Here is a 72089-nt window from a genome sequence, read left to right on the forward strand (position 1 = left end):
GAGTGATATTTGATGAATTACATCCTTAGGCAAGATATCCTGTAGATTCGAAGTATTTGACGAAACAAATTATATCCTCCCCAATCGAATCCCAATTTACTTTTAGGATCTTGAAGGTGTACCCATCAGGTCCAAGTGTCTTATCCCCACCACAATGTCAGACAGAATATTTGATCTCTTGAATAGAGAACTCCAATTCAAGAAAGGAAGATTGGGCTAAGGAAATTTGCTTGAAATTATTGTTTAAGAAATTTGGTCTGTTAGGCCAGCACTCACGAAATTTGATAGCAAAGAAGTTGAAAATTCCAGATTTAATTGCCAAGGGATATGTGTTCCATTCACCATTTATGTTGATACCATGAATTCTGTTTTTTCATTTCTTATGTTTGAGACAGCCATGAAAGAACTGGGAATTTTCATCACCATCAATGGCCCATTTGATTTTGGCTGAGGTGGGAATTTAAAAACTTTGTCTTATTCGATGAGAGTTTGATTGATAGGAGTTGGTTTTTTTAAACGACAAATCTAACCTACTCCTAAACTACTCCTTAAATCCACTTATGTCTACGACGAGACTTGAACCCTCAACCTCAAGGAGGGAGTGCAACACCGGATACCGTTGGATTAATCTTTGGTACAATTAATCTCCAACAGTTGGTAATTCAATGTAGTTTTCGTAGATTTGTTTTTATTTTTCCCCTTCTCCTAAATAATATATATTTCAAGCAAGGTTATAATTTTTAAAAAAAAAAGTAGATAGTCAATCAACTTGGGTGAAAGGATTAATCGTGACCCTCATATATATATATATATATATATATATATATATATATATATATATATATATATATATATATATATATATATATATACACACACACACACACACACGACATTAAAGATTATACAGTTATGTAAAAGTTGAAAATAAATAATAATGTATGATTTATTTTATGCTTGAATACATAGAAACTGTGTCAAAGTGAAAGTCAGTGTTTAACAGAATGTGAGACAGAGAATCTTAGGTATGGGCGTGATGAGAAACATGTGAAACCGAAACTATGACATTTGTATACCATTCACGTCTTTTTATTCTTTAATTTTGTGTAATACCCGGAATCTGAAGTTCTGATGAAGGGAAGATACTTTGCACTTTGAAGGTCTACTCGTTGAGACCAAGGGGATAAGTCGACGAGTAGGAGCCTGTTTGGGACCCGGGTGGAGGGACCTACTCGACGAGTTGGGGAGGACCAAATCGACGAGTTGGTCTAGGTTTGGCAAACCCTAAATCCGGGTTTGTGTACCCTTTTTAAGCATCCTAATCCCCACCTTTCAGCCTCATTTCCAGCCTCTATTACTCAAACCCTAGTTTCAAAAACCCTAATGCATTTGTGAGCTTATGAGCCATTTTTGAGTGATCTTTGTGTGTTCTTGAAGCTTGTGGAAGGAGAAGAAGCTAGAGGGTTCAAGGGGAAGATAGTAGATCCATAGACTTCCTTCCATCCTCATCATTTTCTGGTAATCAAGCCTCTAACTTGCCTAGTAGTTTCTTAGATCTCCTTATTTTCACTTGAGTGAGTTTTTGGCCCAAGAAGCTTGATCCTTGGGATATGGATTTCCCAAGCAAGGATACCTTCAGATCTAGAATCATTAAGGGCTGTTATGGAATAAAGGTGCAAACTTTATGCCATTGGAGCCCCCATGCAAACTCTAAGATGTCATCTTGGCCATTTTAAGCCCAAAGGGCCATGCTTGGAGGAAAAGGCAGAAGCTTTATGTGTTCAAATGATGTCTAAGGCCTAGATCTCTGTATGCTTTAGTATGGAGTGTGGATGACTTGTGGACCAAGATCTAAGTTCAAAAGAGTTAGGGTTTCAGCCAAACCCGTCAAATGAGGGTATTAATGGGTAAAGTTGGAAAATTTACCCTTAGTTGGATGTTTCCAGTGGGTTTGGAAAGCAAGAAGTTTAGATCTGATTTGTAGGGGCTCAATCCATTAAGATGGACCAAACAGACAGGGAAACTCATCGAGTCCATAGAGGAACTCGACGAGTTGAGAAGAGTTGTCCCAAATCTGGGTATGGTAGAACTCGACGAGTCTAAGTATGACTCGATGATTTGACTCGCTTAATCGCGACTATAGGTAGCCAGGGAACTCGGAGAGTCAGGGGGATGACTCGGCGAGTTGGATCGCGATTTCAGGGTTTTGAGTTATAAAACTCGGCGAGTTGAGTTAACCTATAATGATTGACTTTGACTAGGGGTAAAATGGTCATTTTACCCTAGGAAGGATTATCAGATTTTAGACTAAAGCCCCGTTTGATACGCATCTTTCCAGGTCCAAACAGATCTTTCTGGCTGAATTGACCGGAAAGACTGTTTGATTTGCACAAAAGAAGGGGTCTTTCCCGGTAAGATATTTCTTTCCCAGAAAGCCCCAAAATCATATCTTTCTGGCTGAATGGGCTGGAAAGACAATTATACACCAAACCCCGCCTCTTTCTTTCTTTATTGGATTATTAATTTTTTTAAATAACTTTTTTTAAATTTATTTTTTATTGAATTATTACTTTTTTTCATCATTCAGCACCGTCAATCAGATGTACAATCAAACAGTATGGTTTCTTTCCCAGTCAGAAAACTTTTCCAGACAACACTTTACCAGACAGAAACTATCAAACGGGACCTAAGTGTCATTAGCAGCTAGGGGAATTGCCAGTTAGCAGCCAGAGGATTATCTGCGGGACTTCAGCGGTGCAAGGTGAGTCTCCTCACTATTTGTATGGGTCTACGGCCACAATGCCGACCCATTTAGTTTATGCATGGTAGGAAGACCCGGGGGTTAGCCCTAGGCATTGTATGATGGTATTTTATTCCGGACCAAGGTCCGATGTCGGGCGGTTCCCGAGGAATGTTTGCATGTTAGATTATACTTGTTGTCTGTGTGATACTTGTATGTGCCTGGTAGGGAGGTGAGTGTGGGCGAGGTCTCGTATCTCATCACTAGCTGAGTATGGACGGGGTTCCATATCTCATCCATAGCAGAGTAGAGGCGGGGCCCGTGATAGGAGAGAAATGAGTGTGGGCGGGGGCCTATATCTCACTATTAGTAGGAGTGTGGACGGGGTTCCATGACTCATCAGTAGCAGGACAGGGGCGGGGCCCAAGATAGGCGAGGCCTTAGGACAGGAAATAAATCTAGAGTATGTTTCTTTATGTGCTAGTATGATTATGTGATATTGTTGTATACGTATATCCGGCGAGGCTGTGACAACCCGAAACCTCTGTCTGTAAGTCAACTCGATCAATAGAAAGCCAGACTTGTTTATGCTTCGTTTTCATGTGATTAAGGTCTGTTTGAGAGTTTATGAGCCTAGTGTAATGATTGAATGGATGCTAGGATGAGTTAGCTTGAGATCGGGAGGTTAGATTCGAACCAGAAAATCACTCACAAGGTGTTCATGGCCGCAAACCTGTTCACGGTTGTGAACCACCTCCTATATATATGAGTGCCCGCATTTCCCTCTTATTTCTCCTCCTCCCAACCGTGAACACCCCCATTCTCTCTCAAGAAGCTTCGACCGTGAACCCTCCAAAGCTCCAAAAACGTTAGTGTTTCAACCTTAAATTTGTTATACTTGAACGATTACTAGATCCTAGCCTTTATTTTCCATGATTCACCATGTTTCATCTCCACCTTCATGAACTTGAAGGGATCACGGCCGTGAACCCTTCATCAGGGCCGTGAACCCTTCATAGATTCATAGGGCCTTGAACACCTCATGAGGCTGTGAACTCTATACGGCCGCAAACCCATCCTTGGGTGGTCGTAAACCCCTTCCAAGCCTCCATTTGTGAGCCTAACACATCATTTAGGTTGTTTCCTAAAATCTTAGGTGGTTTCCTATACTTGTTAGTAGATATAACCACTAATTCTAGGCCTATACATGTTCATATGTGTTTAATAGGATTGTATTATGCTCGGGACTTCACTTAACATACCAAGCATTCTATCTGTGTCATTCATCCAAGTCCTTCAAAATCAGGTGAGTTCATACCCCCATATTTTCCAATGCTTTTTAATGTTTTTAAGGGGGGGGGGGGAATACAAGTAAAAGCACAAGTAATCTTGTGTTTAAAAATATAATTTGGTTTATTATATTCTCCTATCATTAGCACAAATTGAACGTAGAACTTATTAAACATGGTAAACATTGTTACTACCAGACTTGAAATCAGTTTTATAAAAACATGTTAAGATACCAATGTTACAAAACACAGTTTTCAAAACAAAGGAAACAAACTTAGGAATTATGAGAGAAAATATATTATTTTAAGAATTCATGTCAATAACAAAAAGGGTTTTCATAGTATTATTCATGGATTCGTTGAGAGAACCAACAGTGTGAGACATGTCTTCTGAGAAGTCTATGTTGGGTTTTGAGCATTCTAACACTCTTATGGTGTACATGCAACCCTATAAACCTTGGATCTCTGTTTTCTCTATTATACATGCAAATATTAACTATTCCAAGGTTTCATCCTAACTAGCATATTATGAAGCACCTATACTACAAAGTTCTAGTTAGATGACATACCTTTTGATGTAGCTTGATGTCTTCAAGCTTTAAGAGCTTAGCCCCAATAGTGTGGAAGCCTCAAATGGAATCACGAATCACCAAAACACCTTGGAAGAACTTGAGAGAATATGTATGCACACTAAAATCGGTCCACTCTTATTTTCACACACTTGTGTCAATTTTGTGAGCCAATGACCCCTTTATATATTATGGAGGATTAGGGTTACATCCATGTAAACCCTAATACCCATGACCTTTCATTTACATAGGATCCATGGGTTAAAAGCTCCATGGACCATCCATGAAAGCTTAGCCCAACCTAAATGAACTTGGCCCATTCCATATATATAAGAGTCCATATTTAATTAGTTCTTTTTGATCACTTAATTAATTCTAAATTAATTCTTGATCAATACTAATTAAATAATATGATTCCATATTAATATATTAGAACTTATAATATATTAATATAAATCATAAATATACGATTCTCAAAAGACTATCCATATAAATTGTGCCGGTGAAGTGCAACCCAAATGGACCATGCCGGGTCGGGTCAAGTACATACCAAATATAGTTATGGACTTAGACATTAATCCAACAGTCTCCCACTTGGATAAGTCTAAAACTATTATTGCGTATGACTTCAAAACCTAACTGGCAATCGTAGCTCTTAAAGCCGCTGTCGAACTCTGACCTTGTCAATGACTTGTCCATTAGATAAGGGATCATATATTCCTCCATTCTAGATATCATATGGACTGAGACATGGATTATAATCATTCTCTCTGTCCATTTGTTGTTTCCCGATTTCTGATTTATGATGACTGACTGATTGAACAAAATAAAATCAGTCCTGGCTTGGCCAAGCACTCACATGTGTCATCGCTAAATCATCGAGGGGCCCACAGATATCGCTTTTATCCCGAAGGTAAAAGGAATGGATAAACTTCGACTCATATGGCTTGTTCTACTACTTGTTGAATCATACACAAATGCACGTTTTATAACATCGAGTTACCAATGCGTTTTCTTGCAATCAATGTATAACCAACTCATAGTAACAACTCATATCTCTAGGTTTTAAGAATATAATATATTATCGTCTCATGATCACTCGTGATAAAATCCATGAAGTGATTCAAATGAGCGCGGGTTGAATCCAATACTCAGAACTTATGAGCACTCATGAGTGTTGTAGCACCACTTTGTCCACCAACTTGGACCTCTACAAACCAACCCATGACAGTCTTGATTCATATCTACTTCCAACATATGACCGACTGTGGATGGTTTGAATAACTTAATCATTCAGGAAGAGCGACTTAGTTATTCTGGAAGTCAAAACATGCAAAGTGAAACACAAGAATAAATGAATCAAATATGGTATCAAACCCTATGAATATAAATAAACACTTTTATTTATCACCATACTGATTACTCATTATTCATTGTTTCGGTTTTATCAACTTTATACTTGAATTAAAAACACTAGTTGTCCCATGCTCCAAGCATGTACACTATGTTTTTCTTAAACAATAGCTTTGCCATACACCAAGTATGCACTCTATGTTTGTCTATGATCCTTACTTTGTGAAATAAACCAATTGAACATAATTTCAATGATTCTAATTTCACACTCCCAAATCCTTATCGAAAAATGTGAGAATTTCAAATTCCTATCATTTATCGAAATCTGTTTAGATTTTAAACTTATATGCACTGACCCTCCTGTAATGAATATGTACAAAGTCACAAAGACTTGTCAACAGTCATTATAAGGTATTCCAATGGAGATCAACTCCATGGAAACTAAGTCTCATATTCAAAGTACATTGCTTTGGACATGCTTCTTGCATTAAGTTTTCTAATCTTACACAGATAACTTCCACCTATGGAGACAACTCCATATTCTCATTTTGACTATCACTTCTGAATAAGAGATTCCTCTTTTCAGAATATGTCAATATGGTCCTTCCAAAATTAGCACTATACTTCCAACTGTCCATGAGCAACCAATCTTTGGTAAACCTCAGATTGTCCTCGACAATTGCTTAATCATTTTAGTCATATCCAATTCTAGACCTTTTCCCTTCTTAATGCCTCTGGGCATTTGGAAAAATTTAGAAATGACAAATATTATAGCACATGCAATCGATCATGTACCCAAAGCATATGGTACACGATTCATGATGTCTCACATAAAGACATGATTCTAGACCAGTCTTTTGCTACAATATTTTTATTTGCCATGTTTTCAAAATTTGACTATGAAGAGGGATGCCGTAATCATAATCGAATTTTGAGAACGCAATATATAGAATTTCCTTAAGTTGAACCAATCATGAAATTCATATATATATTCTTGACTAAAGATGATTAAGGTCTCAATCTAAGCCTTTAGAACTTAAATGAAGTATAGCCTCTCCCTTAATTATAGCAAAACAACTTTTTCAATCCCTGCAGCCTCACGAATTGAAACTTTTGTTTTCTATAATTAACATTGCTAACTTGCAACACTAACAATAATTATCATGCTCCCACTAACATGATGATTATTAGCATAACACTTATGCTCCCACTAGCTTTGACATGTACTCAGAAATCAGCTGGACTTCTAGAAATCAATACTTTATTGACTTTCTTACCAAAGTTCAGATTTCTGATACGAGATGCTTTGATAAAACTTTATCAAAATCATACACCTTTCCTTAGATAGCATGCATGTGTGTCTAAACAATTTCAGAACTATGAAAAGGGATGTCGTAATCATAGTCTCAATTGTTTAGACCTTTTGTCATCTGCTTCAAATCTACTTGGTGGAAGTGTTTCCTCACCATCATTTTCATGAATCGGAGAGAAACCTTATGACCCTTAGATTTTATGGTGTATGTGTTCTTATCCATGTGAATCGTCAAAACCATAGTCATAAGACAAGGATAATGACAAATCCAAACTCATATGGATTGAACTTATGCAATCTTAACTTCTTGCCACCTGGCAGTACAGGGCCTGCCATTGCTTCCAAGTTGTTATGCAACCAATTGAGAACTTTCAGAACTCCTATGCAAAGCCAACTTTAACTGGAATGGGCACAGAATATGTCAACACGATAGGTTATAAACCTCAAGTCGTGTGCTAGTGAAGAACCTCAGGTTTTATTCTTGATTAGTTCTTGAAATTCTTTTTAGGATCTTTAAGACTCCCACTATCCTCTTGACATATAAGACTATCTTGCCAAATATTCAAGAGATAGTGCGGATTCTTTATCAAGACAAACACTTCACACAATTGGCCTTAGTTGGTCTTTGTTTTATCCAAAACATCACAACTTACCAATTTCAAATGTACAAGAGTAGGACACTTTTACTCTTACATTTGACAAGTGTTTTAAACCTTTCTTTAAGATATGTCACTCAAATTACAATCTTGGAGCATGACTCTAAGAATTGTTTTGGAACGAAGTATGACTCATCTTCCTGATCTAACCATTTCAACAATTCATGACTCCTCTTCTTAGTCATAACAATGCACTAAGATGACCTTTAGAGGACTAATTGTGATATGATTTCTAAATCATTAAGATGATCACAAACATGATACTAAAGTACTCTCCCATCTTTTCAGATTTGAGAAACTTTTATCTTTCTGCCTAATTTGATTCTTCCCATTCGTTCTGCCATACATTGAGACTTTTCCAATGTTTCAGAATTATACTTAAACTTGTAAGTATAACCATATTTACTAAACTTTAGTAAATCAAATAGTCTTAACGAGCTTTGTGGTGGACATGACCAGTGCACAAGAATGTGTACTCGATCCCTTTAGTCCTTCACTTGACTCACACATCCATATGAACAAGTAATTAGTCTTGATTTTCCAATGCTTGAAAGTTCTCATTCATCATACTATTCAACTTGCATGATTCCAAGTTTCGGTCCAATTGAAACTTGGGCGATGAGGAACTTTCCTGATTTGGTAAATTTAGACACTACCACAAATGAAAGAATCAAATCCATTTTCCAATATTGCTGTCAGTGGAATCATATAAGCAACAATTTTCCACAAATGCCATTGTAAGGATACTTCAAATAAATAAAATTAAACAATTTTCTTTTATTTTAAAACTTTGCGGAAAAACTTATCCTTACAATCCACATGGAAAATTGTTGTTATCTATTCCTTAGCAATATATCATAACTTCTTAAGCAACTTCTCAAAATTCTGATGCGATCGAAATCCACCTTCGCGATCAGAATCAGCATATACTTCCTTTAAGATTTCTCTCTATTCTTTGATTCTTAAAACATCAACATGTGACCCAGTCACATCATGTAATGAGGATCTCAGAATAGAACTTAACAGAGTTAGATAATGGGCTCTACCTGATGTAGAGTCAAACTTATTGACTTTAACATCCTTAGGTAAATTTGGCAGCTTTGCAATCAACGCCCCTTCCTTTGGCAAAATAAACATATGGACCCTTTGGTAATGAGACTATCTCAGACTTAGCCTTTCTCTTTACCATTTGGTCAACCGGGTTGACTATGGCCAATCCCTTTCCATTGGGAAGAGAATGCTTTTTTTGGATTTCCAGTGTCACCATTGTCACTGTCCATAAAGTTTTTGGGAAGTTGATCTTCTAATCAAATTTGCTTTACTATCGTTCCAAATCATTGTTGATTCAGCAGCACCAAGCAAATAGATATGATCATTAAGGTTCATGCCATAGTCTGTTTCATAGTAGTCCCAAAGGAACTCACTATGTGACTTGGAAAGTGATTGAACATCCAACTTTCTCAAGACTTTGACACCCAACTCTCCCGGCTTGTCAATATGTGACTTCATCTCTAAGATGTGATCACACATAGACCTTGCTTGCCATTAGGGCTTGAGTGACCTTGAACTTGTGGGTTAGGGAGAATAATTGGAGGAGGTGGAGGAAGAGAAGTATGACTTCCATGAGCCAAACTCGGGAAGTCATATTCATTAGGAAAGTTTGGTTTGGGAAGATCATTGTTGTCTAAACCAGACATCAACAATGGGAGAAATTCACGTAAAATTGATTTAAGTCCTTAATATAACACCCAATATGATATATTAAGGCTAGGACCCAACAAACTATTTTATAACTTGGAAGAGGGATGCCGTAATCCAAGCTATAAAATATTTGAAGGTAGGTGAATGACGATTCACCAATTTCCACCAAGATAAACGAAATGTATTATTAGGTTTTAATTGGTTTTGAAACTCCTAGATTCTTTTGAGATTCATTGAACTTTTCAATGGCATGTTTCAATCTCGACTGTGCCCTTCAGGTTTTGTGACTGGGATGCCGAGGATCACAAAACAAGGTGTGAAGTAACCATGCAAATATACTTGGTACCCTTAATATTTACCCCTCAATCGATGTGCCGGTTAACCACACACGCTCCAACGATACTATGATAAACATTAAGTTACCCTTTGCCTACCTTGTTAAGTCTAGGTTAGTGTGTCGGTTAACCACACACGCTCCACTAACAGCTTAAACAAAGTGCAAAGTGTAATTTCATGGATTAGCACCTTATTCACATTTTCCTAAGTAACTAAGATTGGGAATTTATAAGTGTTTAGTTACTTAGTATTTATCATTATACTTATAATGAAGGGAGAAGTATAGTCCTTGTCCTACCTGTTCGGCTAACGACCCTCCACCGGTCAAGGAAGCGGTGAGTGAGAGTGGACACCCATTAAACTGCCATTTTATAGACAGTAACCTTATACCCCCCTTATAGACCGGCTTCGTGAATGAGGCCTACTAATGGTAAGACGACTTGCTCTTATACATATAATATATTAAACTTTTAATATTATAATAGTATAAGGGTGTATTTTAGACATTTAAAATACTTGGTGGTTTAATCTATTAATTAAACTAGACTTTTAATTTAATTAAACTCAAACCATATATTTATGGATTAATAATACTCTTTTAATTAAATGCTTTAATTAACTATTAATAAAGTCCATAAGAGTTAATTTGAACTATTCAACAAAACATCATAATTCCAATTATTAAACTCAAAATTAAAACCATTTAATTAATTGTTTAAGTTATGAACCTAAGAGTTTTAGAATTCAATTCTTTTTTTCATAAAAAACCTTTCTCAAATTCCAAAACTTGAGGGCAAGTTTTGTAATTCTTGAAAACCTTTGGATTCCATAACTTATGAAATTAATGGTGTTTTATGATGAAACTTTCCATGTTCCATAACTTAAGAACAAGTTATAGAATTCTTTAAAACATTAACACCAAATTTTGTAACTCCATAAAAACTTTGAATCAATTTTTTTTTTTTAAAAAACTTTCATATCCATAACTTATGGAAGTTTCAAAAACCCTTAAGATCACAACTTTAAAAAAAAACTTTTGAGCTCCAAAATTTTATGAAAAAATATGTAACTCCTTAAAACATTTAGATCAAACTTTTAAAACTAATAAAATAATCATATCATTTTATCTTTTACTAAATTTGACCTAATTCAACTCATATAACAAATGATTCAAATTTTATAAATAATTCGTTTTTCACAAAACAAGTAATTATCTTAAAATTTGACAAACGTCATGTTTTTTTTCCTTTTTTTTCCAACTTGAAAATAAAACATTTACATCAATATAACAGAAAACAACCTGACTCTGATACCACTGTTGGGTTTTGAGCATTCTAACACTCTTATGATGTACATGCAACCCTATAAACCTTGGATCTCTGTTTTCTCTATTATACATGCAAATATTAACTATTCCAAGGTTTCATCCTAACTAGCATATTATGAAGCACCTATACTACAAAGTTCTAGTTAGATGACATACCTTTTGATGTAGCTTGATGTCTTCAAGCTTTAAGAGCTTAGCCCCAATAGTGTGGAAGCCTCAAATGGAATCACAAATCACCAAAACACCTTGGAAGAACTTGAGAGAATATGTATGCACACTAAAATCGGCCCACTCTTATTTTCACACACTTGTGTCAATTTTGTGAGCCAAGGACCCCTTTATATATTATGGAGGATTAGGGTTACATCCATGTAAACCCTAATACCCATGACCTTTCATTTACATAGGATCCATGGGTTAAAAGCTCCATGGACCATCCATGAAAGCTTAGCCCAACCTAAATGAACTTGGCCCATTCCATATATATAAGAGTCCATATTTAATTAGTTCTTTTTGATCACTTAATTAATTCTAAATTAATTCTTGATCAATACTAATTAAATAATATGATTCCATATTAATATATTAGAACTTATAATATATTAATATAAATCATAAATATACGATTCTCAAAAGACTATCCATATAAATTGTGCCGGTGAAGTGCAACCCAAATGGACCATGCCGGGTCGGGTCAAGTACATACCAAATATAGTTATGGACTTAGACATTAATCCAACAGTCTACCCCTTATAGCCAAAGTCTCCTAGAGGGAGAGCATGAGTTTGTGTATAAATCTATACGAGAGTGACAATCCCACACCCTGACTATTAGTAACAGTCAACCGGGTCCCAGAACTTCATTAAGAGGGTAGTCACTATCAAAATTCATAAGTCTATGTTGCATAGACCTCTGTTATGAATTGCTTCAAGAGTCAGAACATGATGCATTCAGAACTAAGATAACCTCGATTCAGATAACACTCGATTTGTAACCACTACGGACTTACCCTCGTTTCGTCTTTTAAACCTTATGGCAGAAAGATGCCACCGAAGAAGTCGAACAAAAACAAGAACAACGCACCGCCGCCGCCACCTCCTCAGTATGACCCGGTTGTCTTTCAAGCGGCAGTAATAGCTGCCATGACTCAAATCAATGCAAGTGGTACTGGTGGATCGAGTAGTGGAACCAACAACTCTAACCAAGGACGCACAAGGGAGTGCTCATACAAATACTTCATGATTTGTGGACCCAAACGCTTCGATGGAAGTGGGGGAGTCATTGCCCTAATGCGATGGTTCGAAAAGACAGAATCGATATTTGAGTTATGCGCGTGTCCAGAAGGGAGCAAAGTGAAGTTTGCTGCCTGCACCTTCTCTGACAGAACCCTTACATGGTGGAATAGCCATGTCAAGTCGTTAACTCTTCCAATAGCAAACGCAATGGGTTGGGAAAGACTAAAGGAAATGATGCTGGAAGAGTACTGCCCGAGGGGCGAAGTACAGAAACTAGAGCATGAGCTATGGAATCTTACCATGGCAGGCTCAGACATAGAAGCCTACACCGATAGATTCGGCGATTTAGCTGCACTATGCCCCGGGATGGTTACCCCGGAGAGCAAGAAGGTAGAGAGATACATTTGGGGGCTACCTTCTCCAATCCAAGGAAACATATTAGCAACGAAGCCTCTTACGTTTGACAGTGCCAAACGCCTGGATCGAACATTGGTGGACTATGGGATCCACCAAGGAATAATGGACCCCATTCATGAGTCAAACAAAGGAGATGATGGTAAACAAAGCGGGAAGAAGAGGAAATCAGCACAAGGACCCTCCGAGGGACAACGGACAGGTGCAGCCTACGCTGCCACGACATCAACCACTTCAGCACCAGGCAGTCGTTATGCTGGAACCATCCCTAAATGTAATAAGCGCAACTTCCATCATGTCGGAAGGTGTCGGAAGCTGTATTGCAAGAACTGCCTCAGAAGGGGACACACCATCCGCTTCTATAGGGCACCGGCACGACCAATCTCTTAGGTCCCATTTGAGGAAGCCAGTCAGACCTGCTACGAATGTGGTGAAACAGGACACTACAGGAGAGATTGTCCATTGGCCAGAAATCCTGGTGAAGAAGGAAGAGTGCTAATGATCACTGCAGGAGAGTCTACCCCGAAACCATCTGAGGACAGTAGTACGTTTCCCATCTATATCCTAGCTATAATGGTTTCTTTCTCGTCTAAACTAAGCACATACTTTAATGTAGAAACTAAATACTCTTTCTGGTAAGCTATAATGACTTGGTGTAAACATTAGGGTCATATATAATTAAGAACCAACAGACTTAGAGTGCGTGATTCCGCCTTATTTCATGTTCCTTGTCTGGTTGTGGATTTAGGGCAGAGTCACTCAGTCGACTCTCTTATCAATCTTAATTATATATGACTTGTAGACACCAAGCGATTATAGAGAGACTGGATAGGGATCAAAATATCAAGTATCATTCACTAGAACAATCTTTCAGTTAGTACACACCTAATACAATACAAAACATTCGATGTAGTAATAACAAGGTCAAAAGAGAAAGCACTAGGGACATACACACACAGATGCACTAACGTTCTAATAAACACTCTTTCCGAACTAAATTACCATGCGATCCTACGACGTCAATCCGCCTAGTCTAACCGAGTCTACGTTATACCAAACCCACTTGTCACCAAGGAGACCCTTCGCGTTAAATCAACCGAGTAACGAAACTCCCGTCTCTCGTAACGACAAACTAGATGCGAACCTCAGAATTGTCTCTCGCTTCAAACCTCAGAAGTACTCATGCGAGGAGTACGGTATCCTCCTGTAACCTTCTTTAAGTATCCCCATCAGATCACTTGGGAGAATACCAACTGCGCAACAAGTCAAGTTCAAGCTCAAAGGCTAGGGACGAATACGGTTAGCCTATCAATGTCATGTGTATGCGCGAGGGTGGTATATAATTAAGATTCTATGGGCTTAGGATGTGTGTTTCCGCCCTATCTCATGTTCCTTGTCAGGTTGTGGACCTGGGGCAGAGCCACCCATCCGATCGTCTTATCAATCTTAATTATATACGACTCGTGTAAGCAAGCCGAGGATAGATGAACCAGGTATAAGTCCTACCATGAACTTCAGGACAAAGGCTGCACAGGGCTGTGAATGGACATCCTACCAGTTGGATGAACATGGACGAGCAAGTCAAACCTACGCACTCTCCGCAGATCAGAACAGCAGACACAACAGTGATGAGCCGCTGAAGCACCCAGCAAGGATCTGAACTCACTAAAGAACGCAAGGAGTGAATAAGACCGAAGTACCCGTTTCTTTTCCTTATCATTAACCACCAACTCGGAATCCGAATTTCGGGACGAAATTCCCTCTATCGGGGGGATGATGTGACAACCCGAAACCTCTGTCTGTAAGTCAACTCGATCAACAGAAAGCCAGACTTGTTTCTACTTTGTTTTCCTGTGATTAGGGTCTGTTTGAGAGTTTCTGAGCCTAGTGTAATGTATGAATGGATGCTAGGATGAGTTAGCTTGAGATCGGGAGGTTAGATTCGAACCAGAAAATCACTCACAAGGTGTTCACAGCTGCAAACATGTTCACGGCCGTGAACCACCTCCTCTATATATATATATATATATATATATATATATATATATATATATATATATATATATATATATGAGTGCCCTCATTTCCCTCTCATTTCTCCTCCTCCCAACCGTGAACACCCCTATTCTCTCTCAAGAACGTTCGACCGTGAACCCTCCAAAGCTCCAAAAATGTAAGTGTTTCAACCTTAAACTTGTTATACTTGAACGATTACTAGATCCTAGCCTTGATTTTCTATGATTCACCATGTTTCATCACCATCTTCATGAACTTGAAGGGATCACGATCGTGAACCCTTCATCAGGGCCGTGAAACCTTCATAGATTCATAGGGCCGTGAAAACCTCATGAGGCCGTGAACTCTATACGGCCGCAAACCCATCATTGGGTGGCCGTAAACCCCTTCCAAGCCTCCATTTGTGAACCTAACACTTGATGTAGGGTGTTTCCTACAATCTTAGGTGGTTTCCTATACTTGTTAGTAGATATAACCACTAATTCTAGGCCTATACATGTTCATATGTGTTTAATAGGATCGTATTGTGCTCGGGACTTCACTTAGCATACCAAGCATTCTATCTGTGTCATTCATCCAAGTCCTTCAAAATCAGGTGAGTTCATACCCCCATATTTTCCAATGCTTTTTAATGTTTTTAGGGGGGGGGGGGATACAAGTAAAAGCATAAGTAATCTTGTGTTTAAAAATATAATTTGGTTTATTATATTTTCCTATCATTAGCACAAATTGAACGTAGAACTTATTAAACATGGTAAACATTGTTACTACCAGACTTGAAATCAGTTTTACAAAAACATGTTAAGATACCAATGTTACAAACACAGTTTTCAAAACAAAGGAAACAAACTTAGGAATTATGAAATAAAAGATATTATTTTGAGAATTCATGTCAATAACAAAAAGGGTTTTCATAGTATTATTCGTGGATTCGTTGAGAGAACCAACAGTGTGAGACACGTCTTCTGAGAAGTCTACCCCTTATAGCTAGAGTCTCCTAGAGGGAGAGCGTGAGTTTGTATATAGATCTATACGGGAGTGACAATCCCGCACCCTGACTATTAGCTACAGTCAACCGGGGGTGACAAAGGTCATTTTCAGTTTTCGACGCCCGAAGCACGTCGTATTGGTATTCGTCCATAGTATGGTTATAAGAACTCACAGGGGAAACAACGACCCGTTCACGTAATAATGTACTTAACAATCGATCATCAGGGTTAATAACTAAGGGTTACTTAGTATATACAACAGGGTTATGTGAAATTACCATCCGACATGCAGTGGGATGTGTGGTTTCCGCCTCATTTCCTGTTCATTGTTTGGTTGTGGGCTTAGGGCAGATCCACACAATCGACTGTCTGTTCGATGTAGATTTCTATAACTCGTATGTACTAAGTGATCACAGGAGGGTATTAACAATGCTTTTAGTAAATAGAACAATGCTTAAACAATATAAGTATGGTAGATGCTTATACTATTCGGTTTAGAACAGATAATTCAATAACTTACATTTAGGGAAAATATAGGATTTTCCAGGGTAAACATCAGTATACTATAAACAATCGGTTTATCATTTCATTCATGAACATTCATAGTTAATTCTGTAATTCCTTAGTTTATGCATCCAGACTATGTATGAGGAATATTCGATAGACCATGGAATATGTGGTTTCCGCCTCATTTCCTGTTCCTTGTTTGGTTGTGGGCTTAGGGCAGATCCACACAATCAATCGTCTGTTCGATATTGGTTTATACATAGCTAGTATGAACTAAGTAGTTATAAAAAGGAATTGGTTAATCATGCATTCAATAAGAAAATAATGGATTTTCTTGAGGAACACTTTCAATAGATATCAAAGGATCAATATAGTTAACTTTGTAAGTATCTAGTGAATACCTCAGGATTGTGTACATAAGGATCCGATAACCTGTGGAATGTGTGGCCTCTGCCTCATTTCCTGTTCCTTGTTTGGTTGTGGGCTTGGGGCGGAACCACACAATCGATTTTTTATTCGATCTGGATGGTATATGATTTGTATACACTAAGTACTAGCAGGAGGAACTTGTAAGAATCATTTTTACTTAGCATTCATCACATGAGAAAATATGAGGTTTTCTTGAGAAACATAACGCACTTTTCGAAAGAACAAAGAACCTGTTTTCCAAAATAAAACGCTTATGAACTCACCAGCTTTATGTTGATACTCTTTCAAAACTTACTTGTATTCTCGGGACATTAGTAGACAGGTACACACACCGAATTCAAGAAGACGGAGCATAGTATCTTCGAGTCTTTACTTGTTATTTACTTTTAGAGTCAATCGTGCATGATTCATATGTAATGTGAACATTATACTATTAATACAATGGTTGTTGTTGCTTTGATTACTATTATTCAATTGTTGTGATACTGTACATGACGTCCTCCGCCCCCGAACGTTTCCGCCGTTCCGGTTTGGGGGTGTGACAGAGGCCCAGAGACAGGCGGGGCCTAAGAGAAACATATTTGTATACCGAGCGGGGCTCGATGCCAGGCGGGACCTGATGTCGGGTGGGGCCCTATGCCGGATAGAGTCTGATGTCGGGCGGGGACCCAATATATGTGGTTATGTGTATGGTGTGTGGTAGTATGAGAAACTCACTAAGCTTCGTGCTTACGGTTTACAGTTTTGGTTTCAGATACTGCCAGTTGCAAAGAGAAGAGCTCGGGACGACTACATCGCACACACCATTATGTTTAGCCTGGGATGTTTCCTCTGATGTTTTGATATGATACTCTGATTTATGTTGGAATGTTATGACTTATGTCTTGAGGAAATGATTTTAATAACTATGGATTATTTAATGGTTTAAAATGAAATTTTTGGTCATGATTTTTGGGATGTTACATTTTGGCATTTTTTTTTCTCAATTTGTCGATTTTTTTATAATATGACAATTTGACGTTTTGACTAATTTTGAGTGCCTATCTCGATTAATGATTGATTTTTATCGAGCTCGCCTAATACGGCCAATTAGCATTATTCGTATGCAGATGGAGGCTACCAACTAGATTGATTTTTGCATCATTGATTTTAAGTAATCTAGTTTCATTGAATCAACGCAACAAATTCAAATTACCAAAGAAATAATTCACAAATGAGTTATATTAGGTTTATCTTAAATCATGTATCGACTCTTGACCATGCGTCTTTTGGAAACAAAATTTGAATATGCCCACGAATGTTTCTATTCCATTTAGAACTCAAGAAGTAACTCTTACTGATTGCTTTGTTGTTGCCCGTATATGTTTGTTTTCCATTTCATCTTTTACTTATATATTGAAACCAAACATTAAAATGTGTTTCGAGATACTTATGATTGAAGTGATGTCATGTTCTTGATCCATCTGCAACCTATCAGATCTCAGCTCAGGTTGTTCTAGTTTACACCGATCAAAACAATGTCGTTTGAACATTTAAGGATACGGATTGGTGTATAGTTGTTATTCAATTTGTTGGTTTTATTCGGTTGTTGGTGTTTCTGTAAGTTTAGAAAGTTTTCGCTTTATTATTGTTGTTGTAGATTATAGAAAAAAAATTATAAATGAGGACTTAAATACAAATTTTAAGAACTTTTTAGAACTTCAAAAGGCTATAAAGAACACAACATAATTGCTTGTATGTTTTGATTGGATATTTCTAAAATTACAAGGATTTTACAAGATATAACAATTTTAGAAGCTTTTAGCTTTCGATTTATATGTAATTTTACCATTTTAAAAATTAACTACAACTTTTGTGGAATTTCTTTACAAATAAAAGTTACACATCCCGCTAGTTTTGTCAAGGAGACATCTCTACTGATTTCTATGTAATAATGTAAAGCAGGATTAGATTGGAGCATTGCAACCAGTTCTTCTCTATCTTATATCACTTCAATTCTCCAAAATAAAAGACATCGAGGAATTGAAACCAATCTTATACAATAATTCAAGTTTGAATATGAATGAACTCCAAATCACCTAAACACGACACAGAAGAAGCTGATGAACTACTCGACTGATCTAAATAACTACAGCTGTGAAAGTAAAGTAACATATCCTCCTTTCACCTCTACTCATTCTTTTACATGCAAACAAACAAAGACAAAACACAAAGACCATAATGGCCTCTGCAATTACCAAACTACCCACCCTCATAACACCCTAACTATCCATGGAGACTCACGTTGATGTCAGTTGTTGTATTTCTCCTCACCTCAGTCTCAGGGGCATTATAGGCAGACCAACCATCCCCTCGTAATGTAGTCAGTGATGACAAGTTGTTCTGCTTCACGGTCTCCTCTGTCTGGGCGGCTGGTGCCGGAATCGCGGCGGCAGGTGGTGGTGCAGGTGTCGCGGTCTCTGGTTTTGACTTCTTGGTTGTCTTCTGTTCCATCGGCTGATTTCCCGCCAAAAAACTTGCTACCACAATCTGAGAGAGGAGAGGGAAAGGATTTATTGGAATGAAAGAATGTGATTTAATTTATAGGAAATTTATAAAACTAAAACATAAAAATGAAGTGAAGTGAAGTGACCTGAACAGGAGTGGCGGCTACTAGTAGGCCTGCAACACCACCACCAACAACCCGGCCATCTGGGCTTGCTAAAGAAACGCTCATTCCACCGGATCGGTTTCTTATTCCTCCGCTTTCAGATGGCATAAAAGAACCAGCTAACGAAAGTATCTCAAAACGACCCTACGATTTTTCACATAAAATATCAAAACTTGTAATGTAAGATATTAATTCATTACATATGGTACCTACCTCGTAAGTCAAAGTACCACCAGAAGAGTCAGGTTGCCGAAGGGTAACACTCGAAATAACACCATTTGCTGACAGAATGCATATTGCCCGAGGCCCTTGTTGAGAGAATGATATAACCTTCATCGTCACATCCTAATCAACCAATTCCAATTCCAAAATTTATCAAACCAACCAATACTAAGTCCAAAATATAATGGGTCCCATTTAGAACTAATAAGCAAGTACACCATATTTAATTTTAAAAATGGGACCAAACTTAGTGAACAAACAAGACGTATGTTCACTTTGACTTTGACTTTTACCTCTCCAGCATTGACATTGATGATATGAGGTGTAAAATTAGCTCCAACCGAAGAAGGAAACCAGTCGCCTGTTGGAAATTAACAAACTGGATCATTATTTTGGATCTGGCGTATAAAAGAATTAGTAAGAAGAATAGTGAGTTTTTTCGTTTTCTTTTTTTTTTTTTTTAAAAAAAAATCAAACAGTAGAAACATGAAAGATGACCACTTCCAGTTTCAGCCAACAACCAAACCCCACAAGATAATAAAAGCAAAGTCTTGATCTTTACACGTCTAGCTAAATATAGATTCATCAATTCTTGGTTTGACCCTCTTCACTGTTGTTTCTACTAATCTACTTTCTACTTATATATATAGGTTTCAAACATATAAGCAACAAAACTAGAAACGTGAGATCAAGATTCTTAAAAGACACAACTTGCAGACAAGAAAAATAAAAGAGCTATCCATATCCTATGTCCATGGTGGATGGGTATCTTGGTCCCACATCTCTGATCAAACTACTTAAAAAGTTGAAATTTATCCTATTAGATATGCAAGTATGACAGCAAAAATTAAATCTTGAAAACAAAAAAAAAGTTTCGATTTTTATCAAGACATAGATGAATGTTTCTTGGTCTGTTGCGTTACCTAAGCTTTCCATCCTAAACTTGGATGAATGTTTCTCGGCGGAGGGTAGCCGGATTTTGCCTTTTTTCCCCGATGAGAAGTCGATCACCGGTGAAGAACCAGCAGATGAGATGGGTTTTGGAGATAAAGTTTGATTCACAGACCCATCTGGTGCGTACTTTCTTGGTCTGCCTCGTTTCTTCTTCATAGACAAGGGCATCACACCTAACGGCGGAGGCACCGCCGTCGACTGGGGAGAGATAGCCACCAGTGTTGTGACAGCTGTTGATACAGTGGTGGTGATTTGGCTGGGAGGTTCGGTTCTTGGAGATATATGATACTCCGACGGAGCATCTGATCCGACCACGGTAACACCAGTACTATTCATCCCTACTTCCCTCCCTTCCATTTCCAAATTCATCAAAAAATTGTATATACCTTTTTTATTTACCAAATTTGGATTGTACTCAAGACAAATCCCGTTGATTTCTTAAAAATGAAAAATAGAAAGAAACACAGAAAATCTAAATCAGAAGAACATAAAACCAAAAACCCAGAAAATTCAATCAAATATAAAACATAAAATGCATGAAAAAAAATTAAAGCAAAGAAAATCCTGGAAATCTTTATATTAAAGAAAGATCAAACATGAAGAAACAGTGACTATTCATTTAATTTTTTTTGCCACAAAACAAGAAGCTTTGAGTAGATTTAAGCAGGGGGGAAGTTGTTTAAATGAGGATGATGATCAAAAAAATAAAAATAAAAAGTTTGAGTAATAATGGGTTGATCATAAAAAGAGATTGAAATTGTATTTTTCTTTTCTGTAATAAGAAAATGAGGAAATTGAGGTGTTTTTAGGCGTGAAGCTATATTGGGTCGTTAACTTTTCTGAGGATTGTATGTATTACAAATATAAAAGAAAATTTAGTAAAAACGGAAAAAAGAAATTATTTAATGTTGGGCTCTTTAATTATCAATATTAAAGTAGAAGAAATTATGTATTTTGGTTAAGAAATGGTTGAAGTCCGGTGAAAATAAAAACTAAAATTATAATTTTATAGTTGGGAAAAGTGAAATTAGGTTGCCAAGCTTTTTTTCTTTTAAAATATATATATATATATATATATATATATATATATATATATATATATATATATATATATATATATATATATATATATATATATATATATAGGGTAAATTCAATTGAGAAAAATAAAAAAGGTTGAGAATGGGGGAATCATTCTCAGACAATCATTTATTTTTGCCGCAAAAGCTTCCGTCGTACCAGCAAAAATGGGAAAGGAATACACATGTATTTTCCAACAAAACATGTTTTCTTAAACTATGCTAATCATTACCTTAATATATACAAAAACATAGTTTTTTTTCGTTTTTTTAAATTTTTAAGAAGCTCTTTTTATCGAAAAATGATTTTAAATATACCAAAATTCATGATTTTTTATTCTCTACAAATAAACATCCATATTGATATAGTTTTAAAATAAAATAAAATAAAAATTATATTTTCAGCTATCGTTATTCATAAGTGAATAAAAATGTATTAGATTTTTTGTAAATCACATTCGTTATTCACTTATTAATAAAAAATATGATTAATTTTTTTTATAGATTAAATATCATTCACATATAAATATAACATATAATAAACTTTTTACAGCTTGCATCAACTCTCCTCACATTTTATATTCACATATGAATAAAACTTATATTGACTTTCTCCTCACAAATTATATTTATATACGAAAAACATATTTATAATAATTTTGTTACGGTTCATTGTTATTCCTATATGAATAAGTAGTTCAAAATTTCAAAACACTTCATTTTTTTTAACATGCTACTTATTTATATATGAATAACAAATGAAGTGTAACAAAAATATAAGAAATGTTTTATTAATATATGAATATAATATATGACGACAATTAATACACGTTTTATTCATATATAAATATAACATGTGACGAAAGATGATGTAAAAAAAATATTTCAGGTAAGAAAACTTTATAACGTGTTATATTCATATATAAACGATACTTAAACTGTAAAAAAGTTAAGCATGTGTTTTATTCATAAGTGAATAACGAATGTACTGTAATAAAAATTTGATGCGTTTTTATTCATTTATTAATAACGATAGCTGAAACTCTAAAAAAATAATTTTTTTATTTTATCTTAAAACTATATCAATATGGATGTCTATTTATAGAGAATAAAAAATTATGAATTTTGATATATTTAAAATAAATTTAAGATAAAATAACATTCTAAAAATAAAACAAAAAAACAAAAAAAAAGTTTTTGTTTGTTTTAAGGTAATGATTAGCATACTTTAAGGAAACATGTTTGGTTGGAAAAAACACACGTGTATCCGCTACTCATTCCTCCGGTACGCCTAAGTGTTTTGCGCCAAAATAAATGTATGGCTGAGAATGATTCTCTCATTCTCAACCTTTTTTTTTCTCAATTGAACACTCTTCTTCTCTCTCTCTCTCTCTCTCTCTCTCTCTCTCTCTATATATATATATATATATATATATATATATATATATATATATATATAGTAAGATTTTGAGAAAAAAATAAATACGTTTCTAACCATATATTTCGGATGTTAAAAAAGATAAAAATTAAAATTAAAATTATATTTTTAAAAACTTTTTATTTTAAAATAAAATTAAAGATAATAAACAAAATAAATCACAATCCATTTATAATATTTTATATATTCTAATATTATGTATATAAATATGTGATATTATATATAATATTCCATATACACAATATTCTATGAGAATATTACACATGATATATTTTTATGAGTAATATTCTATATTCTCTATGCACATGATGTTACCAAAGGGCTTTTAACGGTGTTGTCTTTCTTCCTTCAAGTCTTGTCTGGGACATAAGTAGATTCAGAAGTAGTTTATGACTGAAAGATTTTAAAACACTAACAAATAATTTATGAAAGTAGAATCATATTATAATTCTAGTCATATGTTCAAACTAAAACCTACAAATATTTTATGTTCATACAATTGTTACAACTACAAAAAATGTGAGGATTACATACATTTGTTAGCCAAAGATCTCCTTGTTTGCAATCTTCTTCTTGCCACTTTGATTAGATGTCAATGATCCAAACCAAAATCTCTCTAATTGAATTGCACCTAAGATCACCAACCAATCAATAAAACAACACATTAGAAAGGGGAGGAAATCGCCAAACACAAACCTTAATGGTTTGTGTTTGCGTCCCCAGTTAGGGAAGCAATGAGGAGATGGACGATTTTAAGTAAAAAGGAATAAGCATCAAAGGTTTGATCCCTAGCTCCATATTTATAGTTATCCAGTAACTTCCTGCCAAAGCAACTCTTATTTTGCTAAAATCGCCAATGGATTGTTCCAATTAATTTAGCATTTTAATTAACTAACATCCAGTCCGTATAATTAATTAATTCCAAATTAACTTATAATTAATTCCAAATTAGCTTTTATTTAATTTATTATAAGATGATAAATTAATAAACTAATTTTCCTCAATTTCCTTTTGTCATTTATTTGCTCAATTGGGTCTCAAGTGTAACGTAAAAGGACCCTACTATTTTTAAGAATATTACTAATAATTATGACATTTGACACTATTTCCAACAGTCTCCACTTCGACAAGTCATCAACTATATGAGGTTTCATACTTTCAAATAATCAGCAGAGAGTGTGTCATCCAATATAAATGTCAAACTCTGATTAAAAATAACAGACAACCCTTAAATATTATATCAAATATTCCTTCGTTCTACAAGATATCTGTATGAACCTGAGACATGGAAAATGGTCAATCTTATTGTTCAAGATTATGTTTCCCGATAAAGATTTACGACGAACACATCAGACTACTCAATTGATTACATCAATTTAGTCAGGGCTCGGTCAAGCACTTAGATGTCGACACCGAATCATCGAGGGGCCCAAAGAAATTGTTTATCATGTTATGGAAGAAGGATCAAATAAGCTTTGAACACATAGTTTATGTTTGCTCATCATGCCATACATGAACATACTATGTATTACTGTCACTTACAGACATCGTTGGAGTAGACCAATACATAACATAATTATAAAACAAAAATCTCATGTATCTCAGTTTGAAGAATAAGAGATATTATCATCTTATAATTACTTGTGACTTTATCCTTGAAGTAATATCTGAGTACGGGTTACTCCAATACTTAAATCTTCATTAAGTACTCATGAGTGTTAGTTGTAGTCTATGTGTTATGTCCAATCACTATGGACAATCTACTAATACTCAGTGACAATCTTAAATCACTAATTACTTCCAAGAGTATAGCTAACTATGGATGTTTGAGTAAATTAATACTCGAGAAGTGGGTTCCAAACATGCAAAACTAAACATAACAATACATTAATGCAAATGGTCGCAAGCCAACATATTATTAAGTAACCACAAAATAATCACCAAATCTGATACAATTTATATTGTATAAGTTTCAAAACATCAAAATAACAATTAAGACATTTATGTCATCTCACTTGCAAATCTAATTCATATGGACCTAGTATGATCATCATGATTCGTCAGCGATAATGGCTTCATGAAAGAATCAGTTGGATTCTCCTTCGATGACACTTTACTCATTACGATGTCTCCTTCCTCAATTTGCTTTCAAATATAACGGTACTTCTTGAGTATATGTTTCGACTTGCCATGGTCATTAGAATCTTTACTCAAAGCGACTTCACCCTCGTTATCATAAAAGCTTTCAAGTGGTTCACTAATACTAGGAACAACACCAAGATCACCTATAAAATTCTTTAACCGTGTAGTCTCTTTTGCAGCTTCACTAGTTGTTATATACTCGAACTCTCATGTGGATTTTGCCACCATTTTCTGCTTGGAACTTTTCCAAGTCAATACCCTTCCATTTATCAAGAACACTCATCCTGACTGTGAGCAAGAGTCGTTCCTGTCTGTTTGGAAACTCGCATCACTATAACTTGTTACTCTTAACTCTTCTTTGCATCCGTATACTAAGTACATATCTCTTGTTCTACTTAAATACTTAATAATGTTCTTTACTGCCATCCAATGTCTTTTGCTAGCATTGTCCTGATAACGACTCATCATGCTCAAGGCATACGTGACATCAGGTCGAGTACATATCATGGAGTACACGATCGATCCTATAACAAAATCATATGAGACTCAACTCATTTTGTCCAGTTCTTCACTAGGACTGGGACATTGATCTTTGCTCAATTAATGTCATGTTGCATGCAGGTCCCGCCCTGACGGTGGTCGACTCAGCGACCGCCTAGGACCCACGACTCTAAGGGGCCAAAACGTTCTTAGGCTATATAGTGTATTATATATATATATATATATATATATATATATATATATATATATATATATATATATATTGTAACATCCGGTTTCGAGAAGTTCCAAATTTGGGAATTATGGGCATTAATGGATCAAGCTAGGGCCCTGGACTTCAAAGGGTTTAAGGTTCTAGGCCCATTCGGGAGTGGATTATATATACGTTGTGCAAGCATTCTAGCAAGAGTATAGTCGATATTAGGTGCCTAGAACCTCTCTCTCAAGTCTTCTAATTGTTGGTGGTGTTTGTGACTTATTAGAGGCATCACACTTGAGGTGTTAAGCTCTTGAAAGGCCAAATTCAACAAGCTACAAGGTAATCTTCTAACTAGTTTATTTGATTTATATATCACATTTGTATGCTAGTTAGGCTCCTTGCTTTGGAAAAACAATATTGCATGTATATGTAGAGAAAACTTAGATCTAAAGCATTTAGGGTTGTATGTGCACCATAGAAGTGTTATAGTACTCAAAACTCATCATGTCTACCATTTCATACTTGTTTTACCTCAAACATCACAACCTCTCATACAATTTGGTTGATTATTGATTGTTTATTTTTCGACCAAAACAATTTGGTGCCCACCGTGGGGCCGTGGTGTTCGTAACCTTCGGAAAATCATATCTACTCAACCAACCTTATCCTCATCCTTCATTCGTACTATTCCAACCAAAAACCTACCACCTCCTCCGAGCGGACCCCCTAGTCAGAGGAAAGCACCCGACACTCCTAAGAGAAACGTCTCTCTGGTCGTCAGCCAAGGAAGTTTGGGATCCGGAGGACTCCAGAATCCTCTTGCTATGGTCTCCAATACTGAACTCCTCGCCATGATGAGGAAAATGACACAACAGATGTCCCAAAAACAGGAGGACAACAGGACTCTGCTTAAGGAAGTGGAGAGGATGAAAGTCGAGATCCAAAGATCCCAGGAGACAACACCCATGGTCATGCAGCCGAAGATCCTGAACTTTGATACCGCAGAATCCTCATGTAACCAACACGGGAATACAATTCCTGAAACTGTCGCATCGCCCTGGGGGACAACTCCAAATAATCGAGCATCTATGATCCATGATCTCGATGAACCTTTCATTACTCCTAAAAATACTGATACTAGTAACTTCATAAATTGCAATACTTTTAATACTAACTCTATGAACCTTGAGGCATGAATGAGTCCAATTATGGCCAAGGAACTTCAACAATTAAGGCAAATGATCTCAAGTTTGCTCGGGGTAGTTCAACCTATACCGGAAGCATCTCCCACAAGCCACAGGATCTCGAGATTTGCTCTTGCAATAGCTGACACCGAAGTTCCAAAGCGCTTCCAAACTCCCAACATGAAGCCTTATGATGGAACTACAGATCCTAAGGAGCATGTGGCGCAGTATCGAGAAAGGATGGAGATCATTCCCATCCCTACACACTTGAAGGAAGCTTGCCTATGCAAGGGCTTTGGTTCAACCCTCACAGGATCAACTCTTAAATGGTTGATGAATGTTCCTCCTTATTCTATTACATCATTTGCACATTTAGTTAACATCTTTAATAATTAATTTTCTTGCAGCAGAACATTCGAGAAGATCACCAGTGAATTTTATCGGGTGGTTCAGGATCCTAAAGAACGACTTAGAGACTTTGTTAACAGGTTTGTTAGGGAAGCTCTGAGTATCCCCAACATTGACATGGTGACTGCAGTTGAAGCCTTTAAATTGGGCTTAAAGAATGACTCTCCTTTCTACGAAGACCTCGTAATGACTACATGCAAAAGGATGGACGAAGTTAGGAGCAGAGCACTAAGGTTCATAAGGCTCGAAGAAGACAAGGAGATCCAAAAGAGGAGCAACCCACCAAGCTCATACGAGAATCCCAACTAGAAGGCCGACTCTTCGGCCCAAAGATCCTATAAATCAAAGCCCTATTCCAAACCTGATCATCACAGGGTTAATTCCCTTGAAAATGAAGGAGATGAAGAAGAGCTTCCTAAGATCACTGACTATTGTTTTTCTGTGGATGTTTCAGGTCTGATATATGCTATGCAGGATCTTGGAGATAAGTCAAGATGGCCGAAGAAGGGAGACAAATCCACCAGCTGGAAGGACAAGTCTAAGTGGTGTGCGTATCACGAAGACTTTGGTTATATGTCAGAAGATTACATATCTCTAAGGAAAGAAATCAGTTACCTCCTGAGCAAAGGACACCTCAAAGAGATCCTCAGAAGAAAGAAAGAAAGATCCAAGGAGAACGGTCAAGATGGTCACAAGATCCCGGAAAAACCAGGATCCCTTCCCGCAGACGCCAAGATAATCAACGTCATCTCAGGAGGTTCTAACATTTGTGGTACCTCTTATTCTCAACCTAAAAGGCACGCCAAGGTGTCGAAAGCAGAAAAGGAAGAAAGACCATGAAATAATACTTCAATCACAAACGAGAAGGAGATCACCTTTGATGAAGCGGACAGGGAAGAGATCCAGGATCCCCACCGTGATGGACTAGTAATCACACTCTACATCGTTAGAAGGATCCTTTTTGACGGATGATCCTCAGTCAACATCATACTCTTGGATGCACTAAAAAGGATGAACATCCCAGAATCTGAAATAATCAAAAGATCCTCAGTCCTCATATGATTCAGTGGCGAGATGAAAAATATGATCGGAGAGATAAAGCTACCTATATACATAGAGGGGGTAAACTCTGTGCAAAACGTTTGAGTAATTGACACATTATACTCTTATAATATTGTACTAGGTAGACCATGGATCCACGAGATGAAGGCAGTTCCATCAACATACCACCAATGTGTGAAGATGCCCACTCCATGGGGAACAGTGCAGATCACAGGAGATCAACAAGAATCAAAAGAATGCTACAAGACCTCGATGAAGTCTACGACAAAACCACAACAAGCATAGAAATTAAGGCAGGGGGCACGAGATGTACTGGAAACAAGAAATCAAAACATAGAGGAAGCGCCCCTGAACATTGAGGATCATGAAGCCAAAGTCCTCATAGGATCCTCGATACCCGAACAAATCGAACAAGACCTGTTGAGCTTCCTCAAAACTAGAAGCAAGACATTTGCATGGAAACATGAAGACATGACATGTATAGATAAAAGCATTATAACTCACAAACTTAACATTGATCCTTCTGTCAGACCAATACCAAAAGAGAAGGAAGTTCGCACCCGAAAGAAATCAAATCATCCAAGAGGAAGTGGAGAAACTCCTCAAAATACGGATGATCAAGGAAGTAAAATTCCCAAGGTGGCTAGCCAATGTGGTTGTAGTACAGAAAAAGAACGGCAAATGGAGAGTGTGTGTAGATTACACGGATCTTAACAAGGCTTGTCCTAAGGATCGTTTCCCTCTACCACATATTGACTCCATGATAGACGCTACAGTTGACCACGAGTTATTAACATTTATGGATGCTTCAGCAGGATTCCAACAAATCTAGATGGAACCATCCGACCACGAAGATACGACATTCATAACTCCGACAGGTATATATTGTTATACCGCAATGCCATTTGGTCTTAAAAATGCAGGTGCAACGTACCAAAGGTTAGTGAACCGAATGTTTAAAGAGAAACCGGGGGACACCATGGAAGTTTACATCGACGACATGGTGGTCAAGTCTATGAAAGCCGAAGATCATCTCAGGGATCTTAAAGAAGCCTTCGACACATTGGACGAATACAACATGAAGTTAAATCTGACCAAGTGTCGTTTCAGAATAAGATCAGGCAAGTTCCTCGGATATATGGTAACCAAAAGAGGGATAGAAGCAAGTCCGGAGTAGATCAAAGCAATCATCGAACTAAAATCCCTATCTTCAACAAAGGACATTGAAAGGCTAATTGGAAGAATAGCAGCGCTCAACAGATTCATCTCAAGATCCTCAGAGAGACGCAAACCTTTCTACGATATCTTGAAGAAGAATAAAAGATTCGAATGGACCCAGGAGCATGAAGAAGCCTTCCAAGAACTTAAAAGATATTTAAGTTCAACACCACTATTGGTGAAACCTCTAGATGGGGAACCACTCCTCCTCTATCTCTTAGTATCCTCAAACATGGTGAGTGATGTCTTAGCTAAGGATCTCAACGGAGACCAACATCCCGTCTACTATGTAAGTAAAAGTCTCCTAGATCCTGGGACCAAGTATTCCCATCTCGAAAAGTTAATACTTGCATTGGTAACTGCTTCCACTAAATTAAGACATTACTTTGAAACACATACCATACATGTAAAGACTAACTATCCCTTTAAGAATGTGATGGGAAAACTAGAGATGTCGGGAAGAATGGTAAAGTGGTCCGTGAAGCTGAGAGCATTCGACATAAAGTATGAGCCAAGATTTGCTATAAAATCTCAAGCATTAGCGGACTTTGTGGCTGACTTCAGTCATGATCTACAAACTGAAGTAGATGTAGAAGCTAAGCAGCTATTAGAAGAAGAAAACATGGTAAAATGGACACTATTCATGGATGGAGCATCAAACCATAGAGGAAGTGGACTAGGGATCATACTAAAGTAGCCACAGGGGGACATCCTACCCCAAGCAATAAGTTGTGAATTCAATACAACCAACAATGAGGCGGAATACGAAGTACTCATCATGGGATTGAAATAGGCTAAGGATATCCAAAACAAGGATCTTCAGGTATTCGTTGATTCGTTATTATTGACTAATCACTTTAATGGATCCTATGCAGTAAAAGGCGAAAGATTAGCACTATATCTCGAGATCCTCAAAAAACTAGCATCCGAATTTGAAAACTTTAGCCTAGATCAAGTTCCCAGAGAAGAAAACACCGAAGCAGACGCATTGGCTAACTTAGGATCTTCTCTAAGGATCCAACCAGAAATGAGGATCCCTATAACCCACATACTAACTCCAGCAATAGAAGATCCCTCCGAGAAACCAAACAACCCTGATCTAACAATGAATATAGCAGCTATCGAAGATCATGACCCATAGATACCTCCTCAAAGGGATCACGACGATCAAGATCCTCAAAGAAATCCAAAATCATGGATCGAACCTATTATGGAATACCTCCATAATGGTACGATCCCAAAAGAGGAAAAAGCGACAGAGCATTCAAAACAAGGCTCTCAAGGTTTGTAATAATCCAAGGTAAATTATATAAAAAATTCATGGCAGGTCCATACCTTAGATGCTTAGAAGATCATGAAGCTACATAAGTTCTAAAGGATATACATGAAGGAGACTGCGGTAATCACACTGGGGGCAGATCCTTATGCTCCAAAGTGTTGAGAACAGGATATTACTGGCCAACCATGAAGAAAGATTCCTTCCTACATGCTCAAAAATATGATGCTTTTCAAAGACATAGCAACATCCTACATCAACCAGCAGAACCTCTACATGCTATCATCTCCCCTTTGCTATTCATGAAATGGGGGATGGATATAGTAGGCGAATTGTCGGTAGCTCCTGGAGGAAAAGTTTTCATGCTAGTAATGACCGACTACTTCTCGAAGTGGATAGAATCCGAAGCTTTTGTTCGGGTATGAGACAAAGAGGTAGTCTCATTTCTTAAACGCAATATCTTGACCAGGTTCGGGATCCCTGCCGAAATCATATGCGACAGTGGATCCCAGTTCATAAGCAAAAGGAAAAGAGACTTTTGCACGAGTTGGGGAATCAAAATGATAATGTCCACTCCTGTCCACCCTCAAGCCAACGGTCAAGCAAAATCTAGCAACAAAATCATAGTCAATAACTTGAAGAAAATGTTAGATGAAAAGAGAGGAAAATGGGCAGAAGAACTTCCTTTCGTCCTATGGGAAGATAGGACCACTTCCAAAGTAGCTACAGGCCAAACCACATATTCCTTGGTGTTCGGAGCAGAAGCAATGATCCCCACTGAAGTAGTGATCCCGATAACAAGATACCTACTTCAAATTCAAGAAAACAACGACAAGATCCTGGCCCAGGATCTTGATACTAGTGATGAACTCAGGGATCTTGCCAAGATCCGCATCGCTGATCATCAACAAAGAATCATCGAGGCATACAACAAGAATATAAAAGTCAGAAGATTCCAGATAGGAGACTTGGTATTAAGGAAAACATTCCAAAACACCAATAATCCTAGTGCAGGTAAACTGGCACCTATGTGGCAAGGACCATATCTCATAGATGCTGAAGCAGAAAAGGGGTATACTGGTTAGCTACTCTTGATGGGAGTATCTTTCCAAGATCCTAAAATGTTATACATCTTAAAGCATATCATATGTGACTAAGATCAGTCACTCTTCAACAAACTCAAGGTGCACATATTTTTTACCTTAACTATTATTATTATTTACTCTTCTTGAATGCATTACTAAATTAAGCATCGGAGGGGCGTTAGCTAGACTAACGCCCACCCTTAGCTAATGTTTGTTGTACGCAGGGACTCAAGGATCTTGACACACAAGGATCCTGACACATAAGGATCTTGATATATGAAGATCCAAGGATCCCGACATAGAAGGATCTTGACATTTGACGACCTTGGCACTTAAGAGTCCCATAGCTACAACGTTCTATGATTCTCAAAGATTACAATACGCAATATCCTAGTAACATATGTCCTACGAATAAGGGTACTTAATCCCCTCTAAGGTTTAAAGAGCTAATTACCTCTTTCATACGAGTTAAGGTTTCTATACCTCGCTTGGACGCACGTTATCTAACTATAGGGTGTGAATAAAGGGATCATTTCATGCTGCAGTGCCTTGGCAACCCTCTTATTTCTGAACATAAGTTAAGATCCTAAAGTTAAAATATAAGGTTTATAACATTGACATGTTATCTCAAGTTGGGATCTTCCCCAGATGATTCCTAAGGTTTATAACATTGACATGTTATCTCAAGTTGGTATCTTCCCCATATAATAACTAAGGTTTATAACATTAATATGTTATCTCAATTTGGGATCTTCCCCAGGAAATACATACGGTTTATATCATTTTCAAGCTATCACGCAATTGGATTTTCCCCAGTAATTTACTAAAGTTTGTAGCACTAACGTGTAATCTCAGATTGGGATTTTCCCCTGAGATTTCCCAAGGATTATGAAACTAGCGTGTTGTTTGAAGTTGGGATGTTCCCCAAAAACTATATAAGGGTTGTAACATTATCATGTTACAAAAGCAAGATTTTTCTTAGTTGTTTTCCAAGTTGGAATTATTTCTAAGGAAGGATCCTCTCAAAGTTTATCGAGTTGTGGCTAATCGAGGATCCTCACTGATGAACTCCTAAAGCAAGGATCCTATTGTTAGGGCCAGGATCCTTAAAATATTCAGGATCCTCAAATGTCCAGGATCCTCAGCTACCTCAGGATCCCGACTATCACCGTTATTATTTTTTTTACATTTGTAACGGTTATATTATGTTCATAATTAATATATATGCAGAAATAGTCAAGAGAAGACCAATTCTCAACGAAGAATCATCTCAACTATGCTAAAGACCCGGAATACTTGGTCAAATAACGTTCGTGAAGCTGGTCATAGAGGATCCCGGAAATATCGGACATCTTGTTGGCTAGTTTAGACTATAAATTGACACTTGTATCTCGTACACAACACACTGTTTTAGACTAGAAGCTTACTCTACGAAATTATTCACTTGTTCTTATGAGAATACTCTCTGTAATCATCATTTTACATTAATAAAATCATCAAAACAGGTGATCATTGTCAACTCCCAAGGTTTTGTGCCGGAGATCCTAACAAGGATCAAGGGCTTTCCTTGTAAACCATTGTCTCACTCTCTTTTATCATTTGTTATTACACAATTCGAACATCACAACCTCTCATTCAATTTGGTTGATTAATACTTATGTAATTTTTGACCAAAACAATATATATATATATATATATATATATATATATATATATATATATATATATATATATATATATATATATATATATATATATATATATATATATATACTATTCAGAAACACTACTCTCATATCCCAAAGATCTCTATGAAATGCCATGTTTCAGATATATTGATCATTTTACAAAATTATAAAATTTTGGTTAATTTTTCCGATTAATTCATTTATATGAGTTACATTATTGTCCGAGTTATATAGAATATACTAACAATTCCCTCTATGTGATTAATGAGAAAGACCTAGAATTGTAGTATTATACAAACAATTAACAACGTCACATTCCGGTATATACTTTGTAGATAGAGGTCCTCGACGTGATTTGCTATGAGATATAATATTATGTTGTGTTTTCATGGTGTGCGAACGAGGGTAATATTGCAATTATACCTTGATAAATAGCAGGGCCATTTTATGATAGCAATGTTTGATATCATATTTAATTTTATAAATTAATAATTAATTATTTATCTTGTTTCAGAAAGTGTTTGAATACGACAATAAACATTATGGACCAATAAGGATTAGCCTCGATAACTATATTCAAATGCGTAATTTTAGAGGTAAATTACATGAATGGTCCCTGTCGTTTTGGGTAATTAGTGCCTTTAGTCTCTGACGGTTTTTTTAACACGGACCGTCCTATTATATGTTTTTGTTGCGCACTTGGTCCCTAACACACTTAAAAGGACTATATTGCCTCTGTATATTTCTTTCTTAATTAATTTAATATTTATTGATTATTTATTTATTAAAGAAATTGTTTAATAAACAGGTCGGTCTCACCACCTAACCCACCCTCCCCCACCCTCTTCTTCTTTTCTCGTTCTAACTACACTTCGATGGCTTTTTCATTTTTCTCCGACAAGACAACTACACAATACAAAAAAACCAAATTAAATCAAACCAAAAAAACGATTTTTTTTCATTACAGTGAACAAAGAAAAATGATCACTGAAAAATCAAATCCGACAAACTTAAATCAAGCCAAATACAATCCAAATACCAACAATTCATGAACATGGAAACAAAAAAAAAATCGAACGACTGAATTTTTATGAAGAAAGTTAGCAATCTGCTAACAAATAATTACAATGGAATAGATAAAATCGGATTTATAAGTCATGCTACGCGACTTATACTAAACTTTCTATTCCTATTAACAATCCAATTATATGAATAGTCGGTTAATCTATTAACCAACAAATTCTTTTTCTCACATTTTGATCACTTAAAAGAACATCATTCCTAAAATTCCATAGGAGCCACCACATTACCATAACAATTGATTCTAACACTATTCGTTTTGTCTTGGATAGTTGCATTGAATCCACCCATTGAATTACATCTTGAATTTGACTAAAACCAGGGAGATTAACACCACACCATTTTTCAAAATATCGCCATAATTCGACCGCTACTTTGCAAGAGATAAAAAGATGTGAAATCTCTTCTATGTCTTCGTTACATATACCACAAAAAATAAGGTATGTCAATACCTTTGTCATCTAGATTGATTCATGTTGGTAGCATGTTTCGTCTTGTTCGCCAATAAAAAATATTCACTTTTCTAGGCAGATATGTACTCCACCTTGTAGACAACACACCATCCGGAAGAATATTATCATTAATACATTTCGAACTTTCGAAACAGTAAATTCAGTATCTCCACCTAACTTCCATACCCACCTGTCATGCAATGTGGATATATTAACTGCTTGAAGTACTTCCTCCAGCTGTTGTACATGAGCGAATAGAGTACATGATGTAATCGGCCTACTCCAAGCCGATATAAATGTAGCTCCATTCCAACGTTGACTAATCGTACAATCTTTATCCATCTCCATAATAAACAATCTAGGAAACCGAACCATCAAAGTATTCTCTCCAATCCACTGATCCTTCCAAATCTAGGAAACCGAACCATCAAAGTATTCTCTCCAATCCACTGATCCTTCCAAAACAAAGTGGAAGCCCCATCACCAATCACCTTTTGAATAGAACTATTTGGAATAATACCTGAATCATGTAATTGGTTAATTGTACCAATTATCTTTACCCACACCCCTTTTTTTAAAACCGAACTTTCATCACTCCATCCAAACCCCCCATCACGACCATGAAACATCTTTATCACCTTGCACCAAAGATAATTCTTATTATTCAAAAAACGCCACTTCCATTTATACAATAAAGCTCTATTAATCGCATCTAAAGATCCAATGTCAAGTACTCCTTTTTCTTTATTCTCCAAAATAAATTCCCATCTGATCCAATGTAATTTTCGATCACCTTCTTCTTCTCCCCAAAAAAAGAAGCTCTCAACTTCTCTAAGGACTTTTTTACAACTCCTGGCATACGAAACATTGACATGTAATAAATGCCAAGAGAACCTAGAACTAACTTCAATAACATAGACCGAACCCCAATCGATAGGAGTTTTAATTTCCATGACGCAAGCTTCTTTTGGAACTTGTCAAAAATATTCTTCCATCCCAATGATCTCGACATAATTTCACCTACTAGAAGGCCAAGATAAAAAAAATGGGAGTTTGGCAGCCTTACAACCTGTTAAAACCGCAAACTGCTCTACCAACGGGAACGAAATATTAATATCAAATAAATTTGATTTTTTCATTTTTACCTTAAGACCGGAAACCAAATAAAAGCACCCGAGGATAGCAATCAAGTTGATAATATTTTCCCGGTTCCATTCGCCAAAAAAATAACACCGTGAACATAAAAAAATTGGACAAATGTAACTCTCCATCACCAATCACTATTCCACGGTACAACCCTGATTGAACCGCATCTTCCATTGCAACATGCAAACTCTCCATTGCTAGAATGAATAGAAATGGAGACAACGGATCACCTTGTCTTAAACCCCTCTTTAGAGAAAACTCTTCCGTAGGACTACCGTTCAGTAAAACAGAAGACTGAGCATTTCGAAAACATGCTCGTATGAGATTACACCAGTTTTTGGAGAAACCCATAAAAGTCATTGTCTTGTAAAGGAAATCCCAAGAAAGTGAGTCATATGCTTTCTCAAGATCAACTTTAAAAAAATCATTAACTTCTTGTTCTTCCACTTACACCGATCCACGACCTCATTTACAATCAACGGCCCGTCTAATATCTGTCTACCTTTAATAAAGACAGTTTGTTCCGAGCTTACCACCGTACCAATTACTGAAGCTAAACGTAGAGCTAACAACTTAGCAATAATTTAATACTGAACTCCAATCAAAGTAATTGGTATATAATCCTTTATAAGAATCGGGTTGGCCACCTTTGGAATCAGAGTGATGAATGAAGAATTACAACCAAACGGGATACACTTTGATTTAAAAAATCCAAGACAAATTCATAGACATCTTTTTGAAGCAAGTACCTTTTTACAAACGAGAAAGTGAAACCATCAGGTTCGGGTGCTTTATCGTTTCCACAGGCCTACACCACATCCCTAACGTCATCCAATGTAGGCAGACCATCAATCGACCGAACCTTATCCGGCTTCAAACTTCTAAAATGCATGCTACGATTAAGAATTTGATTACCATGAAACGTATCAAATTTTCCCTTGTAAAACTCTAAAAATTCTGATTTCACCCTGTCTAGTCGAGTAATCCATTCATGCGCAACCCGAATACATTTGATCGTTTTCTGTCTTCGCTTTTTCTTTAGCATGCCATGATAAAATTTAGAGTTTTCATCTCCGTCAATAGCCCATTTCACCTTAATTTTTTGAGCTAGATCGTGCAATTCAATATTTTCCATCTCATAAATTCGATCAAAGAGTTTTTGCCTTTCCAACAACTCATGAGAAGTAAGACCAATATCAATCAATTTATCGATCTCCAAAAGCCTATTCTCAGCTTCGTTTTTCGCAATTTTTTCCCCGTTAAAAGTTAAACTCCACTCCTTAATTTTACTTTTTAGGAATTTCAATTTATCTTTAAAATAAATAAAAGGATTAGACCCTTCAACCCCTTTGAACACCACCAAGTTTGTTCTGATCATATCATCAAACCCATAAATATCGAGCCATGAATCAAAAAATTTAAACGAAGATGGCCCAAAATCCACACTTTCACTTTTTAAGAGAATTGGGCAGTGATCAGATATTGACTTCTCCAAAGCACGAACATGACATTCCGTAAAATTATCAACAACATGTTCTGAGACCAAAAACCTGTCTAACTTACTCATTTTATCACCGCTTCGTGTAATGCGAGTGAAATTAAAACCTCCCATATGAATGTTAATTAATCCCATACCTGAAATAAAATCATTGAAATTATCAGCCATTCCTTGACAAAATGTCGAGCCTTTTCATTCTTCTGCACTCCTTACACAATTGAAATCACCAAATGTAATGTAATTACCTAGATTTCTATTCATGAATCCCTGAATAAAACTCCAAAGCTCTTGTTTTTCATGAACGCCCTTATAAACATTAACCATAAACACATGCAAAGCATAATTACGCCAAATACCCTCTACAATCAGTAAGTTATCTGTACACCACACTTTCTTCCTATCAAAAACTATAAGGTCCCGTATAGACAAAATACCACCATAATGACATCTAGCAGAACTGGAAGCAAAATCAAAATGATTATTTCCCCATATTGCACGTACTGTAAAAATATCCACACTAGTTGCAAACGTCTCTTGAATTCCCAAAAAATTAATCCCAAGTTTATTACAAAGATTATTAATTTTTCTCCTTTTCCTTACTGTTCCAATTCCACAAATGTTAAATGCAAGGACATTCATTGATCCACATCCTTCGCACCCAAACTGTCTAAGAGTTTCTTCATCTCTCTTTTTGTTCCAGGCATATCATGACCCAAAACCTTATCTATAGATAGATATCGCTCCACTCCATCAAGTAAATATTCCCCACTTCTTTGTAAGCAAGTAAAATTTATACCTTGAGAAATGTTTCTAGTTTTAGCATATGATGAATGTGAGAAAGAAGCGTTCACCTCCCTTGGTGTATTCCTCTGTCGAGAATACTCCATATCAGTCGTGTCACTGTGAAACTTCTTTCCTCCTAATCTTGGTGGCTTAGATAATGAATCTGACTCCAAATACTCATTATCCCCATTCGATTGGTGTGGATAGAGATAGTGGGTCTTCCTTTGGCTGCGTGGTCGACAAAAGCAATCAAGAAGATTGATTCTCATTGGGGGAAGGTTGTCATGGTTGATGAAGATTCAGAGGCAAGTATTATTATTGGAAGAGTGTGTATATGTACTAATTCTTTTTTGGCAATTGAAGATAGAACAATGGTAGAAATAGAGGGTAAGGAGTATGAGGTAAAAGCTAAGGAAATATCGGCATGGAAACCAGTGAGGTTGTATGAAGAGGTATCTCCATCTGAAAAGAGTTATCATGACCTTAAAGTGAGAATGATTTTAATGATAAAGAAGATGACCTTGGAAGTGAGAATGATTTTAATGATAAAGAAGATGTTACGGTGGAACCAAATTTCTCTGAGGTTGTGTATGCCCAATCACCTCCTGTGAAATTGATGAAAAGTCCAATGTGACAGAAAATCTTATACAAAAAATGCAACAGGAGAATGAGAATCAAACAATAAACATGCAATCGAACTAAAAAACTTTCTTGAGAGAATCAAAGCAAACCTAGAGCAAATTTAGTCCCAAGATCTCTGGAAATCCAAAACGGTTATAGACTCACTTCATCTTCTCCAGCAAGGCTGCAAACATACATCTGAAAATCGAATTCTTGCTTCCAAATTAAATCCATACCAGTTGCAAAAACACCTCTTCACTTTTCACATAAAATTGATTTCTTCCTTTAGAAATGAATCCATCAGATGTAAAAATTAAATTAAAAAAAAAGACTCATGTTTGCATTTGGTTTGTTGTTCCACCATCACCAAATCAAGAACTTTTCACCTTCAAAATCCTACATTTTTTCACATTGATTAAGAATGAAGATGGATTTGAGAAACTACCAAATCAAGAACTTTTCACTTTCAAAATCCTACAGTTTTTCACATTGATTAAGAATGAAGATGGATTTGAGAAACTTAAGTTACACAGAAACCCAAATGAATACAGATTCAAGAAAATCGACTTGAAAAAAGAAACCTAAAATCCCCAAATCAAGTTTTCACCTTCTTTATGTTCGTCAGGTTTCGAGTCATCAGAAATATCCAGGACGCTTACTTGACAGGAGAGAGCAACGAAGGTCTCGCTGGGTTTCCATGGAAGCTTACATATTCAAATAATCCATCTTGACAGGTGAAAGAGAGATGGATTTATATCTGGTGCTAGAAGGTTGTCGACGACAAATAGAGGAATAAGATGGAGGGTAGTCGACGACTGTGACATTTTCTGGCAAGTAGAGCATGGAAGAGAGAGAGACGGTGGTGAAGAGAAGGATGTCGTCAACTGGAGGGTTGAACCATGGATGAAGAAATGATAAAATCTTGGTACGATACTTAGGTTGTGAGAAGGGTGGTGGGACCCACCTTTTATTAAACAATTTCTTTAAAAAATAAAATAAATCAATAAACATTAAATTAATTAAAAAAGAAATATATAAGGGCAATATAGTCTTTTTAAATTTGTCAGTGACCAAACGCGTAACAAAAACATATTATAGGGATGGTTCAAGTTAAAAGAAAACTGTTAGGGACCAAGCACGCAGATTACCTAAAACCACATGGACAATTCGTGTAATTTACCCTAATTTTAGTTAAAAATGAATAGTTTTATGCTAATTATTATTTGAAATTATTACTTTTCTTCTTCTCTTGTTTAAAAATGCATTACTATTCATAATTTTTCATGTTTAAATTATTAAAAATAAAATATTAAATATATCAAAGTCAGTCTTGAAATTTGCCAATTGTTGGCATTTCTTGCTTATTCCCTTTTTTATTTTTTTCATGCTTAAAAAAATATTTTGTCATTTTCAAAAATAAGAAAACTATAATTAAAATCGCATTTGGGGACCACTAGTGTTGGGAATGTAAATGTTAATTATAATTCATTAAATAGGTTATGAAGAAAGCAAAATCAAATATAAAAAACAAATTAGATAAGAAACTTTGTATTTTAAAAATCGAATATTTTAATTAGTATAAACAAATAATGTTAAGATAAGAATAAGTAATTATACAAATCATAAAACATTTAAATATATATGATGAAACCAATAAATCATTATGAAGCTGTCAACACTTTTACTCTCTTTTTTCTTTAAAATAAAACTTTAAGTTTAAGCATGCAGTTTTTTTTATTATATTTATTCCTTTTATAAATCTGGCTACTTTAGATTAAATAATATTTCTATGAAACCCTAAATGCAAATATTTAATATTTAAAAATGCATTACTTATATCTTCTTTATGGAAAAAATTTAATTGTTTAAAAAATGATATGCAGACAAGGAAATATATAATATCTTATCATCCAATGAAGTTATATTTATCTATCTTTGAAGTCTTAACGTATTTATGTATACATCAATTAAATATTATGAAATTTTACTTGATTTATCAAAAATAATCAACATGTTCTTGATGTTTGGATATAAATTTTACTTGATTTAAGGAGGGTGATATATGGAAAAAAAATAATAAAAAAATAAAATCTCTTTCATAATCTACTGCTTGATTCCCAAGAAAAATGAGAGAAAAGTTCTATACAATTCTATAATGACGAAAATATTCCTTTTATTTGTCTTTCTTACAAGTATAAAGTATAGTCAAATTTGTAAAACTATCAAATTTCATCATTTATCTCTCGAAAATAATAAAAAAACTATCTATCATCTGTTCTGTCCAACTAAAAAACGGAAATACAATTATAACTTTTTTTTTTCTTTTTATCCGTTCTTTTCTTTCTCGGAAAAAAAAACTAAAAGAACATAAGGTAACAAGTAACAACTAGGGTTTAGAACTGAAAAACCGGATCGGAACCGGAACTGTTAGAACTGAAATATGTAGAACCGGTTCCGGTTCCGAGTTTGAAGAATGATTTTATCTGGGTTCTAGGTAATTCGGGTTTTGGGTCCTTCGGGTCCGGGTAAACTGAGTTTAAGAACCGGAACCGTGTTAGGAACTAGAACCGGTTTAAGGGCCGAAACCGATTTTTGTGAAAAGTTTAAAACATACATATCTCATTCGTTTGAAGTCGGATTGGCATGAAATTTTTTCCAGAGTGTAGTTTATAGTTTGTACATGATTTTAGACTATAATTTTGTAATTTTTAGGTTCATATTCATTGACTTACAGTCCCTCAAAGTCGGGATATCAAAGCTGAAAATTTTATGTTTTTCAGATTTTTTTTTTTGTGTTCTGTGAATATTTTAAAACATGCATGTCTAATTCGTTTCAAGTTGGAATAACATGCGGTTTTCTTCAAACTGTAGTTTAGAGTTTGTACATAATTTTAAACTATAATTTTGTCATTTTTGATTTCATATTCATTGACTTACATTCCCCCAAAGTCGGGATATCAAAGCTGCAAATTTTCTGTTATTCAGTTTTATTTTTGTATTCTGTGAAATTTTAAAACATTCATATCTAATTCGTTTGAAGTCGGATTATCATGAGGTTTTTTGCAACGTGTCGTTTAGATTTTGTACATGATTTTAGACTATAATCTGTCATTTTTGGTGTAACGTCCCAAAATTTAGAACCAATTTTTTTTATATTAAATATCCCATCAACCAAACATGTTTGACAAAACCATAAAGTAGTCAAAGAGTATCAATAAACATCCCAAAAGTACATTAGAGTCAAATAAGCGGAAAATCATGGTGCATGCAATGCGATCATCCTAAGCCCTTCCCTTTCGAACCGGAAATACCTGAAACATAAACTGAAAACTAAAAGAAAAAGCTTAGTGAGTTCCCCAAAATACCGCATACCATACATATATGTCAGCTCAAGGCTATATCGAGTCTATTTCACCCCCGAATCTATTTCACCCTCGAGTCTATTTCAACTCATATGTCAGCCCAAGGTTGTACCGGGTCTATTTCACCCCTGTGTCTATTTAACCCCCGAGTCCATTTCAACTCATATGTAAGCATAATGTTTTATCGGGTCTATTTCACCCCACATACATATAGCAAACAGGCACACAGGCATACAACACATACAACAGGAGTCACAAAGACTACATACACATACAAACCCTAGTGTCCTACAATATAGTGAGCAAACTCACTTCGCAAAGCAGCTTAAAAGTCAATATGCCCTAAAACTCCCACAACAGGTGCTAAACGCCACCTAGATAATCACACAAGGTAAAACCTTAATCTACCTATTAGGACATTAATAACTGAACAAAATCCAAAGGTCAAAAGTTAACCCTCAAGGTTAACGGTCAAAGTCAACAATCAATGATGATTCCATCTGACCGCCACGACATGGTCTTCCTTGGCCACGTCGTGGTCTGCATATTACCAAACAGTCGGGAAAATCCCAGTCGTCATGCCGTGGTGACCTAGGACCACGCCGTGGTTGCCGAGGTTCCAACAGCTTAATGCATTAAGCTGTTTTTTTCGATTCCTAGAGCTCCAAAGCTCAGATCTGGTCCGAAATGTGATCTAGAAGGATAAAGTTTCTAAATTTAGCCATTAGTACCACCCAAAAGGTCCAAAACCCAAATCTCTAACTCCCAAAAGGCTTAACCATGCAAGAACTTAACCAATAAGCACTTATTTCATAAAGTCTGAAATCCATCTTTTTCAGAAGTGATTCTAGCACCAAAACTAACCTAAAAGTTGGTGCTTTATAGACATGAATGTCTTGAACCCATATTAGTTCAAAATGAGGGTTTATAACCTAAATCATATGCATGGATTGAAAACCCAACCAAACTCCAGATCCATGACACAAATTACACCAAATGTTCCAGAGATTCATAAAGTTGCAAACTTTATGAGATCTCTGTTGGATATAGTGTCTAAGTCCATAACTATATTTGGTATGTACTTGACCCGACCCGGCATGGTCCATTTGGGTTGCACTTCACCCGAACAATTTATGGATAATCTTTTGAGAATAGTATAAGTTATGATTTATTAATATATTATAAATTCTAATATATTAATATAAATCATATTATTTAATTAGTATTGATCTATAATTAATCTAAGATTAATTTAGAGATCAAAAGTATGACTAATTAAATATGGGCTCTTGTATTTATATAGTGTGGGCTAATGCTTATTTGGAATGGGCTAGGCTTGCATGGAAAGTCCATGGATACTCCATGGAGCTTTAACCCATGGATCTCATGGAAATGAAAAGACATGGGTATTAGGGTTTACATTGATGTAACCCTAATCCACCACACTATATAAAGGAGGCTTTGGTTCTTGAAATCACACTAGTTGTGGTGAGTAAAGTAAGAGGGCCGATTTCAAGAAAGGTGATTACTATTCTCTCAAAATTCCAAGTTTGTGGTGATTTGTGATTTCCATTTGAGGCATCCACACTATTGGTGCTAGGCTCTAAAACTCCAAGCAATCAACTACAACTACAAGGTAAGTAATTCTACTAGCTTTATTTGATTCAAGTTCCCCATGCCATGCTAGATAGGATAAGAACCTTGGAAAAATAATTATTTGCATGTATCTTAGTCAAACATAGATCCAAGGTTTCTAGGGTTGCATGTACACCATAGGAGTGTTAGAATGCTCAAAACCCATCAGTGGTATCAGAGCCTGGTTTGTTTATTTGATACTTGATGCAAAAAAAAAAAAAAAAAACTTGAAAATCGAAGTTTTGTTCAAAAGCTCGTATCAAAATTTCAAGTTTTGTATATGTACTTACGATTCTTGAAATTTTTGATATTAACATTCATAAACATATGAGTTTAGAAGATCATGGAAATTATGTGTTAATAATTGATTAGATTAATTCTTGATCTTTATGTGTTTTAATGGAGTCCATAACTAGTTCTTAAGTTATGGATAACCAAAAGTCACATTTATAAATAACCATTAAAAGAACACATAGGTTACAAAAAATGAAGAGTCTTCATTTTTAATAACCATTAACTCATAAGTTATGAGAAATGAAAAGTTTTGAAAGTTTACAAAACTTGCCCTCAAGTTTTGGAACATGTAAAGTCATATTAAAAACTTTAGTTCCAACCCCTAGAATTTTAAAAGTTAAAATTCAACCCTTATACTTTATAATATTATAAGTTTAATAATATTTATATATGTATAAGATCAAGTCGTCTTACCGCTACTACGCCTCATTCACGAAGCCGGTCTATAAGGGGGGTATAAGGTTGTTGCCTATAAAATGGCAACTTAATGGGTGTCCACTCTCACCCACCGCTTCCTTGATCGGTGGAGGGTCGTTAGCCGAAGGGGTAGGACAAGGACTTATAAATTCTCATTAAAAGTATAATGATAATACTAAAGTAACTAAACTTTATTGAATTCCCAATCTTAGTTATTTTAGGAAAATGTGAATAAGGTGCTAATCCATGAAATTACACTTTACACTTTGTTTAAGTCGTTAGTGGAGCATGTGTGGTTAACCGGCACACTAACTTGAACTTAACAAGGTAGGTAAAGGGTGACTTAATGTTTATCATAGTATCGATGGAGCGTGTGTGGTTAACCGGCACATCGATTGAGGGGTAATACATTAAGGGTACCAAGTAATTTGCATGGTTACTTCACACCTTGTTTTGTGATCCTCAGCATCCCAGTCACAAAACTTGAAGGGCACACTCGAGATTGAAACATGTCATTGAAGAAAGTTCAATGAATCTCAAAGAATCTAGGAGTTTCTAAACCAATTAAAACCTAATTAAATATTTCGTTTTTCATGGTGGAAATTGGTGAATCGTCATTCACCTACCTTCAAATATCTTACAGCTTAGATTACGGCATCCCTCTTCTAAGTTATAAAATATTGTGTTGGGTCCTAGCCTTAATATTACATTTGGGTGTTGTGTTAAGGACTATCTCTATATCTAATCTAATCTATTCCCTCTTCTTTTCAGATGTCTTCCAATAACAATGCTTCTGGCTCAAACCCTACTAGCTCCTTCTCTCTCATGAATCTTTGTGGGAGAGTCATCTTTGATGGGTCCAACTTTACAGATTGGATCAGAAACATCAGGATGGTCACTCGGTATGAGAACAAAGAATATGTTCTCGACAAGGAGCTGAAGGTACCCGAGCCAACTGCTACTCCTGAAGAGCTTGCTGAATATGAGGTACATGAAAGAGATGCTACAAAAGTGGCATGCATCATGATGGCCACCATGACAGCCGAGCTCCAAAAGTCCTATGAGGACTATTATCCTTTTGAGATGCACCAGGACTTGATGGACCGCTACCATCAAAGTGCTCGTCAAGAGCGATATGAAATAATCTCCTCCATGATAACAACCCGAATGAAGGATGGTGAACCCATCACGGGCCACATGCATAAAATGCAAAGGTATATGGACCGTTTACTGAAGCTGAATGTGAACTTCCCTGAGGAGTTAGCAATAGACATCATTTTGCACTCCTTGCCATCGTGTTATGATCAATTCCGCATGACATATCACATGAACAAGGAAGAAGTCACCCTCAACAAACCTCAAGGACTCTTGAAGACCGCCGAAAGTGGTCTAAAGGGTAAGTCGGTTGTTACTACTCCTACTCCTACTCCAACTGCGGCCAATGTCTTGGCAATCGGGCATGGCAAAGGGAAGAAGAGAAAGAACCCTTCTAAGGGTACCAAGGGTAAGACCCTTGAAGGCTCCTCTTCAAGCAAAACCAAGAAAGGTTTTGTCACTCCTTCTGCTAACCCTAATGAGGCTGAATGCTTCTATTGCCATGAAAAGTCGCACTGGAAGCGAAACTGCCCAAAGTACCGGCAAGATTTGAAGGATGGGAAAGTAAAACCCAACCATGCAGGTATATACACTATATTGTCTAATAACTCACCTCATTCTAAGTCTTGGGTCCTTGATACAGGTTGTGGTATTCACATATGTTGTGATTTGCAGGGACTAAAAAGAAGTGAGAATGTGGAGCAGGGAAAGATAAACTTGATCATGGGAAACAGGAAAGCTTCACCTGTCACCAAGATAGGAGTTTATTCCTTAGTGCTAAATAGTGGGTTTACATTAGATTTGAATAAATGTTATTATTCGCCAGAAATGGCAAGAAATGTTATTTCCTTTCATGCATTGTATAAACAAGGTTTTACCTTTTATTTTGATAATAATAATGGTAGTATTGATGCTTTCTTTAATAATGTTCTTTATTTTAAAGCATTACCTTGTGATGGCGTGTATGAAACTGTATCTGTTGTAGATAATCTAGGAAATAATGTATTGTGTATTGACTCTTCCACTAGCTTAGATAAAGCATCTTTATGGCATTGTCGTCTTGGACATGTAAGCAAGAAACGCATAGGCCAACTCCAAAAGGATGGAGTCTTGGAGTCATTTGACCTAAAGTCAGATGATAGTTGTGAATCTTGTTTGCTTGGTAAAATGACAAAGTCACCTTTTACTGGCACTTGTGCTAGGGGTGAAGGTTTGTTGGACCTCATACACACGGATGTGTGTGGACCCTTCAGAACTGCCACAAGAGATGCTAATCGTTTCTATGTGACTTTTACTGATGATTTTAGTAGATATGGATATGTCTACTTAATCAAGCATAAGTCAGAAACCTTTGAGAAATTCAAAGAGTTTAAGCAAGAAGTGGGGAATCAGTTGGGCAGGAACATTAAGATGCTTCGATCCGATCATGGTGGTGAGTATCTTAGTACTGAGTTCCTTGACTATCTTAAGGAATGTGGGATTGTCTCACAATTGACACCTCCTAGGACACCACAGTTGAATGGTGTAGCTGAGAGGCGCAATCGGACCTTGTTGTACATGGTTCGTTCCATGATGAGTCGAGCTTCGCTACCAATCTCATTTTGGGGGTATGCCTTAGAGACTGCCGCCCATATCCTTAATCTAGTCCCTACAAAGAAGGTTGCCAAAACACCTCACGAGTTGTGTACTGGAAAAGTTCCCAATCTAGACCACATCAAGATTTGGGGTTGCGAGGCTTTCGTGAGACGCGAGACTCACGATAAGCTCGAACCCCAAAGCGAAAGGTGTATTTTCATCGGCTACCCACAAAAATCCTTTGGTTACATCTTCTACAGACCCAGTGATAATGTGGTCTTTGTAGCAAGAAGAGGATTCTTTCGAGAGAGAGAATTCATGAGCCAAGGAGACAGTGGGAGGCAAATTGACCTTGAGGAAATTCAAGAGTCAAGTGGTGAAGGAACCTCAAACCCTAGCCCTCAACCTGAGGAGGAAACTCATGTTGAGCCGACTGAAGAATCTATACCTCTGAGGCGTTCCACCAGAGTTAGGAATGCACCTGAGCATTATTATGGTTTTCATATTACTGCAGAAGGTGAGACACTTATCAGTGATAACACACTGGTAAATCTGGATGAGCCTAACAGCTACACGGAAGCCATGGCAGGCCCTGAGGCTGCTAAATGGAAAGAGGCTATGGATAGCGAGATACAGTCCATGTATGACAATCAAGTTTGGAACTTGGTTGACAATGTACCTGATCGTAAGATAGTTGGGTGCAAATGGATCTTCAAGAAGAAGACCGACATGGATGGTAATGTACACACTTATAAGGCACGACTGGTTGCAAAGGGTTATTCTCAAACTCCGGGAGTTGATTATGATGAGACCTTTTCACCAGTGGCCAAGATTAAGTCTATTAGGGTTCTGTTAGCCATTGCTGCATTTCATGATTATGAAATATGGCAAATGGATGTCAAAACTGCTTTCCTTAATGGAAACTTGGCTGAAGATGTTTACATGGTTCAGCCAGAGGGTTTTGTCAGTACAGAGTACCCCAGTAGAGTGTGTAAGCTCGAGAAATCCATTTATGGATTAAAACAGGCACCTCGCAGATGGAATCTTTGCTTTGATGAGAAAGTCAAAGAATTTGGCTTTTCAAGGAGTGAAGATGAATCTTGTGTCTATATCAAGGCTAGTGGGAGTATAGTCAGCTTTTTGGTACTGTATGTGGATGACATACTACTCATAGGAAATGACATCCCAACCCTGCAGGAAGTAAAGTCCTGGCTTGGGAAGTGTTTCGCTATGAAGGACCTTGGAGAAGCTGCCTATATCCTAGGGATAAGGATTTTTAGAAACTGGAGTAAAAGACTAATTGGACTTAGTCAAAGCACATATGTGGACAAAGTGTTGAAAAGGTTCAACATGCATAACTCCAAGAAAGGAGAGTTACCCATCCAGAGTAACGCCAGATTGAGTAAGACACAAAGCCCTAGTACTGAGGCTGAGATAGCAAAAATGAGTCGAATACCTTATGCTTCAGCTGTAGGATCGATCATGTATGCTATGACGTGTACTCGACCTGATGTAGCTTTTGCTTTGAGCATGGTTAGCAGGTATCAGGGGAACCCTGGCAAGGCACACTGGACTGCGGTAAAGAATATCCTCAAGTACCTGCGAAGGACTAAGGATTGGGTCCTTACCCTCGGTGGGAGTGATGACTTGAGAGTTGTAGGGTACAGTGATGCTAGCTTTCAGACTTACAGGGATAATTTCCGCTCTCAGTCGGGCTGGGTCTTTACCCTAAACGGAGGGGCAATTACTTGGAAAAGTTCCAAGCAGGAGACAGTGGCTGATTCCACTTGTGAATCAGAGTATATAGCAGCAAGCGAGGCAACAAAGGAGGCTTTATGGCTAAATAACTTCATCGGAGACCTTGGAGTTGTACCAGCTATAAAGGAGCCAATGGAGATTTTCTGTGACAGCAATAGTGCGGTTGCCTTAGCCAAGGAACCAAGAGATCATGGGAGATCCAGACACATTGACAGAAAATATCACTTCATCAGACATCGAATAGAAGAAGGAATCCTCGTGGCAAAGAGGGTATCATCGGATGAGAATCCAGCAGATCCCCTCACGAAGGGACTGACTCGGGTTAAGCATCTTTAGCATGCTCGGAGCATAGGGCTGAAGGATGATATTAGTTTTAGTAGTTAGATAGTCTTGAAATTTGTAAAATGTAATTGACATTTGATGATAAATAGAAGCTGTTATTTATGAGTAAAGTGTCGCTATCTCTTGTCAATCGTTTACTATTATTTCTTTTTGTATGTTTTGACTTCCAGAATAATTATGTTATGGTTTATATCATATTATTCAAACTCTCCACAGTCGGTCATATGTTGGAAGTATATATGAATCAAGACTGTCATGGGTTGGCTTGTAGAGGTCTAAGATGTTAGACAAAGCGGGGCTACAACACTCATGAGTGTTCATAAGTTCTGAGTATTGGATTCAACCCACGCTCACTGGCATCACTTCATGGAATTTATCTCGAGTGATCGTGAGACGGTAATATCATATAAGTCTTCAAACCTAGACATATGATTTGTTACCTATGAGTTGGTTATGCATTGATTGTACGAAAACGCATTGGTAACTCGATGTTATAAAACGTACCTTTGTGTGTAATTCAACAAGTAGTAGAGCAAACATATGAGTCGAAGTTTATATGTTCCTTCTTGGATTAGAAGCGATATCTGGGCCCCTCGATGATTTTGTTTTGACCTATGTACCGGGCCCGGTCAGAACTAAATTGATGTGTTCAGTTAAGTTCTATGTCAAACAAATCGGAAATCGGGAAACAAATGCTGGACAACAAGCAAGACCTTGTTCCATGTATTTGCCCGGCTGATATCTAGAACATAGGATTGTATGATCACTTATCTAAAATGGCGCTTCATAGTTCAACAGAGTTTAAAGAGCTACAATTGCTGATCGGTTCCTGAAGTCATACTTGCAACTATAGTTATTAGACTTATCCAAGTGGGAGACTGTTGGATATAGTGTCTAAGTCCATAACTATATTTGGTATGTACTTGACCCGACCCGACATGGTCCATTTGGGTTGCACTTCACCCGAACAATTTATGGATAATCTTTTGAGAATAGTATAAGTTATGATTTATTAATATATTATAAGTTCTAATATATTAATATAAAATCATATTATTTAATTAGTATTGATCTATAATTAATCTAGGATTAATTTAGAGATCAAAAGTATGACTAATTAAATATGGGCTCTTGTATTTATATAGTGTGGGCTAATGCTTATTTGGAATGGGCTTGGCTTGCATGGAAAGTCCATGGATACTCCATGGAGCTTTAACCCATGGATCTCATGGAAATGAAAAGACATGGGTATTAGGGTTTACATGGATGTAACCCTAATCCACCACACTATATAAAGGAGGCTTTGGTTCTTGAAATCACACTAGTTGTGGTGAGTAAAGTAAGAGGGCCGATTTCAAGAAAGGTGATTACTATTCTCTCAAAATTCCAAGTTTGTGGTGATTTGTGATTTCCATTTGAGGCATCCACACTATTGGTGCTAGGCTCTAAAACTCCAAGCAATCAACTACAACTACAAGGTAAGTAATTCTACTAGCTTTATTTGATTCAAGTTCCCCATGCCATGCTAGATAGGATAAGAACCTTGGAAAAATAATTATTTGCATGTATCTTAGTCAAACATAGATCCAAGGTTTCTAGGGTTGCATGTACACCATAGGAGTGTTAGAATGCTCAAAACCCATCAATCTCATCATCTCAACAAACAAGAACGAGAAGTTTATGGGACAAAACTCAAGATCTAGTAACCTAGCATGATAAAACTCGAGTCTTGGACACTTACAAAGGTCTAGAAGAGTTCTAAGGTGAAGAATGGAAACTTGTTTGCTTAATCTTTGCTTGCTTCCTCCTTCTTCCTTCTTTAGCTTCAAGGAACATCAAAACTAGCTCAATAATGGAGGGAAGTGATTAGGGTTTTCTTTAGGGAGTGGGAGGGCTGATTGAGGCTGAGGATGAGCAAACTCTAGCCTCCTCGTTCCTTTAAAAAGGGAGCAAACCCAGAAAAATAGGGTTTTCACTTCAGTCGTCCACCATGACGTGGCCAATACTACAACGTCTTGGTGGCTTAAATGAAACACGCGAATCCTTCTTGCCTTGCCACGTCGTGGTGGTGCCTCCAAAACACCATGGCAACCCTCAAAATGATAATTTTTATTACAAATATAGTACCTCAAGATCCGGGTGTTACAACTCTCCCCCACTTGAATTAGACTTCGTCCTCGAAGTCCGCCACCTCAAACAACTCGGGGTAATGCTCTCTCATCTCTTCCTCTGGCTCCCACATTCATTCTGAACCCCTTCGGTGTTGCCACTGCACCTTCACGAGATCTACAACCTTATTTCGTAGAGTCTTCGTCCTCCTGTCAAGGATCGTCACTGGTCTCTCTATATAATTCAGGCGATCATCCACCCGAATTTCCTCCAATGGAACCATTACGGAACCATCAACCAAACACTTTTGTAGCTGAGAGACATGAAAAGTGCTATGAATCTGACTAAGCTCCTTTGGCAAATCCAAACGATAAACCACCCTGCCCACCCGGGCTATCACCCTGAAAGGACCAATATACCTGGGGCCTAGCTTACCCCGCTTCATGAATCGGATGACACCTTTACAAGGTGACACCTTCAGGAGGACCATGTCCCCAACCTGAAACTCCAAGTCTGATCGGCATCTATCTACGTAGCTCTTCGGTTGGCTCTGTGATGTCTGAAGTCTTCCGCGAACCTGCTGAATCAATTTTGTTGTTTTGAGTACCACCTCCGTACTCCCCATAACCTGCTGACCGACCTCACCCCAACATATGGGGGTCCTACACTTCCTTTCGTAGAGAATCTCAAAAGAAGGATTATCAATGTTGGTGTGATAATTGTTGTTATACGAAAATTCCGCCAAAGGAAGATATGTATCCCAACTACCGCTAAAATCCAGTACACATGCCCGTAGCATGTCCTCCAATGTTTAGATGGTCCGCTTACTCTGACCATCAATCTGCGGGTGGAAAGTCATGCTGAACTGCAGACGAGTACCCAAGTCCTCGTGGAATCTCTTCCAGAACCTGGAAGTAAACCAAACATTCCTATCAGAGACCATAGAAACCGGCATCCCATGTCGTGCCACCACCTCCCGAATATAGATATCGACCAACTTCTCTACCGAAATACTTTCATGGATCCAAATAAAATGCGCACTCTTGGTCAATCAGTCTATGATGACCCATATCGAATCCAATTTGTGCGTCGTACGAGGCAATTTGGTGATAAAATCCATCGTAATCTTTTCCCATTTCCAAATGGGGACTCCTAACGACTCCATTTTGTCGTGAGGTCGCTGATGTTCGACCTTGAATTTCCTGCAAGTCAAACACTTCTCCACATACCAGGCCATGTCTCGCTTCATACATGGCCACCAATAGTCAAGTCGAGATATCGATACATCTTTGTCGCTCCAGGATGAATAGAGAATCTCGACTTTTGCGCCTCCTCCATCAAAACCAGACGCGCACCACCCCAATAGGGAACCCACACCCTCTAATGAAGGGTCAATAATCCTCGACTATCATAATCAAAGGAAGCCGCCTGACCCACTATGCGCTCACTCTTCGGTGTTCTTCCTTCATGGCCTTAACCTGAGCCTCTCGAATCTGCTCTAAGAGTAGGGTAATCACTATCATCCTCAAACACACATCCTTGATCGGGGTAGTAACCGCCTTACGATAGAGAGCATCGACTACCATGTTGGCTTCCCCGGATCATAAAGGATCTCATAATCATAATCCTTCACCACATCCAACCATCTATGCTTCCTCATATTCAGATTCGGCTGATCTATCACATACCTCTTGTGATCTGTGTAAACAGTATAACGGACCCCATAGAGGTAATGTCGCCAAATCTTGAGGGCAAACACCACTACTCCCAACTCCAAATCATGCGTAGGATAATTCGGCTCATGAGGCGTCAGCTGCCTCGAGGCGTAAGCGATCACATGACCTCGTTGCATCAGTACTGCACCCAAACCGGTGATCGATGCATCACAATACACCACAAAATCCTCAACACCCTCTAGCAAGGTCAGAATCGGCGCCTCACACAATCTCTGCCTCAGAGTCTCAAAAGTTTCCTGCTGCTCAGTCCCCCAACGAAAAGTGACAATCTTTTTCGTCAACCTGGTTAAAGGGAACATTATCTTGGAGAAATCCTGAATGAATCTCCGATAGTAACCTGCCAATCCAAGGAAACTTCGAATCTCAGATGGAGACCTCGGAACTTCCCACCTCATCACCGCCTCAACCTTGTCCGGATCGACCAGAATACCATTCTGGTTGATAAGGTGCCCCAGAAACAACACCTCGCGCAACCAGAACTCATAATTGGAGAACTTCGCATTCAACCTCTCCCTCCTCAGTGTCTCCAATACCTCTCTCAGATTCTCCTCATGTTGCTCGTGGGTCTTGGAATAGACCAAGATGTCATCAATAAACACGATCATAGACCAATCCAACATGGGTCTGCATATGCAATTCATGAGATCTATGAATACAGATGGTGAATTGGTGAGCCCGAAGGGCGTCACCCCGAACTCGTAATGACCATAAGTAGTTCAGAAGGTCATCTTTTGCGTATCCTACTCTCCGACCCTCATTTGATGATATCCCGAACACATATCAATCTTTGAAAACCAAGATGCACCCTGGAGCTGGTCAAATAAATAGTCAATCCTCAAGAGTGGATAACGGTTCTTCCCTGTTATCTTATTCAGCTCCCGGTAGTCTATACACATCCGATGCGACCCATCCTTCTTCTTCACAAACAAGACCGACACTCCCCATGGTGAACTAATCGGCCGAATAAATCCCTTGTCTAGCAGCTCCTGCAGCTATGTAGACAACTCCTGCATCTATGGAGGTGCTAACCGATAAGGTGCTTTGGCTATCGGAGCCACACCTAGAACCAAGTCAATCTGAAACTCCACTTGTCTCTCTAGAGGTACTCCGGTAAAATCCTTCGGGAATACATTCGGGTACTCCCGAACAATCGGTACATCACCCGCGGTCATCTTAACCTTCTCCTGGGTATCTGTTACATCCCAACCGTCAGGTATAATTAATTTTTCCATTTAGACTTCATGTCTAAGGTCTACTCGACGAGTTGGCGCTTGACTCGTCGAGTAGCAGCGGGCCAGGACACGTCAATTAATGAGTGACTCGTCGAGTCGGCATGAGGGACTCGACGAGTAGGAGCTGGCAGTGGAAACCCTAATTTTCAGGGTTTTGCACCCTATATATTGGACCATTAGCGCCTCCCACTATCCTCTATCACCCTCTTGAGACCCAGAAACCCTAATTTTCGTGAGTGAGAGCTTGGAGAGTGTTTTGGAGCTTTGGGAAGTGACTTTTGTGAAGGAAATTTGTAGATCAAGAGGTTAGCATCAAGATTTCTGTGTGGATCCAGAGTCTACTTCAGTTTGGGCACGTTTTGGAGGTAACCAACTGTTACCTTAACCTCTTTTTCTTCTAGAATCATTCATATGTGGAAACTAGGGGTTTCTTTAGTTATTCATGAAGGGATTTTGGTATGGGAGCTAGATCTGAAGTTGAAACTTCAGATCTGAACCTCTTTTGAGTCCTAAGTCCATAAAGTTTCCAGCTATTGCAAGGATGAGACTCTCCTATGGTGTAAAGCTCCATTAGAAGCTTAGATTGGTCATTTAGAGCCTTTAGGGCCTTGCATGCGTGTAAAGTTTGCAACTTTACGTGATAAACATACCTTAGAAGCTTGGATCTGTAATCTGAAACCTTGGCATGGCTTGAAAAGTGTCTGCATGGATGAAGGTCTGCAAGGACGCGACGAGTTGCATAGTCAACTCGACGAGTCATATGAAGATGGTCATGAACTCGTCGAGTTGATGAACAAACTCGGCGAGTCCGTTGAAGATTGCCTTGAACTCGGCGAGTCGTTCGAAGACTCGGCGAGTCGGCTAGGGTTTCTCCCAATCCTTGGACACGTATGAACTCGGCGAGTTAAAAGGGAACTCGACGAGCCAATCAAGGATTTCACGACTTTTCGAGTTCAGGAAGGACTCGACGAGTCGGTGAACTACACTCGGCGAGTCGAGTCAACATGGACTGTTGACTTTGACTTTGACCAAGAGTTGACCAGTTGACTTCTGAGGGTATTTTGGTAATTTGGAAATTTATGGAAAGGGGTTTTATGGTGACTATAGTTGGTGGAGTTCGTGTTGGTGATTCGAGAGTTTGAGCCTATCACTTCAGTGCGACATTGTGAGGTGAGTTATCCTCACTATATCAGCAGGGTCTACGGCACCAAGGACGACCCTTTATGATTTACATCCTGGGTTAGGATGGTCGCTATGTTATTGCTATGATTATATTTCATCCTGGTTTAGGATGGTTGCTATGTTAGAGATCGGTTAGATCGGTATCCTGGTTATAGGATGTTTGCCATGTAAGTGATCTATTAAGATCTGCATGTTTACTTGTTTATATGTATGTGCACATGTTTATTGGTTTGGGGAAAGGGTTGAGGCAGGTCCTGTTGTGTGCAGTAGGCCAAGACACCCTAGGTCGGGCAAATCTAGTCAGGCCGAAGGCCCAACGAGTGGTCCGGATATACTGAAGGCCCCGAGGAGGGTGGTCCAGACGTGCCGAGGGCTCGGAGAGCGGTCCAGATAGACTGAGGACCGGGATTCGATCCAGTCAGACTGATGACTCATTACGCATGCTGTATTGTTTGCTTATATGTTTATATGATATGGATATATCTGTATGGCGTTGGTATTCTGGGGGTAACTCACTAAGCTCTCGGACTTACAGTTGTAGTTTACTGTTTCAGGTACATCAGGGGATCGCGGCAAGGCGAAGGCGTGATCGTACGGCTCCTCATGTTTTGTCTATGTTTCTGGGAAAACTCTGATATTATACATTTTGAAAACAAAGTTGTAACGATTTTTAATGGTTTGAAATGTTTTTAAAAGTTTAAATTGGTTTGAATTTTTGGGTGTTACAAGTTGGTATCAGAGCCCTGGTTTGAGTAAATTGGAGGAAACACTCGTGTGTCTCCAGTCTCAAATTGAGGACAAGGTTATAAAACGATTCTCTTAAAATGTTTTCAAAATAATAAAAGGAGGATGAAAGTGTACGATCAGCCGGAGCTCGCGGATAGACCCCAAGATACCTTACGTATTATTTGAGTTATGGGATATGATTAGAACAGCATGCTAGTACTAGGCTAGGGATCTTCAGGAATTGCATGATAGAATTGCCTGGTTATATGATACCTGATAACCTAGGGTTTTCCTTATATGAAATTGACATCATTACTGTAGTTGCTTGGTGTATGCATCACGACTGTACATAATTAAGATCTTATAGCCTGGGAATGTTTGGTTTGGCTTTATTTCTTGTTCCTTGTCTGGTTGTGGGCTTAGAGTAGGACCGAGTATTCGAAAGTCTATGGGGTCCAGTGTTATGAATGGTTAGCATACGCGAGGGCTGCAGGGTTGGTGGAAGTTTCATGGATGGATAGATTGTTTGGGATGAGTCCGCCGACTACGAGATATTTAGCCTTCCTTTAGGAGTGAGGCTTGAGTGCTCGCCATGATTATGTATTTTGTTAGGGCGTTGTGATGATACTTGGGACAAATATGGGTTGGTGTGGAAGGTAGTATGGGCCCGTACTACTAAAAGCACAGGACCCATACGCGTAGCAAGGAAGTCACAACCCCTAGGGTTCTGTCGGGAGTTGGTTCCCAGTTCTTTGTATGGATTATCTGATACCTTGTGTTATGTTTCAGAATGGTGATGACCAGACGCCTTGTGACCGGATCCGGTTCGGGATCAGGAGAGGGAGAGGGAGAGGGCGGACAGGGGGCGCCGACAGCGCCCGAGACTATCGGTCAAATGAGGCCAGATGAGATGGATGACAGGATCCGGGAGATCCTGCGTGATGAGGTTGCTGCTTTGTTCCGGGCCGAGTTGCCAGAGATGTTCGGGTCTATAAAGAACGCTATGGTGGAGTATTTTGATGATCGCTATGCAGCCCTCACCGAGGCGGCTGCCGCAGCAGCTTCAGCAGCTGTATCAACGGCAGGGATGGGAGCCAGTCGGGCTTTTCAGTATCGGGACTTCGACAACACGAAGCCCCCTAGTTTTGATGGGACTCAGGACCCCATCAAAGCCATGAGGTGGCTGTCTGACGTGGAGGGATGTTTCTTCACATGCTTATGTCCTATTGACCAGAAGGTCAGATGTGCCCTGAACTTGCTAAGGTCCGGGGCAAAGGACTGGTGGAGGTTGATGACTAGGTCGTATTCAGACGAGCAGAGAGCCGCTGTTACTTGGGAGCAGTTCAGGGATATGTTTCACGCTCGATACATTCCTCGAGTCGAGCGGGGGAGATTAGCTTAGGAGTTTCTGGAGTTGAGCCAGGATTGGGAGACGGTGACGGAGATCACCCGTATGTTCACTGAGATGGCGATGTTCTGCCCTGAGTTTGCTTCTGAGCAAGCTCAGATGACTCGTTATCTGAGCATGCTCAAGACGGATATTCGACAGTTTGTGGCGACTCAGCGTTGTGATACGCTTCTGGAGTTACAGGAGGCCACCAGGCGGCGGGAGCTTGAGATTGAGTTACAGCTGAGAGAGCAGGGTCGGGCCCCGACACAGACACAGCCGGCGCCAAAGCGGTTTAAGACCACTGATTCTAGGACAGGGGGACATCAGAGCCGCACTTGTGGCAAGTGCGGAAATGGGCACACAGGGGTTTATAGGTCCGGTAGTGGATGCCGTAAATGCGGCCAGGAGGGGCATTTTGCGAGGGATTGTCGTCAGACGGCCCCGGTTCAGGATATGAGGATCTGCTACCACTGTCATCAGGTTGGTCATGTGAATACCAACTGTCCACAGCTTGCAGCCAGGCCGGCACAGGCTCCAGTGCCGGCTACATTGAGGATTACTGACGGGAGTCAGGGTCGAGCGGTGCCCCCGAGGGCCCAGGGGCGCACATTTCAGCTTACGGCCGAGGAGGCCAAGGCAGCACCAGATGTAGTTGCTGGTATGTTTCTATCCTTTATCTCGTTTTCTATATCTGCTGTATGCTTATATGTTGTACCTGTAATTAGGTACGTTTTTAGTGAACTCTTTGCTTGCTTTGGTTTTATTTGACTCGGGGGCGATTCGGTCTTTCGTATCTCAGTCATTTAGTAGGGAGTTCAGTGTGCCAGTGGGCGGGTTAGAGTGTCCGTTGCGAGTGTCTATCGCCAACGAACATGGGGTTTCTGCTTCTTCGGTTTATCGAGGGTGTGATTTGAAGATTTCTGGGGTGTCCTTTCCGATAGATTTGATTCCGATCCCCATGGGGGAGGTGTGTGTAATCATAGGGATGGATTGGCTTAGCCGTTTTGGTGCCATGATAGATTGCAAGGGTCAGCGAGTGGTAGTTCGAACCCCAAGTGGGGGAGAACTGATTGTATATGGCGAGGGCACCAGAGTGGGATCAGGGTTTTGTTCAGCTGCCAGGGCTCGGCAGTACATTCAGCACAGGTGTGCGGGTTATCTAGCGTATGTGGTAGATACGCGGGTCAGGGATCAGATTTCGGTTTTCCGATGTATCGGTGGTCAGGGAGTTTGCAAATGTGTTTCCGGAGGAGTTGCCAGGGATACCTCCGGAGAGACAGGTCGAGTTCAGAATCGACCTGGTGCCAGGTGCGGCCCCTATCGCTAAGGCGTCGTACCGATTGTCACCGCCAGAGATGCAGGAGCTGTCGTCACAGCTACAGGAACTGCTAGGCAAGCAGTTCATCCGTCCGAGCAGTTCTCCATGGGGAGCACCGATTCTTTTTGTCCGAAAGAAGGACGGTTCACACCGGATGTGCATTGACTACCTGGAGTTGAATAAGTTAACGGTGAAGAACCGTTACCCACTCCCGAGGATAGACGATCTCTTCGATCAGTTGCAGGGTGCATCTTGGTTTTCCAAGATAGACTTGAGGTCTGGGTATCATCAGGTCAGGGTCAGAGAGGAGGACGTGGAGAAGACCGCGTTCCAAACTCGTTATGGACATTACGAGTTCGTGGTGATGCCGTTTGGGCTCACCAACGCGCCAACAGTGTTCATGGACCTGATGAATCGGGTCTGCAGACCGATGCTCGATCGCTCGATCATAGTGTTTATAGATGATATATTGGTGTATTCCAAGACCCGAGAGCAGCATGAGGAGCATCTGCGGGAGTTGTTGGAAGTTCTGAGACGAGAACGGTTGTACGCCAAGTTCTCGAAGTGTGAGTTTTGGCTACGAGAGGTCCAGTTCCTCGGACATCTCGTTAACCAAGAGGGGATTTTGGTCGATCCGGCCAAAATCGAGGCGGTTATGCAGTGGGAGGTTCCAAAATCTCCCTCAGACACAGGAGCTTTTTGGGATTGGCAGGGTACTACCGGAGATTCATACAGGACTTCTCCAAGATTGCGGTACCCCTCACTCATCTGACGAGGAAGGGGGGTGGATTTCTGGTGGGGCCCTGAGCAGCAGAGGGCGTTTGAGACCCTCCGACAGCGGTTGTGCGAGGCCCCAGTCTTGACACTCCCGGAGGGAGTTGAGGATTTTGTGGTGTTCTGGGATGCATCCATCACAGGGTTAGGGGCGGTCCTCATGCAGAGAGGACGAGTGATAGCTTATGGGTCGCGGCAATTGAAGCCGCATGAGACAAGATACCCTACGCATGACTTGGAGCTAGAGGCGGTGGTGTTCGCCCTCAAGATATGGAGACATTACCTTCACGGGGTCCGTTGCACCATATACACAGACCACAAGAGCTTGAGACATATCATGGATCAGCCAAACCTGAACATGAGGCAGCGCAGGTGGCTGGATGTAGTCGAGGACTACGACTGCGAGATCCTTTACCACCCTGGTAAAGCGAATGTGGTTGCGGATGCTCTGAGCCGCAAGTCAGCTGGGACTTCCGCCCCAACGGTATGTATGAGGATAGCAGTAGACTCTCCGCTTGTGAGTTTGATCAGGGATTCCCAGGTTGAGGGCATGCGACCGGAGAATTGGAAGCTGGAGAGGATCAAGGGTGAGAATGCCCCGTTTGTGCAGGATAGCCGGGGATTATTGACCCGATGCGATCGGGTCTGGGTTCCGATGTCTGGTGGGGTCAGGAAGACGGTCATGGAGGAGGCTCATAAGTCTCATTTTTCTATTCACCCGGGGGCCACCAAGATGTACCGAGATTTGAGTTTAAGCTATTGGTGGTCGTGCATGAAGCGAGAAATAGCTTGGTACGTCGAGAGGTGCTTGACCTGTAGGATGGTCAAGGACGAGCCTCAGAAGCCGCATGGCAAGCTGCAGCCCCTGGAGATTCCCATGTGGAAATGGGAACATATCACGATGGATTTTATTACCAAGTTGCCGAGGACGGCGAAGGGGTTTGATACTATATGGGTCATCGTGGATCGATTGACCAAGAGTGCCCATTTCTTGGCCACACGGGAGAGATCATCGGCCGAGAAATTGACCGACGTGTACGTTCGCGAGATCGTGTCTCGCCATGGGGTTCCCGTTTCTATTGTCTCTGATCGGGATGTCAGGTTTACCTCCCTCTTCTGGCAGAAGTTTCACGAGGAGCTGGGCACACGGTTGCACTTCAGCACAACATTCCATCCGCAGACTGATGGTCAGAGTGAGCGGACCATTCAGACGCTCGAGGATATGTTGAGGGCGTGTGTCATTGATTTTGGTGGGAGATGGGATTCCCACCTACCGCTTGCAGAGTTCGCCTACAACAACAGCTATCATTCCAGCATTGGCGCCCCGCCATTCGAGCTGTTGTATGGGCGGAAATGTCGCACCACGGTCTGTTGGGGTGAGGTTGGTCACAGGGTGATGGGTCGGACGGAGGTGGTCTTGAAGACTACTGAGAAGATTCAGCAGGTTAGACAGCGGCTACAGACCGCTCAGAGTCGGCAGAAGAGTTACGCTGACCGACGCCGATCCGAGTTAGAGTTTCAGGTCGGTGACATGGTACTCCTAAAGGTCTCGCCCTGGAAGGGCGTGATCCGCTTCAGGAAGAGGGGAAAATTGGGTCCCCGATATATTGGGCCGTTCAGGATCATTGCCAGGGTTCGCAAGGTGGCTTACAGACTAGAGCTGCCGGAGGAGCTTAGTCAGATCCACAGTACTTTCCACGTTTCGCAGTTGCGAAAGTGCATTGTGGACCCAGAGGCGGTGGTGCCACTGGATGACATTCAGATTGATGAGCGCCAGAATTATATTGAGAGGCCGATTGCCATTTTGGAAAGGAAAGTGAAAGTCCTATGCAACAAGGAGGTTCCGTTGGTAAAGATACAATGGGAGCATCGGAGGGGATCCGGGTGGACATGGGAGTCGGAGGCTGAGATGCGGGAGCATTACCCGGAGTTATTCGCTACAGCAGACTTCGAGGACGAAGTCTAAGTCAAGTGGGGGAGAAATGCAACATCCCAACCGTCAGGTATAATTAATTGTTCCATTTAGACTTCATGTCTAAGGTCTACTCGACGAGTTGGCGCTTGACTCGTCGAGTAGCAGCGGGCCAGGACACGTCAATTAATGAGTGACTCGTCGAGTCGGCATGAGGGACTCGACGAGTAGGAGCTTGCAGTGGAAACCCTAATTTTCAGGGTTTTGCACCCTATATATTGGACCATTAGCGCCTCCCACTGTCCTCTATCACCCTCTTGAGACCCAGAAACCCTAATTTCCGTGAGTGAGAGCTTGGAGAGTGTTTTGGAGCTTTGGGAAGTGACTTTTGTGAAGGAAATTTGTAGATCAAGAGGCTAGCATCAAGATTTCTATGTGGATCCAGAGTCTACTTCAGTTTGGGCACGTTTTGGAGGTAACCAGCTATTACCTTAACCTCTTTTTCTTCTAGAATCATTCATATGTGGAAACTAGGGGTTTATTTAGTTATTCATGAAGGGATTTTGGTATGGGAGCTAGATCTGAAATTGAAACTACAGATCTGAACCTCTTTTGAGTCCTAAGTCTATAAAGTTTCCAGCTATTTCAAGGATGAGACTCTCCTATGGTGTAAAGCTCCATTAGAAGCTTAGATTGGTCATTTAGAGCCTTTAGGGCCTTGCATGCGTGTAAAGTTTGCAACTTTACGTGATAAACATACCTTAGAAGCTTGGATCTGTAATCTGGAACCTTGGCATGGCTTGAAAAGTGTCTGCATGGATGAAGGTCTGCAAGGACGCGACGAGTTGCATAGTCAACTCGGCGAGTCATATGAGGATGGTCATGAACTCGTCGAGTTGATGAACAAACTCGGCGAGTCCGTTGAAGATTGCCTTAGACTCGGCGAGTCGTTCGAAGACTCGGCGAGTCGGCTAGGGTTTTTCCCAATCCTTGGACACGTATGAACTCGGCGAGTTAAAAGGGAACTCGACGAGCCAATCAAGGATTTCACGACTTTTCGAGTTCAGGAAGGACTCGACGAGTCGGTGAACTACACTCGGCGAGTCGAGTTAACATGGACTGTTGACTTTGACTGTGGACTTTGACTTTGACCACGAGTTGACTAGTTGACTTCTGAGGGTATTTTGGTAATTTGGAAATTTATGGAAAGGGGTTTTATGGTGACTATAGTTGGTGGAGTTCGTGTTGGTGATTCGAGAGTTTGAGCCTATCACTTCAGTGCGACATTGTGAGGTGAGTTATCCTCATTATCTCAGCAGGGTCTACGGCACCAAGGACGACCCTTTATGATTTACATCCTGGGTTAGGATGGTCGCTATGTTATTGCTATGATTATATTTCATCCTGGTTTAGGATGGTTGCTATGTTAGAGATCGGTTAGATCGGTATCCTGGTTATAGGATGTTCGCCATGTAAGTGATCTGTTAAGATCTGCATGTTTACTTGTTTATATGTATGTGCACATGTTTATTGGTTTGGGGAAAGGGTTGAGGCAGGTCCTGCTGTGTGTGTAGTAGGCCAAGACACCCTGGGCGGACCGGGTAGACTGCAGGCCCGGGTCGGGCAAATCTATTCAGGCCGAAGGCCCATCGAGCGGTCCGGATAGGCTAAAGGCCCCGAGGAGGGCGGTCCAGACGTGCCGAGGGCTCGGAGAGTGGTCCAGATAGACTGAGGACCGGGATTCGGTCCAGTCAGACTGATGGCTCATTACGCATGTTGTATTGTTTGCTTATATGTTTATATGATATGGATATATCTGTATGGCGTTGGTATTATGGGGGTAACTCACTAAGCTCTCGGGCTTACAGTTGTAGTTTACTGTTTCAGGTACATCAGGGGATCGCGGCAAGGCGAAGGCGTGATCGTACGGCTCCTCATGTTTTGTCTATGTTTCAGGGAAAACTTTGATATTATACATTTTGAAAACAAAGTTGTAACGATTTTTTAATGGTTTGAAATGTTTTTAAAAGTTTAAATTGGTTTGAATTTTTGGGTGTTAGAGTATCCATCACATAAGCCACAAATCCAGTACAACCCTGCTGAAGATAACGTTTGGCCCTAGCTGCTGAACAGAGAACTGATGGGATTTAGGTAAACAAACAAAAAATAAAAACCTTAAGTTTCCATGCAACCTAAATAGGATTTATGTTTTCTCTATTGAACCTATAACTAAGAACATCAACAAGAAACCTGGAAACCCTATGTAATTTTCGAAAGTCATATAAAAAGGTTTTAGGATTACATACCTTTTAGTTGTTATAGTAAACAACTAGAATTCCTCTTGAAGATCTTTTGGAACCAAGCACTCAAGTGTCGTGCCTCTAATGGAATCACACCCAAACTAGCAAGATAATGAATTAGGAGAGAGGATAGAATTTTTATCCAAGGCTCTCGAGAAGAAGGCATGGGACGAAATCAAGGAGTAGGTGGCTCCTTATATAGTTGAGGAAACTTGGTGCCAAAGCTAGGGTTAAAGGGGACACGGACGAAATCCCCTAGGGATTCCCTAGAGATTTTCGTCCACCTCCTCCAAGGGGTTCTAGAGGCTTCTTTTCTCAACTATTAAGAAATAACAAAAAGAATCCCCGTACTATTAATTAATCCAATTAATCCCAAAATTAATTCCAATTAGTTTATGATTAATTATTAATTAAATAATATGATTTCTAATTAATATATTATTTTCATAACACATTAATAAATAATTTATTTAACTTATTATTCATATAATAAATTAATCTCTCTCCCTCTCTCCGTCTATCCCCCCTCTCTCTCTATAAAATCATTATGTCTAATTGATAGGTTTGAGGGCAACCCAAAGGATTGTGCTGCTATCAATTAAAGTATATACCAATTTTACTTATGGACTTAGACACCTAATCCAATAGTATCCCACTTGGATAAGTCTGTAACTATAATTGCCAGTATATGTGACATCCCCATTTTCACGGCCAGAAAATACCGATTTTGTTTATGCTTTGTTTAAAAATCAGAGTAACATTTTAAATAAAAGTGTTGCGGAATTTGTTCCCAAAATAAAATATGATAAAGATTTATCAAAGCATTTCCGAAGAAATGTATTTCATTAAAACCTCGGGATGTCTCGTTCGATACAGATCAAAAGCATAAACAGTACAATGTAAGCTTTACTACATTATTTCATATTTACAGGCCTACAATCCCTTATCTCTCAACCAAACATCTATGCTCATGCGCCACTACCTGTAATACAAGAAACTGAGTGGGTCAGGCTTGGGAGCCTGGTGAGCACATAGGGTTTTCAACCCACAATAAATAAGTTTATTAACTTTATCAAACCAATCAAACCCGATTACCCATTCCGATTATCCTCACTTTACGTCCCTAAAACATCTAACACAAGGGACCTAGTCTAAGGACTTTTATCGGGGTGACAACACATGCTTTGGGGGACCTCAACAATTCATGTCAAATAAGTCAACCCTGTGGGGGATGGAGTACTGCTGGTGAGCACACAGTTCAAATAAACACCTACAGGTTGCGAGCCTGCTAGCGTTCCACTAGACTATCTAGAATAGTCCGTGGTTGTCATCTATACTACGCTAGATGACTGGATCATCAATAACATCTATAACGAGGCCTCTCATTATTTTATTTTGTCACACAACAACTATTACATCTACCCATGTTTTACCCAACACATTTTGTAGATATAAAGTACATATACAGTTTAAATCATTTAAAACATGTATAAAATCATTCATCCAGAATAGATAGCAAGTATACAGATAATATGCACACGTAGCACGTAAATTATATAAAATACTTCATATCTATGTGTAAGATGAAAGTAACCATGCACTCACCTGTTAAGGTGGTGATTCCGAACTTGGACAGCACTTCGTTACTCTTAAAACAATTTCCTTCGAACATACTTCGGGTTTTATAGAAAACCGGGCTTTTCTTTGAGCAGCGTTTCCGAACCAAAAGACCTTTTTTCTTGGGACTCTGGGAGCCTCGGGGCTTCCTTCGGGTGCTAGGGGGTTTACCTAGGCTTAGGGGGGGGGGGGGGTTGGGAGTGGTAGAGAGAGAAATAAACTAGAGAGAGTGAATTTTGGGGTGAAGAGAATGGAAGCCTCGGCCTTCTATTTATAGCAGTTGATCCTCGGACTACGTTGGGCGTAGCCCTCAGTTACGCTGGGCGTAATCTCGGATAAGGCTGCTACGTGGCAAGTCTTCGGTGGGGCTACGTGTTCACTTCTCGGACCACACAAGACCAAAGTACGCTGGGCGTACTCGGTTTCAGACACGGGGCGTAATGCGAGGCGACGTGTCTCAATCCGAAGCGAGCACCGTGATCAGCAAGCGACGACGTAGATCATGCCACGTCATCAATCTCGCATCAGGTTTCGCAATTTCCCTTTCCGACTTCTAAAAATCATAACTCTCGCATACGAGCTCCGTTTTTTACGTTCTTTATATCCATGCGTAGGCGGAAACGTACTCTACAACTTTCGTTTAGACTCCGTTGGCTAATTTTGAATTTATTTTCAAAGTTATATTTTTAACAGGACGGGACAGGATTGGTCCGTTAAAAATTCATAACTTCTTCATCCGACATCTATTTTCGTCTGTCTTTTTATTGTTACGCTACTATTAACGAAGAATTCGATTCTCGTTTAGGCTGTGTCGGCTAAAAACCGCTCGATCTAATATTCTAACTTCGGGTTGTACACTGCTAAGCCGAAACTTCGAAAAATCATAAATTCCTCATACGAAGTCAGATTTGGGCGTTCTTTTTATGGACGTTCTCGGTTTAACGTTTTCTATGACTTTCGTTTAGATCGCTAAGGCTAAAAATTGCTCTATCATAAATTCACTATTTACGCTTCCCGGAGTCGTGCCGGTTCCGTCGCGAAACTTCGACGGGTCATAACTTCTTCGTAATAACTCGGATTTCGGCGTTCTTTATATGTACGGAACCCTTGAGACATATTCTACAACTTGGTTAAGATTATTTATTCTAAATAATCTTTTTTCGAAAATTCGTTTTCGACCCCTATTATCTCTCAATTGACTAGCTCAGATCTACGAGTGTTATAATTATCTCCCCCTTAGGATGATTACGTCCCGGAATCATCAACGAAACAGGGCTCACATGATGACTCCATATGTTATCTCTTCATCCTAAGTAATAACCGTAACTTTGATGTTTCTTCGAACGAGTATCTAACTCTAAGACTTCCTGACTGCAGGCGGTGCCCGATCTTGGACCCGCTCTCTATCTCATGTTAGACTTCCAATCATGATCTTCACGTCATGATCTCGATCTTTATTGGAGACTCCTTCTTTAACAAACTTGAGATAAGTTTCTTCCTTCGATTATCATAATAGACCGATGGGTCATGTTCTAATGACCTCTCATCGTATGATGCATTGCTTGGACTCAGGTCTTTTAGAGTCAAATTCCAGAACAGACTATACCTTCCTTCATGTTCTAATCATATCTTAAATGGTAGCATTTCTAGCTACAAGCAACTATCGCGATACCTCTACCGATCGCTTTGATTATCTTTTATTTCAATCTCCCAGCTTAAGTCAGATGTTACATCAAACTTGGTTGTCCGAACCACGTAACATACTCCTCGTAGTCGGACTCAATTCGATATGACCACTAGGGTCGAAATAACAACAATCTTCTTAGTCATTACTGAAACAATGGTAACGACATACTTGAATAAAATGGTATCAATTACTAGCTTCTTGGTAACCTTGTGACTTTCCCTGATCCAAGTGTGAGTCCTGTGCTTCCGGTAGTATAGGCCTCTACTACCTTTCACACCTACTCATACTCGTCCCAAGTATTGTCTCGCAGTTCACCCAAGTCACCATTCAAGAAAATCACATAACAACTTGACACATCAGATAACAAAACGAAGGTTTTATATTATTCCTTGAAATGATTACATAGCTGTTCAAGTTCAACCTATACTATGCCTCTAATCGGCTACACCACGTGGTACTATCTATACGACTACTTCATAGATCCTCATTCCTGATCCCTTTCATTGCCATCTTCTTCGTTAAGGATCATATGGAACGCTCTTGCCTTCGGTTTCGGTGGAATGTTTGGTCTTGCCGCCTCTTTCTTCTTCGGGCAATCCTTAGCAACGTGCCCTTCTTCATGGCATTCATAACACACCCTTTTGTTGGCGGTGCACTCGTTGGCGTAATGCCCGGTCTTCCCACACTTGTAGCAGGTCATTTCCTTGCTACATTTCCCGAAGTGCTTCTTCTTCCACTTCTCGCACCATTTAGCTTCGTTTCCTCCTCCACTAAACTCTTTTGAACAATACTTGATCTTCTTATTGTCGGGCTTTGCAGACGCCTTGAACTTCCTCTTCTCGCCAAACTCAACCTTGTTGGCAGCTCTTCCCTTAATCATATCTTCCACAGACTTGGCAGCCCAGATAGATGCCTCCAGAGTAGGTGCCTGACGCACTGGCACCGCGTACTCCCATGGAAGTCCCTTTGCGTACTTGTCGATTTTCGTCAGCTCATCCGGAACAAGACGCAAGGCGAACTCCATCTTCTCTGTGAAGTTGTTGGTGTATTCATCAATTGACATGCTTCCTTTCTTCAAGGTCAGGAATTGGTTCTCTAGATCGAGCAGGTTTTGGGCCGAGTAGTACTTGCGTTTGAACTGCACCAAAAACTTTGCCCATGTCAGTTTCAGGGGCTCATTAGGGCTTAGAGTCTTCCCCAGGGTATTCCACCAGCGCACAACGCTTCCTCGGAACTGACGTACTACAAAGGTGGTCTGTAACTTGCCTCTGCAACCACACGTCATGAATGCTAACTCCATCTCCGAGATCCAATCAATGACTCCGATCAGGTCTTCCTTTCCAGTGAAATTCGATGGCTTGCAAGTCAGAAAATCCTTGTACTTGCATACATTCCTCTCGACTCCGTCATCCTGGTTGTTTTGTCGAACTATTGGTGGGTTGGCTTGACCAATGGTCCCACTGTAGTTCCCTTCCTCAGACTGCCCTTCGTTTAACTCGGGCTGTTCGATCGGTATGGTAGCTTCCTCTCGATTCTGTTGGAGCAAACGTTTGGTTTCCTCCATTTGAGGATCCAACATCATCTGGATCATCGCTCGCACTCCGGCCATCGCTATTGGCTCAGGAGCGGCTACCACAACCGGTATTTCCTCAATCACTAGAGGTTGGTTTCTGTTTCCATTTGCATTCCCGGCTCCACTGCGGGTTCTTGCCATTTTGATCTATACACCGAATAAGGTGAATTTAGATATTTATTCAGGATAGTCGTTTAAACCGTCCTTATCACTCCGAAACATTTACATGTTAGTTCTAATATCGTAGTCGTACGTTTAGAATCCTAAACACATAAGGTTTCCAGATCCGGTCGGCAAAAGACCATAGATCCGAACAAATAACAGCATATCAGACACAAAGCATTTAGCACATAAAAGCATTTTAGGCATAATTCCTAAAACAAGCTAGTGCTTACACCTCACAATCATCGCTTAGCATTCTAATTTTAAGTCTAGAAATCCTACAAATTCCTAGTTCGCTTAAACTAATGCTCTGATACCAACTGTGACATCCCCATTTTCATGGCCAGAAAAGACCGATTTTGTTTATGCTTTGTTTAAAAATCAGAGTAACATTTTAAATAAAAGTGTTGTGGAATTTGTTCCCAAAATAAAATATGATAAAGATTTATCAAAGCATTTCCGAAGAAATGTATTTCATTAAAACCTTGGGATGTCATGTTCGATACAGATCAAAAGCATAAACAGTACAATGTAAGCCTTACTACATTATTTCATATTTACAAGCCTACAATCCCTTATCTCTCATCCAAACATCTATGCTCATGCGCCACTACTTGTAATACAAAAACTGAGTGGGTTAGGCTTGGGAGCCTGGTGAGCACATAGGGTTTTCAACCCACAATAAATAAGTTTATTAACTTTATCAAACCAATCAAACCCGATTACCCATTCCGATTATCCTCACTTTACGTCCCTAAAACATCTAACACAAGGGACCTAGTCTAAGGACTTTTATCGGGGTGACAACACATGATTTGGGGGTACCTCAACAATTCATGTCAAATAAGTCAACCCTGTGGGGGATGGAGTACTGCTGGTGAGCACACAGTTCAAATAAACACCAACAGGTTGCGAGCCTGCTAGCGTTCCACTAGACTATCTAGAATAGTCCGTGGTTGTCATCTATACTACGCTAGATGATTGGATCATCAATAACATCTATAACGAGGCCTCTTATTATTTTATTTTGTCACACAACAACTATTACATCTACCCATGTTTTACCCAACACATTTTGTAGATATAAAGTACATATACAGTTTAAATCATTTAAAACATGTATAAAATCATTCATCCAGAATAGATAGCAAGTATACAAATAATATGCACACGTAGCACGTAAATTATATAAAATACTTCATATCTATGTGTAAGATGAAAGTAACCATGCACTCACCTGTTAAGGTGGTGATTCCGAACTTGGACAGCACTTCGTTACTCTTAAAACAATTTCCTTCGAACATACATCGAGTTTTATAGAAAACCGGGCTATTCTTAGAGCAGCGTTTCCGAACCGAAAGACCTTTTTTCTCGGGACTCTGGGAGCCTCGGGGCTTCCTTCGGGTGCTAGGGGGTTTACCTAGGCTTAGGGAGGGGGGGGGGGGTTGGGAGTGGTAGAGAGAGAAAGAAACTAGAGAGAGAGTGAATTTTGGGGTGAAGAGAATGGCAACCTCGTCCTTCTATTTATAGCAGCTGATCCTCGGACTACGCTGGGCGTAGCCCTCAGTTACGCTGGGCGTAATCTCGGATAAGGCTGCTACGTGGCGAGTCTTCGGTGCGGCTACATGTTCACTTCTCAGACCACACAAGACCGAAGTACGCTGGGTGTACTCGGTTTCGGACGCGGGGTGTAATGCGAGGCGACGTGTCGCAATCCGAAGCGAGCACCGTGATCAGCAAGCGACGGCCTAGATCATGCCACGTCATCAATCTTGCATCAGGTTTCACAATTTCCCTTTCCGACTTCTAAAAATCATAACTCTCGCATACGAGCTCCGTTTTTTACGCTCTTTATATCCACGCGTAGGCGGGGACGTACTCTACAACTTTCGTTTAGAATCTGTCGGCTAAGTTTGACTTTATTTTAAAAGTTATATTTTTAACAGGCCGAGACAGGATTGGTTCGTTAAAAATTCATAACTTCTTCATCTGACATCCATTTTCGTCTGTCTTTTTATCGTTATGATACTATTAACGAGATATTCGATTATCGTTTAGGTTGTGTCGGTTAAAAACCGCTCGATCTAATATTCGAACTTCGGGATGTACATTGCTAAGCCGAAACTTCGAAAAATCATAACTTCCTCATACGAAGTCAAATTTGGGCGTTCTTTTTATGGACACTCTCGGTTTAACGTTTTCTACGACTTTCGTTTAGATCGCTAAGGCTAAAAATTTCTCTATCGTAAATTCACTATTTACGCTTCCTGGTGCCGTGCCGGTTCCGTCGCGAAACTTCGACGGGTCATAACTTCTTCGTTATAACTCGGATTT

At 39.1% G+C, this 72089-nt stretch overlaps 2 protein-coding genes and 1 long non-coding RNA gene across 3 annotated transcripts; 1 reads left to right on the plus strand and 2 right to left on the minus strand.

Moving 5' to 3' along the window:
* Positions 1–18887: 18887 nt before the first annotated feature.
* LOC145165179 (AT-hook motif nuclear-localized protein 1-like) lies at positions 18888–21547 on the minus strand. Its single transcript, XM_079083864.1, has 5 exons — positions 20669–21547; positions 20039–20106; positions 19737–19868; positions 19506–19667; positions 18888–19402 (listed from the first exon to the last, which is right to left on the minus strand). The coding sequence occupies exons 1-5, from the start codon at positions 21066–21068 to the stop codon at positions 19139–19141; spliced, it is 1026 nt and encodes a 341-aa protein (XP_078939990.1). The 5' UTR covers positions 21069–21547; the 3' UTR covers positions 18888–19138.
* Positions 21548–26145: 4598 nt separating this feature from the next.
* Positions 26146–33810, plus strand: LOC145165180 (uncharacterized). The gene is made up of 2 exons (XR_013739937.1): positions 26146–26397; positions 33522–33810. It is a non-coding gene; the product is annotated as an uncharacterized LOC145165180 (long non-coding RNA).
* Positions 33811–37465: 3655 nt separating this feature from the next.
* LOC145163281 (uncharacterized) lies at positions 37466–38794 on the minus strand. The gene is made up of 2 exons (XM_079082118.1): positions 38401–38794; positions 37466–38292 (listed from the first exon to the last, which is right to left on the minus strand). The coding sequence occupies exons 1-2, from the start codon at positions 38792–38794 to the stop codon at positions 37466–37468; spliced, it is 1221 nt and encodes a 406-aa protein (XP_078938244.1).
* Between the last annotated feature and the right edge of the window lie 33295 nt (positions 38795–72089).

The sequence above is a fragment of the Lactuca virosa genome, chromosome 3 (genome assembly GCF_052849685.1).
Source record: "Lactuca virosa cultivar CGN04683 chromosome 3, Lactuca_virosa_CGN04683_v6, whole genome shotgun sequence".
In the NCBI taxonomy this organism is placed as follows: Eukaryota; Viridiplantae; Streptophyta; class Magnoliopsida; order Asterales; family Asteraceae; genus Lactuca; species Lactuca virosa.

What these genes read in the sequence shown, in the direction of transcription:
- LOC145165179 (XM_079083864.1), bottom strand. Translation starts at nt 21,068, where the DNA reads ATGAATTTGGAAATGGAAGGGAGGGAAGTAGGGATGAATAGTACTGGT. An exon ending in GTGGTACTTTGACTTACGAG is followed by an intron (nt 19,668 to 19,736) that starts GTAGGTACCATA and finishes GAAAAATCGTAG; the next exon opens with GGTCGTTTTGAGATACTTTC. An exon ending in TAGCCGCCACTCCTGTTCAG is followed by an intron (nt 19,403 to 19,505) that starts GTCACTTCACTT and finishes CTCCTCTCTCAG; the next exon opens with ATTGTGGTAGCAAGTTTTTT.
- LOC145163281 (XM_079082118.1), bottom strand. Translation starts at nt 38,794, where the DNA reads ATGAATGTCCTTGCATTTAACATTTGTGGAATTGGAACAGTAAGGAAA. An exon ending in ATTCATGAATAGAAATCTAG is followed by an intron (nt 38,293 to 38,400) that starts GTAATTACATTA and finishes ATTTTATTTCAG; the next exon opens with GTATGGGATTAATTAACATT.